This window comes from Zingiber officinale, chromosome 8B (genome assembly GCF_018446385.1).
Source record: "Zingiber officinale cultivar Zhangliang chromosome 8B, Zo_v1.1, whole genome shotgun sequence".
NCBI classification, from domain to species: Eukaryota; Viridiplantae; Streptophyta; class Magnoliopsida; order Zingiberales; family Zingiberaceae; genus Zingiber; species Zingiber officinale.
In genome coordinates, this window is record NC_056001.1 from 17,173,909 (window position 1) to 17,228,443 (window position 54,535).

Genomic DNA, 54,535 nt, shown 5'->3' on the forward strand with positions numbered 1-54,535 from the left:
TGACGGAGATCAACGACGGTATCCTCTTGGTACCTGTCGACTAACGATCAGTACCAGATTGTAGTAGTTGCGCGTGTTGTGTGCCGCCGAATGATGAAAAGTGCATAATATAGGCGTCCATACCTTGCCTTTTGCAGCCTTATGATGATCGAAGGCTACATACTGCATGACATTTGTCCTGGCCTCTTGGTGTGGTCGCGCTTCCTCTACCCTTGGCCCTTTGGACGGTTGGAGGCTGCTCGACGGTCGATGCTCGGACACCACTGAGGGTTCGGTCGGCGTTTCCTTTTTCCTTGTCGCTTGGGCTTCTTCCACATTTATGTACTCAGTAGCCTTCTTGAGCAGGTGGTCGAAGTCCCTGGGCGGCTTCCTGATGAGTGACTGGAAGAACTCTCCTTCGGCGAGCCACTGAGTGAAGGCATTCATCAACATCTTGGAAGAGACTGATGGAATGCCCACAGCTACTTAGTTAAAGCGCATGATGTACGCTTTGAGCGCTTCCTTGAGCCCCTGCTTTAGGGCAAAAAGGCTTACACTCGTCTTCTGATAGCGTCAGTTGCTGGCGAAATGGTACAGGAATGCATCTCAAAAGTCCTTAAAGCTGTGTATTAATCAATCCGACAATCTTCTGAACCAGTGCTGTGCCGATCTGGAAAGCGTAGTGAGAAAGACTCGGCACTTCACCCCATCTGTGTACTGGTGCAGCGTGGCTGCATTATCAAACTTATCCAGATGATCATTTGGATCGTTCGCTCAGTTGTATTCCTCTATTGACAGTGGGGTATAGTGCTTGGGCAGAGGATCACTCAAGATTTCCTGAGAGAACTGCAGATTGATTTGTTCGAGCGAAGCGCGACATCCAGGCACCTTGCCTTTTCGTGCATCCTGAATGGGAGCGTCATCCGAAGATGATCCCCGCTCCTGGTTCACCTGGGTTATTTCTAAGGGAGTTTGGAACAAGGCATGATGGAAGGGAATGGGCACGGGCGACGCTTCCCCCTGCGTGCCAATCGGCCTCCTATTTTGCCCCTATACGGAAGCTTGTTCTACTTGGTCTTCTAACCCGCTCGTCTTTCGGTTGCAGACGTCGCAGGTTGTGGTGCTTGTCGATCGACTAACGTCTGTTGTTGTTACTGCTCAACCATCTTTGCCGCTCAGGCTTGCACGAGCATGTCGAGCTCCTCCTTGGTGAGTATCACGGTAGTGAGTCGTTCAACGTCCTCTATCTTCTCAACTTGGATGCAGGCAACGTTCCCACTTTGTGGATGGCCCGTTGACCACTCGTAGACTCCGCTCCGCCCTACAAGACAGATAATGTCAGTGCCAATCCAGGGAAGAGGTCCCCGACGTTGGCCTTCCGATGCTCAAGTCAGTCACTGGCGAAGATGTAGAAGGCGAAGCAACAAGAATGAAGATTGTAGCACAAATAGTATATATCGCGTACCTCCACCGATGCTTGGATCCCCCTTTATATAGAGCTCCTGTAGCGCGCGTGCACACTTCCCTAGGTAAGTATGCTTCTCAAAGTTTTCCTTGAAAAAACTTGTCTGTAAAGTGTCCCTTACACAATACCTTAACAAGCCGAGAATATCTCTGATGTGACAGTGGAAGTTTCCATCGTAAGATCTTCTTGTCGACCATTCCTGGTGTCAGCAGTACTAACTCCCAAAAGGATGTCGAGAGTTAACACAGCGAGTCCGTTGCTGGGCCTAGCGGGTTAGCCGCTCAGCCGGAACTCTGCTGCGCCTATGCCTCATCCGCTCGGCCAGATCTTCGCTAAGCCTGTGTCGCGTCCGCTCGGCCGGAACTCCGCTGAACTTGTGTCGAGTCTTGTTGCCTTTCTGAGCGAGGCAGCTGATCTGCCAAGATTCTGCATATCATCTCTTCCTCCTCCTGGCGTCTAACACTCCATTGAGCGTCGGTCGTTTGACACCTCTCCAAGTCAAAGGCGGAGTCGGACCGGAGCCTTCGCCTCCCGATCGGGAGCTTGATCGTCTGACTAACCAATGCGATTATCCTCCGTTTAGCCCCATGATATCTGAACGTTGAACGCCTTAACTCTGACCTCCATTATTGTGGCAATCGACCCCTGTCGGATGGACCCCTCCTTATCGTCACATCAATATTATTAATTTTATTTAACTTATTATAAATGAAATTTAATCAAATATTAAATTGATTTTCTTCATTGATCAATTTAATTATCCTATTAAATATTAAATTAAATTTTAAGGATGGTTAGTAGACGAACCGATCTTGACCGATCCAATTTTAATCCTAAATCTATACCACATGAGATCATGATCTTGCAAATCATGATCTAGATAATATAAAATCTGAAAATATTAATATCTAATTTTTACAAATGTAAATATTGACATCTCAAAACATTTATTAAATACAAGTGTTGAAATTAAAATCCTTCAATTTATTTTTTAAAAAATAAAATAAAATTGATTATGATTAACTTTAAAACTTAATAGTTTTATTGTATAAACATAGAAAATCAATTGAAAACAAATTGATTAAACTTAGACTTAACTCCTTGAGAGTATCAAAGAGCTTTGACAAAAGGATGTCAATGGGGCAAGGTGGAGGCTGATTTTTCACTTTCATCCCCATCTCGTTTTTAGTTTTTTCGAATTTGGAGATTCCTCGAACCCAACCTATGGAGATCGAATCCCCATCTCTTTTCTATCCCCGCCTAATCTTCAAATTTAATTTATATCATTATTATTATTATTTTATCATTATTATTAATGATAATATTAATATTAATAATAATAATAATAATAATATTTTCAAAAATTTTAATATTAATATTAACACTATTATTAATATTTTTAAAAAATTTATTATTATTTATTAATATTAATAATAATAATATTCGGACGAATTTAAGGATAGAGATAGTATTTTCATATCCGTCCCAAACCCGTCTTATTCCCAAAAAAACCGAGAATTCTCATTTCCATTTTAATTTTTTTTCACGAAACTTCGGATCTATCGGATAAATTGTCATCCCTACTCTGACAGCACACATCCATCTATCCATTCCCGGATTTCTTGTCCATGACAATGCACATGGCGACAACGAAAATGCTTCCTCTAAAAGCAATCTCACAGATTTAAAATCTATAAGTAGATTGATTTCACCACCCTTTTTTCTCGCATTAGGTATTCTCGTGGGGAAGAAAAAGGGCAACCGACAGGATTTTTTTTTTCTGCGGCCGGTTCATCCACGATTTAAGAACATTGCTTACGATGAATTTCCCTATTTAAGAAATGAACTAGAAAGACACAGAAAGATGGGAAACATGTTATGCATCCTGAAACTTTGGGCCAATAAAAGGGTCCCCTACAGGGAGGCGAATTAAAGCTTAAACCAGCCTAGCTAGCCACCATGCCTCACCGCACTGAGCTGTATAATGAAGAGAGGTCGTCTTATACATGGGAGTTAATGCATGCTGAGCTTTGGAAGGGGGAAGGAATCATCCAGGTTGTGCATGGAAGCTCATGTGCATGCATGTGCCGTTACGTTAACGGAACATGCTTCGTCTCTTTATATAGGTTTCCATATATCATGAAGTGTAGAGAGGGATATCATATGAGATGGGGGGAAGCGACCGGAGGTGGACGAGGGCGAGTCCGGTGATCTCAAAGAAACCCAGGAGGGTTTCCGGCCGGTGCAGCGGTGCAGGGGGTGGGGTGGGGAGGAAGATAAGGGCGCTGCAGGAGCTGGTGCCGAACGGGGAGGCAATGGAGGTGGAGGGGCTGTTCCGGGAGGCAGCGAACTACATCGTGTGCCTGCAGGTGCAGGTGCAGGTGATGCAGATGATGCTCGGCGAGTTGTCGCCGGAGGAGGATTCTTGATATATAGAGAAAGAGAGGAGAGGCACATTCTTGATATATATATATATATATATATATATATATATTTTGTTGTTTTTACTGTTCTTTTGGGGTGTTTTTTTTAAAAGATTTTTTTGGGGGTGATCGGTTGTTTAATTTGTTGATATAGGATTCTTTGAATCGAGTGGAATGCGTCGTTTGGATTATACAGCAGGAATTTTACAGACTGTTGTTAAGATTTATCATATGAAAGTTTGATTTGGTGAGGAAGAAGAGAGAAAATGAGCTGTGAAAAAGAAGATATATTATTGTTACTATATACTTACCAAGGCTTCTACGTAGAATGAAGAACTATCCTCTTTAGCCTTACTACTCGGATAAAAGGACCCAGACGGAACACAATTTTAACAGTTTATAAGCTGCCAAAGCAGCAAGAACCAATATTACACTACAGGAAACAAAACCAAAAAGAACAGGGAGTCCACAAAGACTAATCTCTATAAATACAATGTACAAAAGAGATCCAATTGAATGAAGCTATGTAGGCAAAATGTGAAGGTAAACCCAAAGAAAAACTGGAAATGAACATTTACTTTGATGCTTATGCAATAGATCTGAAACTCTCTATAGGATCTGATTCTTCTAATAATGATGCCGCCTGGAAGCAGTCTGCTGCATCACTCAACCGGCCTTCCTCCTTGTGAATCAAACCCAAGTGATACCAAGCCGACCGATTTGTTGGTTCTAGCTTTAGGGCGGCAGAAAGAAAGCTTCTAGCGACAGGCAGAGACTTTGAGCCTTTTCTGGACAGTAGAGCGCCAATAGATACTTTACATGGCACATGGTCAAGTTCAACTGAGAGGGCCTTGCAGTAAGTACCCAATGCTGCTTGGTAGGTCTCTCCACAGGCTTCAAAAATACAACCTGATGAATTGTAGATAGCAAGGTGACAGATTTTTAGTAACTCAAAACATGGTCAAATCTGTGGTTCATGGACTCAATGCAGCAAGAATTTTCAGAAAATTCTAAAACGCTACGGCCACCTAGTTAAGTCAATCCTTCCAAATTTTGATGCAGAAGATAGACCACTGAAACTAACATGTCAATGTTTCTCCGTCCAAGGTAATAGGAAGTCAAGGGGCCTTTACTGGGCATGAGTTGCATAAGCAATTCATGGTCAAGTTAACAAGAATTTTATTTTAAGAGGAGCATATAGTTAACTAGGGTTTACAATGAACCATAATATTTGGACTATAGAGTTATTAGCAAATTCCACATTGATTTTTTCTATTGCCCCATTCCTATAAGAGTCCAGACAAAGTTAGCAATAATAAGTTATTCAGCATCTCTCGTGCACAAGTTAGTAACAAAACCACCATTTAGGGCCGAGTAACATTGTTAGCAAAGGATATTAAGTCTCTTAAAAGTAGCAGATCTTCAGAGAACCTTTTTGATATTAAGAATATAAAAAAGACAGTCCGGTGCACGAAACTCCCGTCATGCGGGGTCCCGAATAAGGATCCATTGTACGTAACCTTACCCTGCTTTTTGCAAGAGACTGTTTCCAGGATTCGAACCCGTGACCTTTTGGTCACATGGCAACAACTTTACCGTTGCGCCAAGGCTCCCCTTCTTTGATATTAAGAATATAAAGAAAGTAAATATGGTCGTCAATACCTTCAGTATGTAGAATAGAAGCAGAAAAAGGTTTCATTTCTCTAGCTTTATCCAAGCATATCTCAGCATCTTTCCAGTGGGAGAGGCTTGAATATAGATTGGCAAGACCTTGCCAAACTTCAAACTCATTGACTTTGTCATCCTCAATCTGAAAGAAATCAGAATTTAAGGATACCACAAGTAAACAATGATTTGCATACAAAAAAACAACTACAGCTCTATGCACTATGGCTCTATATATATCCATCCAACTACTAGCCAACAAATGAGATTTAATGCAGCACTGAAGAGTAAAATGATTTCATTAAGCAGCACTACAAAGCTATTTGTACAATTTCTTATTTGTCTCATGCTCACCCTATGAATGATGTACAAATACTTGCACTGGCAGGCATATGTGTTTTTAGTAGATTTCTGTTTAGATAGTTCTTATTAATGATGCAATGTGAAAACATGAACACAGACAGAAAGAGTGTCAAATAAGAAAAGCATAATTGAATTGCCAACTTACGAACCTAACTTCATCAGAATCAATGACAATTTTAGATTAACATTCAATAGCAGCATTTGAATCTTTTGTTGTGAGGATAGACACTTTGTTGGGTGGCACATTTTCCTTTTCCACATTTTGCATCACAACAGCCTACTTCTTGGACTATTATTTAGTTATGTGAATCCTAGCAACTTTCAACAATATATTGTGACTAGAAACAAATGTGTCATGCACAATGCAATAACACATTCTAGATTTGTGTTATGGCCTAAGTTTATCTTGATGTGAACATACAGAAAGATCCCATGCTACATCTCTGGGTGCCTAATCTGCACACTACATAACAGTAAAGAAACTGATAGAAATAAAAATGAGAATCCGTCAAATAGATATATCATATGCCAACAGGACAAGCTGATATCAACTTTATTTCTTGTTTACTTTCACTGTAAAAATGAACAATTTGTGATGTAAAAATGTAAAACATTATCCTATGAGGAAATTCATCTGCTCGACTCTCTAAATATTTTTCTGGGACTTCAAAAAGGTCCATTGCAACAAAAACTATATTGTAAAGTATCCTTGCATGCCAATGTTTTGATCTTCAGCCAAAATGGTACAATTTCAGTGCCATGCTATGCTGGCATTTGGTGCACTTTAAAATGTGCTGATATCAACCTAAATTAGTTGCACTCCTATAATCCCTTTCAAATTAAGTGATTAACTTATAAATATAAGCTAATTGAAATTAGATAATCAATCAAATTAAAATTTTGGATCAACAAGTTACAAAATATATATCAAGTATTTCAATTAATAATTATATCTTACTAATATCAAAATAAGCATCAAATCAAACAACTGGTTATTGTAATATCCTAAGAGTGCTGATTCTTGAAACATCTAGTGGAATCATTCAATAACACTCTCAGGGTATCTAAGATTAGAATTGATTTCTCTGTATGTATATAAATATAGCTTCAAACCACTAAAAGGCCTTGGACAAATAGAATTGAAATTAGAATAAACTTAGGTACAAAATATCAATGCATCTCGATTTCTTTGACTCCAGCATTCCTTCTCTTTGTTGTCAGTGCTCCAATTGGTACTTACCTCTTTCACTCCCCTCTCCTTTTATAGTATTTGATCTACTTCCCATCACTGCTAAATTAAATGGTCATGGATAGACCAAACCATCCAAGATAGTCCATGGCTCTATCAATACCACCAAAACTGTGTCAGCATAGGCATTCCTCTAAAATTTGCCCATGCCAATAGTTTTAGCCAAGTCAACTGGTAATGATCAGCACTTGAAATTATGATAAGAACATTCTTCCACCTCTTTCCTAAACTTATACACCTCTTATTCCGACCAAGGTTTCCACTTTCCAGGTTCTTAGTCACTTTAAGTTTTACGATCACAATTATTATTCTGGTCATCACATGCAAAACCACCATATTAAAGCAATAAGGGGGTGTTTGGTTGATGGGTTTGGGAATGAGGGAATGAAATGATAGTAAAAGATAGTGTTTGGATTGTGAGTTTGGGAATAACAATTTGGGAATGATTTCTAAATTTATGGGAATCAACAAAACCCATATAACTAGGTGAGTTTCATTCCCATTCCCATTCTCATTCCACCTTACTATCAAACTCATACCCATAGTCATTCTCATCATTTAACCAAACGCCCCCTAAGTATAACAAGGACAACCAGTAGAAAAAAAATAATTCATGATAGAATGCAGGTAAAGGTCAAGAAAACCTCTGTATTATTCTTGAAAGATCCAGAAGACTTTCTTTGGGCCTGAACAAGCGCAAGAAGCAAGCGGTATGCTTCAACTGCATCCACAGGTAGAGACTGAGCCACTTTTAACTTTGCCTTGATTCTCAATAACGGTCCTTGTTCCCATTTACCAGTTTCATCCAGAGCTGCATCTGTTACAATTTCAGCCTCTGAGTAACGTTGCTGAGCAGATAAAACCAGAGCGAGCAATTTCCATCCTTTGGATACCGATCCACCAGTTGCATCAATATATTCTTTTGCACATCTGAGTCCTGAATTTGTATTTCTTTGCTCAGCATATTCAAGTCCTAGGTCGAAAAGTATATCTGGGTTATCGAGGTCAATAGAAATTGCCTCATCTAATGATTTCAAGGCTTCACTTTGCAAGCTTGACCTTTCATGATCTGAAGAAGCAATCTTAGCTTGCTTTCCAAGACAAATCCCTAGAAAACGAAGACCTATACTTCTTAGATGCTCATCTGCAACTTGAGCGTTTGCTATAGCTCTCCGTGCATATTCTACTCCAGAAGAAGAAAGAGAATTATGCTCACTACAGATCTTAGCAGCCAATAGCAATGCCATGATATCATTAGGACTTTCATCTTTGTTTAATGACTTCCTTAATAAGTTCAATGCAGAAAGACTTTGACCTACAGTACTATAGCAAAGAGCCAAGCTGTACCACCTATCACACCGTGGATATATTCCAGGCATGACCTCTTCAAAGTGTCTAGCAAGGACAGAAGTTTGACCACATATAGAGAGTGCAAAAGAAAGATGCTCGATCACTGAAGGATCCCACTGGGCCTTGCCCAGAGACCATTTTCTTAACACTAGCATTAGGAGTAAAATAGCCTCTTCCATATTATTTTTTGGAACAAATGCACCATCAACTTGGGAAGCCAAACTAGGTGGGCTAGCCTCCACTCCACCATACAATAAAAGTACAGCAAATCTTTTCTGAATCCTTGCACAGCAGTCATCATCAAGATTCCATTGACTTAGGAGTGCACGACGGTATGAAGCAAAGGCTTCCTGATAGCACCCAGCTTGCTTATAGAGCTCCGGAAGTAGCTCCACTGCTCTACTAACTGTTTCCTGTAATTTCTGCTCAACTGAAAAATCTGGTATGCCAGGTTGGAACATCTTTTCTACAGCATCAAGGACGCTGCTGCATTCTCGAGCAGCTTCTGCAAGATGAAACACAACTTACTGATTTACTAAAGCTTCAAGGTTAGAAAGCATCAGCACTTAGATAACAGATTTAACATAAAGAAAGTACAAGGAATTCCCATAAACATTCAGAGAGACTTACACAATCTGTACAGATTATAAATGATGAAAAGAAACTCATACCAGCAGCTTTGCCTAGTTTCCGCAAAGACATGGACTTCAGATAGATGGCTTCAAGAACAAGGGTAGCAGCATGTTGTGATGGCATGTGTACAGAGTCACTACGTGATCGATTCCTCTTTGCAGGAGCCTTATCACCATTAGAACTTTGTAATCGCTGAATAGCAGCTTGAAGGTCTATTCCATCGAATACCCGAACAGCAGCTTCAATATTACCTCTTTGATATTCAAGTCTTCCTAGAAGTGCTCTTGCTTCCTTTATCATTCAATGTAAAAAAACAAAATTAATGAACCAAGTCCAATTGCAGATATTAATCTCAAAGTGTAACTTAATTATTATCCAGACATCAAAGTCCAAAAGCCAAAAATCCACCATCGAGCATTTAGGTTGTCAAGTCATCCTTTTTTTTTTTTTTTCTAAACACGAAATTAACTGCCTGGCCAATAATTTCTATGCAAGAATTGAAAACCAATCACTTCTTAGAGTTCAACAAAACTAAGTGTGCGTGCGTGTATATATATTAACTGCCTGGCCAATAATTTCTATGCAAGAATTGAAAACCAATCACTTCTTAGAGTTCAACAAAACTAAGTGTGTGTGTGTATATATATTACGGTATGGACAAAACTTACAACGCGAATTCCGAAACCTAACAAGAGACAATGTCACATTATCGGTAGTTTACATAAAAAGGGCAAATCTACCGATAAATCAATCTGGGAAACAACACGAAGTCTATATATAAGAAAAAGTACCACATAGAACAGGAACAACTAACGGATTAGGAATCCGGACGAGAAAACGAGAGATATCGAACCTCATAATTGAGCGAGAGCCCTTCCTGGAGGGACGACTCAGCCTCCCGAATGTTCCCGTCGTCGGGCTTGGCCTCCACCACTTCAGCGGTCTCCTCGGAAAGTTTGTCGACATGGATATCCTCCTTCGTAGGCACCACATCCTCCTCCCCGCCTCCCCCATCACCTTCGAGATCACCGATCCCCATGTCCACGTTCATAGATGGCAGATTCCGTCACGCATAAGACCACGGCCAGCCCGGACGGTCGCCGCTGGCGAAGAAGGCGGCAAGCCTCGAGGAGAGTTGGATCAGGAGGCGGAAAAGGGATCAAGTGGCGAAGGGGTCGAGATCGGCGGCGAGTCCTCGGGGAGGTTCCATGGTTCGGAAGGCAGAAGGACGGGTGGCGATGGGAACCGGGATTTAAAGCGGGGAGGTGAATGTGACCGGGATCAACGGTGGCCGTTCTCGCACTCGGCCAGAAGAAAATGGATATATCTATTTAATTTATGGCGGAATAGCCGTAAAAGCCCTTTTTTTCGCTGTGTAGATTTTTTATTTTTATTTTTTTAAACAGCATTTCACCTAACCACACAATTTCACAATACTCCACCATAATTTTATATTAAATGAGATATCTAAAATATTTTCACCAAAAGAAAAGATAGTATTTAAAATCTAGATATTAAATTCAGATAGCAGAAACGAAGCTTATACAATAGCAATCAAGGTATAGTTCTCTTGGGCAATAACATTTCCCTATTGTAGGTGAGGAACACATCTCTCAAATAACCAAAAGCATTTACACACTATTTTTAAGTACAAGCATCTGCCGAAATAATTGTCCATGAAAAATATAAAATATGGTAAGAAAACATTTCCTTAATCCAGCTGCTTGATTCGAACTCCATCCGTGGTAGTCTAAAGAGATGATTAATGTAGTAAATATCAGTTGTTGCAGCATAGGGAAGCAGCCGGTTTAAAGAATGAAACAAATGAAGCAGAAGACGACATCGTCTTGGATTTTGAAAACTTCATTTGCTCGAAGCCGGTCGATTCTTTCGACTGCTGTATCTAGAATCTGGGTTGTCACTTTTATCGGTGTCGGAGCTGTCCCTCTGAGAATCGATCTCTGTGTTTCCTGCGCAGTTTCGACGATGTCTTCGGTCCTGCAAAATCCCAAGTTGGTCCATAGCATCACATAAATTTATGCACCTCACAAATATTTCACTGAGAGATTTAAATATTGAAGCCCTTAAAAAGTAACATAGAATTGCAATTTTAAAAAATGACAGATTTCTTTATTAATAGAATTTTAGATGTCTTCCAGCAGAAACAATGTCCACTAAGAATGTAAAGAAGCCAAAAGGTTATATTTCTAGGCATGGTTTACAACATTTTTAGGTTTGATCTCAAAGAATTCTTGAAAACAACATTTTTCAAGTTCAATTTTGAGCTCAGTAACCATGGAAGTAGACACAATTTGACAAATTATTTACAGTCTATTAACTATATGTCTAGCCACAACTTACCAGGTAAGAGATTTGCCAGCGCTTGTAATTGTTTGAACTGAAGAAGCTAATTATTGTCGAACAATTTGTGCTTCAGCACTTGTTTAAAACAAAAGAAAACATAGGCCAACAAGATCTTACCTCACGTGGTATTGGCTCATCGGAGTCCAACATTCGGACAACCTGACCCATCTTTGGTCTCTTCTCTGAATCAGGATCAACACACCGCAAAGCTGTCAAAAGAGCACGTTTAAGTGCTTTCGTTGATGGTTTTGCCTCTATATTTGGATCTACAACTTCTTCTGAACGCCTACTCCCAACCATCATTTTGAGCCAGTCAACAAGATTTACCTACATAATAGCAAGCATATGTTTGACATAACAGTGAAGTGAAAGAGGGCTATAAAAATATACTTTTATTGTGCCCATGCTTATAAGGACGCTTCTAACTTTAGTGAGCAGGATGAAGAAGAGATTGTGGTCAAAACTTGAAATATGAATAAAATGCATATTTAACAACTCAAACTCTCTAAACACTAATTATTATGATCTAAAAAATTTGCTTTGTTGACCAGCACAGATAAAACATCTCATTCCACTGTCTAGCCAGAATATGGAATGGGGTTGAGACATCAGAGAACATGGAACAAGGCCTCAATGGACACAAGGTCTTGAAACTGTGTTGAAGCATTCCCCAGCTCTGAGGTGGAAAATACTGAGGCCTGATCACAAGGTGAAGCAACAACTTCTTCCTCCAATGACGACATATGCAGGCTTTCCTCCAGCAACTATCTCCTTTGGTGGTTCCTCGGGGAGGCAAAACGAGACTCTTGTTTCTCCTCCTATTCTCCCAACAGAATAGGCTCAACACCTGAACCCCTCTTACTCTGTTGATGCTGCTTCTAATGCTTAACATAGGACTCAATACATGATCGCCACGGCCTTTTCTTCTGACATTGTTGCCACTATTACTTCTCAACACAGGGCTCGACACCATTGGCATGGCTCTAGTAGACTTGGTTCCGACTGAGGACCGATACCCAAACACGAAATTAAACTATAAATCTTGATATTTATCAAAAGTTGGCTACATATTCCTCTCTAGAATTGTTCCTTTACCAGGGGAATTGTACATATATATGATAATCAAAATCAATACAACAATACTAAGTCCCAACTCTATTTGTGATCGACTACATGTATCTTATCTTGTCAATGAACATTATCAGTTTATAATTAGTAATGCCAGCATCTATTCTTTTAATAGAAAGTGTAAAAGATTAAAAGAAACATAAGAAAACCCATTGATGGAGTGGATGAACTCATGTTGAATAAAATAAAAGAAGCTCAAAATTACATTATTCATGCCGGTATAATTATAGATAAGCTACTGGGCTCATGCAATCATAGGGAGAGATAAACTTCAGGTCAAAACTATGTGAGTACCTAAAGATAACGTCAAACTATTACATTTCACCAATAGATCGTCAAAGACATGTTAAGTGCAAACAAATCTGTAGCAATAATAAGGAAATTTTAGCAAATAAAGACCAACTCTTTTTTTTCCTTTTTTTTTAAAGCTGAAATAATAATCAACTCTAACATCAACACATTATGTCTTAGCTTCCATGTGGTTGTTTGATATGTACTTGGTAGTGAACACAAAGTAGCTAACCTTGTTGAAAATTTAGAAGACTAATACTGACTTCCATGTAGGGATGTCAATTTCACCTAAACCCGATGGAGGATCTGATATCTAACCCGAATGGAGAAGGGTATGGAGGGACTATCGATACCCGATATCCGACCCAAATACTCGATTAAATAATATATATACATATATTAAAGAAAATTTTCTTTTTCTAAAATCCACTAACTATTTTTGTTGATATTAGATGACAATAGTTGGATAGAAAGAAGAAAAATTATAAGTATAGAAGATATCCGATCCTTTGATGGGTATGAGTATATCCATCGGATATCCTATACCCTATGGGTAAAGGGATGGAGGATATAGAATCCGACCCGAACCTCTAAATTTTTAATTCAAAATCTTGTAAGACATACCAAGGTAGGCCATGCATAAGAAAAAGGTAATATTGTAATATTCTGATAGGTAGCAAATGCAAATGGAGTTAGTAGGAAGGTAAATAATCACAGCCTGCAAGGTACGCCAGGACTAACCCATTTAACTTATCATTAATTGAACACAATTTCACAGAAGAAATTGCATGTGCATACCTCATTTGCTGGGCGTCCATAATCAACAGGATCTCTCCCTGTAATCGCTTCCAGAAGAACAACACCAAAACTGTATACATCACTCTTTTCATTTAAAAGCCCAGTATTAGCATATTCAGGAGCCACATAACTGCAAACAAGAAAAGTCCATAATGCTAGTTCATGAAAAGACCTATTCATTAACATTTTATTTTGGCAGAAAAGAGTATAGAGTACTAACCCAAAGGTACCCATAACTCGAGTAGTGATATGACTTTTGCCAGCCCCCAACAGCTTGGCCAAACCAAAATCAGATACTTTAGCATTGAATTCATCATCAATCAATATGTTACTGGATTTGATGTCTCGGTGCACCACCTTTGGCTCAATTGCCTCGTGTAAATAAGCAAGACTACCATGAAAGATACAATTTTTAAAATACATTACAAAAATTATAGTATTCATTTAAAATTTCCATTGTGGCATACATGACAAAATAAAATATAGGGCAGTCAATATGTAGTTATCTAGAATAAACTAAAACTAAAAGAAAAGGCATGCCATGAATTTTTATCTGGTGTATTAATTGAATCAGGACTCACGCTTTTGCAGTGCCCAAAAGAACCTTTATACGAGCCGCCCAAGTGAGAGAACCTTGCTGACGCATAGCTCCATGAAGCCACTGCTCTAAATTTCCGTTGTTCACATACTCATAAACTAGCATCCTGAGAATATGAGAAAAACAGACAAAAACATTCTGTATTAATCACTCTCAGCAAGCTTTTTCATTTAAACCTTTTTGTCATTGGAGGAGCCATAGAAAACTTTGAGAGAAAAAATACCACATATGTAAATTGTAGCCCTAGTGCAGCATGTTGAAGTAATGTAAATGCTATAAAGGAAATGGTTGGGGAAAAAAAAAGTATAGCTTACCTTTGAGTACCCTCAACACAATATCCAAGCAGACGGACTAGATTCTTGTGACGAACATGACCAATGGCCTCCACTTCCACTCTGAATTCCTTCTCTGCTTGACCTCTATAATCAAATGCCAAAAGGGCAAACATAAGATTTAACAGAACGAATATGAAAGAACAGTACTGTAGGTTTAAGAAGAATTATGAAAAGAAAGCATACAGATTATTGAGAAGCTTCTTAACAGCTACTGGAGTGCCATTGATGAGTTGTCCTCGATACACAACACCATAACCACCCTCCCCTAGTACATTTTCCTTTGAAAATCGATTGGTCGCAACTTCCAAGTCCCTCAAGGTAAACCAATGACCCCAACCAAGGTAAGAAAACTCTGGGAGACCTGTCAAAGGTGACGGAGCAGTTATAGGGTACGAAGATTGTCTCCGTGTGGCAACTATGCCTGAACTTCCTTCATCACCAGAATGGCAACTACCATCTTTATCTATGTAATGAAAAGAGCCTGACTGACTTTTTTCATCTGCATGCCTTGATTTGCCAAATCCCAAATGGACCATAACCTTATCTGACACTTTTTCATTTGATTTGTCATGAAGTGTAAGAAGAACCCCATCACGTGCAACGAACTCATTAGCTGGTACTTGTTCCACTCTCACCTCTTTAATTTCCTTTGAAATTGCTGGTATCTGGGTGAGTGGAAGATTGTTGGAAGACCTTCGCAACCTCCTCTGACTCCTAGCATTAAGACATATAACTAATATCGAAAGAACACCCAATATGGACACCCCAACCACTATCCCAATTACAACCCATAGCTTAAGTCCAAAAAGAAAAGTTTTATCATATAAATGTTCCTTCAGAGACGACATACTTCTATCAGCAAATCTCCTGCATAGTAAAATTTGAAACTGATTACTACATGCTCACCTTGGTGTTGGAAACATGAGCCATATAGAATTTATTCATTTTACATTTAATAGTTTTTCATCATCATTATCAAGTGGATTCTAATTATGTTTGAAGACATTTACTTCAAAATGGACATAAACCTCAGGGCAAGAGTTACATCATGATTGAAAATAATAAGGATTTAGGTATCATCACCAAGAAGTTTCCAGTCTGATCTGAAATAAGCACAATTTAGTTGGCCTAACCATGATATTTCCTTGAGTAATGATGACAAAAGCAAAGGAAATTGAATACAAAGAAAAGAAAAAGATTACAAATTGCTCTGGTTATATATTCAATATAGTAAATTTAAAATTTAAGAAAAAACGAGACATGGGTTACCTTGCTACATAGGAATGGAGAAAACATTACTTCCAAAAGCCATGAACTCTAATGGTGGCAGGCATGTCAAATGTCCACATGAAAGAATACTATTGATTTAAATTAATAGCACATAAAACAATTCTATCATGATTCAATCATTATTTACATAACTAAAAATTGCATAAATTACATGATTGCTTGACCATAATAAACAAACACCTATATATTTGCAAGTTATTTATATCATCCTCATCATACTTTATCCAACAAGACAACAAAGTCATAAGAGAGGAATTGTGTTAAGATATTAACATATGACTGCCATGATTCAAATTGTTGGCTTGTGGCCTAAGCTTTTGTTATGTGGTTCTTTGCTGCATCAGAAAATAATTATAGACTTTTAATACTATAGATGCTGTTCTAATGGAAATTAGTTGTAACAGTGAGTCAAACCACCATGACCAAGTTATTGGAGATGTTTCATTTTAGATTAGCTTATTTTCTTTGGAAGAGGTACACATAAATAATTTTGCATACAAAATTTATTTGTAACACAAGTTTAAACAAAATGATCCTCTCTTTCTTCATTCTTCAAGACGATATGGATTCTCCTCTCAAAGAATCATTCGTGGAAGCTAGTTATCATCACCTAAATACCCCCATGTTGTTCATCACAGTCTATGGTTCAATAACTAAAGTTATTAGCATATGACTAATGCTTCCATTGTCATGGAGGAATTGCAGACCCAAAGTTATTATACTACTATAGTACTTACTGGCTCATATTAAAACCGCATACAATAATTTAATCATGATGAAATTCTTATTTGCCGGAATTTCACATAAATTGCAAGGTTTCATGAAAGTACTGAATGAACACCTGTGCACATCATGAAACCTTTATACTAAATACAGACACAAAAAATCATTTGGAATATTGATAATTAACGCACTGGTTATGAGATACTATTGGATAAATGATCTCCGAAACTTACTGTAGGAAATTAAAGAGCCCCTGAAAACTGTTTTTGATGGGAGGGTTACAAGAGTCCCTCTCACCGCTCACTGTATGCTCTTTTTTTAACCTACCTTTCCAAATCTAGACTCGAAGGAAAAAAAAAAGTACCTTTAGAGAGGAAAGAAGACGACCCTATTCCTCCAATGGGAATTTCATTCGAAATTTGCTAGTTCTGATTAAGTAAAACACCAGTGAAAAAAAAAACGAATTTGAGTTATCCGACTCTGACGCGTACCTTGAATTTCCAGATCTCCGCCAAAATCGAATCTTTCCACGGTTACCTCACCTGTTCCACAAAATCCCGTCGAACTACGTCCAATACAGTCCGACACTCAGTAAAGCGAAGAATCTACGTCAAGAGACGCCACAAGAAGCTACTGCGGCACCATTTGCCTCAGTTCACCAGATCCAATTAACAGCGGGAGCCCAAGAGAAGACGAGCCGAGAAGTCGTAAAGCCACGGAGGCTCAGATCTAAGCCGCAATGGATCTTCCTCGGTTCGCAGAGGCTCCTGCCCTGAAACCCTAGTGCTGCCCCTGACCTTGGAGGAAAGGTGGTGGCGCCTTGGATTTGTAGAAGCGGATGGGAATGGGCATGGAAGCGAGGGCGGAGAGAGGGAGAGATGGAGTTATCAATGGTAGGTGGCAGAATAGGAAGGAGAAGGGAGAGGAAGAGGAGAAGTCACAGGAGGAGGTTGGGAGAGAGGCAGGAGGAAGGAGATGCTTCTGAGTGCAGTAAAAGAGTTGGCACAGAGATGACACGGAATTGACGGCTTCTTTTATAAGTCTTTTATACAGCAGTTATTAAATAATTTCTCGTATAATTTGAAGAAAAAATAAATGATACATAATACTTTATAGAATGAAAAGTAGTTAATAATAATAATAATAATAATAATATAAATTTGTAATTATTATTTTCGGAATATTGCTAATTAATTATGGACTTTAAAAAACCAGTGATGAATATCTGTTTTTTATTTATAATATATTTTAGTTCAATATTGACTTAATAATACTTAATTTATTTATTTAAAAATAATTTATTAAAAATAAAAGGAAATCCTACTAGATGAGAAAATCTTAAAACATAATATCGGAATTAAAAAAACACCTAATTAAATATTTTTTGTAACTTTAAAAAAAGGTTAGAATCAAATATATGGTTAGAGATAAATAGTTGATGTTAAGTAATATAGAGTTAATGGGATTAAGTAGATCAAACATAGTAGGCAGTATTTGTAAAATCTTATCCTAAATTGTAGAATTGTACTGAATCAATTTTGAATCATGCATGATAGTTTTTTTTATAGTGGAATCAGAATCGGATCGGTAGGATTAATGAAATCGGTAGGATATTTGCAAGATCGGCATGATAGGACTAGGATCGGATAAATTATAATTTTTTACTTTAATTGAACGACCTATAATATATCAATCAATACATGTTCCAAGATTTATAGTTGCAAATTGATTATCGGGTTAAACCGGTAGCAGCCCAGTTTTAGACAAAAATATATATATATATATATAGTTCAAAGTATTTTCGAAGACCCAAAAGATTTTTAGTTTTTTTTTAATTATCTTTCTTAACTATTTTATAATTTAGGTTATTTTCACCTTTCGCAAGTTAGTGTTAAAATTTTGAGACTATTTAAAGCTCTATTTAATTGTTTTTAGTTAATTTTTTATCAATAATATTTCATCATTTTTTTTCCCATAAAATAATTAGTTTTTGGATATTTATTGCTTGGTATTATATAAAATAAATAGATCTTTAGGAGATTATATTTATGATGCTCATGTTCGAATCAAATGTTTCAACACCTTTCGCTACGTCAATTGCTTTGTTGGTCTTAACTGAGTTATCTTATGAATCAAGGGAACATTCTTAAGATTTAATGCAATTATTATTATTGTGTTAGTAGAAATTTTATACTCTTTCATTTTATGATATAAAAATATGAATATTATTGAGTATTATTTAATTTAAATATGTACATGTAATAATATCATATGTGGTGTCTCGATAATTGCATGTATATACAAAATTATTAATATATTTATATGTAAATGATTTTTTAAAGATATTTTTCTTTTAATTATTGATTGTTAGATTATATATATTTATTTGTTTATAACTTTTAGGGTAATTTGATCTTTTTTTCCTTTTATATTTAGAGTTTAAGATTTTTTTAACAAACTATATAAAGGCCTTATAATCTGTATTTCCTATTATCAATTTTGGATTCAATAATATGACCAGTTTTTTTTTCGTTTTCTTAATTTTTACATGGTATCAAAGCAAAGTTCTCTTTCTCTGACATAATTTTTTTTTTCTGTCGTCCTCTGTTATTGCTTCCTGTTGTCGTCGCCGTCTCCTACTATTGTTGCTAATTTCGGTGCCAACAACTTGTCCTGCCGATTTTGGCGCCGACGACTTGTCCTGCCAATTTTGGCGCCGACGCTCTTTTCTGCCGATTTCGGCTCCGACGCTCTTTTCTGTCGATTTCGGCTCCGACGTCCTATGTTGCTGATTTCAACGTCAATGCTCTTTTCTATCGATTTCGGTATCGACGCCTTGCATTACCAATTTTGGTATTGACGTTCTTTTCTACTGATTTTGACACTGACGCCCTATGCTGCCGATTTCTATATTTGACATCCTTTTCTGCCTCGAATTCTCTATGTGACCACGGGTCATCCTAACACTAGTTTTTACAGATCGTACATATGTGTATTCTTACAGTTTGGTTATTCTGAGCATTATTCGTTCTGTCATCATACCTAGTAGTACAGATGCTTCATGGAAATCTGATCCATATATGTTGAAGCAGTTTCAACAATTCCTTGCTTTACAACCCTCTGTCATGTCAGTTTTCTCTGTAGGATACAGGCTCAAAAAGATAATAAATTGACGCAACAAATGAAGTAAAAAAATGAGAATAACAAGAGTAAGCAAAATCTGGCAGTTTAGTAGACTTACGAACACGAGTGGATTGACGACGGTGGAGAGAAGGATTATCCACAACCTCAGGAGATAATTGGGTAGTAGTAGAAGGAGGAGCATGTGGAGCAGATATCTCAGGAAACAAAGTACCAGATTCAGTTGAGCTACCAGTAGGAGCTGTGTGTAAAACTTCTTCAGTGTCGATATTGAAAGGATCAATACAAAGTAGATTTGACTTTGTCATATTATGTGAACTAGCTGGAATAGAAAAGAATGGAATATGCTCAAGAAACACAACATGACGAGAGACATAAAATTTTTTACTAACGGAATCAAAGCAATGATATCCTTTTTGAGTAACACCATAACCCAAAAAGACACGAAGAGCAGACTAAGAGACTAATTTATTACACTCGACATGTGGACGAAGGACAAAGCAAGTACAACAAAAAACACGCAAAGAGGAATAGAGAGAAGCATGCCCAACTACATGAGCGATACAAAGCTTGGATCTTATTGCTAAAGGTTATTCTCAGGAGTATGAAATGGATTATGAGAAAACATTTGCTCCTGTTACAAAAATGATGATTGTTCGTACTCTGATTGTTGTTACTTCTGTTCGTCGATGGAGAATATCTCAGATAGATGTCAAGAATGCATTTCTAAATGGTGATTTTCATAAAGAAGTTTATATGACACCTCCTCCTAGTATTTCACACTAATCTGGTGAAGTTTGTAGACTTCGTAAAGCGCTTTATAGTCTCAAACAAGCACCTCGTGCTTGGTTTGAAAAGTTCTCTACAGTGATTATTTCACTTGATTTTCATCATAGTAATCATGATTCAATATTGTTTGTTAGATGTATGAGTGCAGGTCGTATTCTTTTATCATTATATGTTGATGATATGATTGTTACTGGTGATAATTCTGATGGAATTATTTCCTTGAAGTCTGAGTTAGCTCTTTGTTTTACTATAAAAGACTTGGGTATACTACATTACTTTTTGGATATTGAGGTTACTTATTCCTCGAAAGGTTATCTTTTATCCTAGTCAAAGTATATATCTGATCTGTTTGAGCGTACTCGTCTGATTGATAATAAAATCGTTGATACTCCTATTGAGACTAATGATCGATATTCTCCATCTGATGGCTCACCTTTGTCAGATCCTAGTTTGTATAGAACTATTGTTGGAATCTTAGTTTATCTCACTGTGGCTCGTCCAGATATTGCGTATGCTGTTCATGTGGTTAGTCAATTTGTCGCTGCACCAACTATAGTTCATTGGGCTGCTGTTCTTTATATTCTCAGGTATATTTGGGACACTAAATTTCAAAACCTTTTATTTCCTTCTACTTCATCTCTTAAACTGCATGCATATTCTGATGCGGATTGGGCTGGTGATCCTACGGATCATAAATCTACCACTGGCTTCTGCGTTTTTCTTGATGATTCCCTCATTTCTTGGAAGAATAAGAAGCAAAGTGTTATGTCTAGATCTTCCATAGAAGTTGAGTATCGTGTCATGACCTCAACTACTTGTGAGATAGTTTGGTTATGTTGGTTGTTTGCGGATATAAGTATTTCTCTTCATCAACATATTCCGTTATATTGTGATAATCAGAGTGTCATTCAAATTACACGTAATTTAGTTTTTCATGAGCGAATGAAACATATTAAAATTGATTGTCATATTACTCGTCACCATCTTCAGATTGATACCATCACATTATTTTTTGTTCCTTCAAAGCTACAGATTACTAATATGTTTACCAAGTCACATTCTATTTTACGCTTTCGTTTCTTATCTGACAAACTCTCAATACTTCTAGTGGTAACATCGTGAGTTTGAAGAAGATGTTAAATTATATATATATATATATTTGTTTATAGTTTTCAGGGCAATTTGGTCCTTTTCCCTTTTATATTTAGAGTTTAGGGTTTTTTAATTAAACTATATAAAGACATTATACTCTGTATTTCCTATTATCAATGTTGGATTACTAATTTTTTCTTTTCCTTAATTTTTACATTGATCATATATTATAAAATTTTAAACATTTTGATAGGATCGTATGATTTTACGATATGATATCTCAACTGATCCGATCTTGATTTCTAGATTTCTAATCTATCCTGAGTAAGATCAATATTCTACAAAATATAAGAGGAGATATAAGAATATTGATGGTGTAGTTATAGGAGGGTGAACAAATTAAACTCTATTTTTATTGATTTCTTGAAAAAAAAAAAATAGCACAATCATTGAATACTAAGTGATAATAATATAAAATAAATTAAATAATTAAATAACACGATGTTAATAAAAAAATGTAATATGGTTTAAAATTCCACTTCTGGTACGTGGCCCAGCTATAACTAGTTACGTCATTACCGAAAGAATTCACTAAATCATCCTTGTAAACGAGACAATGAAGTTCAATAAGCATGAAAAATACATTACTATATTTATTCACGGAGACAAATTTTATAGTACTAAGAGTGTGTTTGGTTCAAGTTATCATATATAATTTTAGTTATATGATTACCAGGTAATCACATAACCAAGATTATGGGGAATAAAACAAAACCAAATGTTATTTGGTTCAACCTAGGTAATACAACAAAAACTTATTTATTTGAAGGTTTTAATGAATACCTTAGTTTAATATTTTACTGTATTACCCTTAGTTATAAAATCAACTATACATATTATTATTATTATTATTATTATTATTTATATTTTTTTTTACTTTTCTTTTTCTTGTATATTTTTTACTTTTTATGTGTTTTTTTATTTTTTTAATGTTTTTATATTATTTATATTTATATTTTTTTATTTTGTTACATTTTTAAAATATAAAATTTTATTTATTTATTTTATTTTTTAATTTTTAAAAATTTTAAATTTTTTATTTTTAAAATTTGTAAATTTTTAATTTTTTTTAAAATTTATTTTTTTTTAATTTATATATTTTTAAATTTTTTAATTTTTTTAAAAGTTTAAATTTTTAAAAATTTATTTTTTTTAAAAAAAAAAATTATTTATTTTTAAAAAATTTTAAACATTTTTTTATTTTTTATTTGTTTTACATTTTTTTTATATTTTTTTACATTTTTTCTCTTTTTCCCATGTTTTTTCTTATCGGAGGGTATTTTTGGTAAAAAAAATTCGTTAACCCCGGAATCAAGAAAAATATTAGTTTTCTGAGGTTTTCCAATTCCGGGCTGCATGACCCTTTTACTGACGTGTCGGGCATGGAACATTACTGGGGAATCATCGAATACCTAAACCAAACAAGGTTTTTGTTGATAACCTTGGATGGATAACCAAGGTTATCAAGAATAATCCCGAACCAAACGCATCCTAAGTGTATGCGTCAATCGGAATAACTATGTTGAAACAAATCTTGATGATCAATGCTTCTTTTTAAATCAGGAAATCGTTGAATAGAAGCCCTCTGATCAAGGACACCATTAACACACGTTTCTCGTGACCTATCAAGGTCATCCTCAATGATCTCTCATTATTGTTAGAGATTTTCTATCCCATTATTATAATCTAATTAAACCAATATAAGCTTCTAAATTACCTTTTAAATTTATCCTCGAGCTATTGTGTCACAGTTGGACATCCAAATTATCATCAGATTTCATAGTTCGATTCTCAATTATGATGTATTTACAAAGGGCAGGAAAACCCTCATTTTTTTTTTGTTTTAGTTTACAATTTAAAAATAAAAATTATTCTGTTTTCTACAATTCATTATATCTTCTAAAAAATAAACAAAAATATATTTTGATTTAAAAATAATTAAGGGATCATTCTTAATTATTTCTTCCGATTCTAGTTATGCATCCAAATAAACAGCAAATCAATTTTTTACTAGGAAGAAAAAGGGGGGAGGGGATAAAAAAAGGTCACATAAAAATATGGAGAACATTGTGAATCATTTTTTTTCCTTCGATATTTTTCCACCTAAGTAAACACAACGTCAGTGTCCCTTCAATTGTTATTGTAGTTAAGTATGAGAAAATAAACGAAATTGAAAAGACTGTTGTTGATTAGCTCAATAACTAATTAGGTAGAATGCAGTACACATCAATCAAATCCAATTAATACAATTTAAAAAATGTCTCCGATCATCTACACAGTTTTTGTTTTTCGTAAATAAATTGGTAACAAATATTGCAAAATTAACTAAGAAAATTAAATTGGGAGGGAGAAACGATCAGATAAACTACGAGGATGAAATCATGTGAAACGGTAGTTCTTATTTGCTTAGAGGGCGGCGGCGCCGGCGGAGGGTGGCGAAAGAACTACGAGAGGTCTTCTGAATGAGGGGAAGACCGCAGTGGCGAACCGCGAGGAGAATTCCTGAGTGGCGACGTCGGCGTCATCATGGTTGCTGGCGCCCTGCCCCTCGTCGAAGTTGCGGGCGTAGCTGTAGGCGTCGTAGCTGAACCCGCGGCGGTGCTTGCCGGCGCGGCGACGGAGCCGTCGGACGAGGGCCCTCCAGCGTCGGCCAACGGCAGCCCGGGACGACTCGCTGGCCTTGAGAACGGAGCGAAGGCCTTGGGTCCACCAGCGGCGGACGGGGCACCTTCCGCCTTCGGCGCTGCGGATGCGCTCCCAAGCCTTGGACTCCCGCACGGAAGAGGGCCATGGGACCCAGAAGCAGCAGCAGCCGCGCTTGGCGAAGTCATCGTCGGCGGCGGCAATCGCTGTCTCGTCCACGCCCGACGAGGCGGCCATGCTGATCTCTGCTCTCCCCCTCTTTCCTTCGTTGGAAACAGAGGAGGAAGGAGAGAGAGAGAGAGGGAGGAGAGGTGGAGGGGACGAATGAAAATAAAATTAAAGGGACGTTGATGGAGAAGGTTTAACGGCAAGGAAACTGGTGGAGGAGGAAGTGCATCGAAACGAACAGAGTGGAGGACTGGCGGGAATACCGGTGGGAAGGGAACGGAGCGGTTATTAACTAACTAATTAATCCAAACATGCATAATAAAAAGTAATTATACATGATATCTTATTTTTAATTATCCAACTAACTTCATGAGAAATTTTTGTAATATTTCTTATTTTTAATTATACATAATATTAAGAACAACTTATATTTGAATATGCGAGCTAGTAGATACTCGTCCAAAAGGAGGGGGGCACATTATGCCCTTTTTTGTTCCTTGGAATTAAGAGCTTACATTATTATTTAAGATTGGAATTAAGAGCTTAAAAGTGGTCCCTTGTGCGCGCTAATTACTTCCAGTGCCAGTTAGCGGGTGTAGCAAGTGGCGGCGTAGACGGCGGCAGGCGGCGGCGGGGCGACGGCCGTGTCGGAGGCGGCCTCGGACCAGTACTTGGCACGGACCCTCATGATGTACGCGGCGGCCAGGCCGTCGACCCCGTCGTCCCCGGCGTCCTCACCGGCGGCGGGCCCCACCAAGTAGGCAGTCGCGTACTGCGCCGCGGCCACCGACGACTCGGGCTCCACCAGCCGCATGGCCCTGCTGCTCGCGTAGTCTGCCGCCATCACCGGCCGCGGCGGCTTGGCGCGCGCTACCCTGCCGACGGCCTGCTTCGCGAGCCCCACGGCGGAGGCCTTGATCCAGCTGAAGGCGACGGTGGCTGACTTGGACGACGTGCTCTGCTTGCGCCTGTTCATAAATACTAGCTAGCAGTGCTGCTGTATGACGAGAGCAGCTAGCAGGCAAGGCGTTCGATGAAATGCTCGTGAGGGCGGTGGCTTGGCAAAATGCCCAGGGGGGCATCGTATATATATATAACGATATTGTCATGGGAGCATAATCATCAAAGGGCGTTTGCTAATTGTGGGGTCACTACTCACTACGTTGCGTTGCCTGAAAAATTCTCTGTGCTGCTGATTGCTCTCAGGGGTTGCGTGAGTGCCTTAGTGGGGTTACTTGCATGCCGTATGATATTTAACATGTATTCAACTTGTGTAAGAAGCTAATGCACTTGGCTAAATAGAAGGAAAGAAAAACATGAAAAACTAATGCCGATGATCGATGGAGTTTTCAGTCCATTCCATGTGAATTAAGCCTCCTTTAATTAAGCTATGCGATTAGATTGACGTGGATATTGTGAGAGAAGGGATATAAGAGATCAGCAGTCAGATCATTGGATCTGATGCCTGTCCTTGCAGGAGAGTTCATGGATGAGAAATCACGATCAACGTCATTATAGTGAACGTGACCTAGCAGCTATCAGAGAATGGTGGCTCGATCTCATCAGTGATTAGACAAATGATTAAGTACATTGAAATGACGGATTAGATCACAGAACGAATCAAACTAAAACATTATTATTATTATAATATCCCCAATAGCTAGCTAGGCATGCTAGCTAGGTAAAATGATGCCCCCGTTGCTTTTGCTCTCAGATAGTGCATGCATTGAGCTCCAAGAAGAGAAGAGGTTGGGGCCGTTGGGCTCATGTGACTAATTATTGGTGCATGGAATATCGATATTATTCGAGGCGCATGTGGGCATGACCTACCTTAAATGAGGGAATGTCTTTTACATGCATAGATATGTATTGTATTAATTGTACGTGGTGGGAGACAAGGAACTAAACCCAACTGAAGTGAAGAGGGAAAAAAAAACAAAGAGTATAGTTTTTGGTTGCTATCGAGAAAGAGCCTTTTATTCTCCAATTCTTCCACCAGGCCATCTGTATCTGTCACACACACGCTCTCTGTCGTGTTGTGAGTGCATGACGATAAGGACGAACTCGATCACTGGACATCTGAGCCATTGCAACGTGATGGTGATTATATTGGAATTCTGAACATGAAAAGGAAATAGGCTGTTTGGGATTTACTGGAAATTAAACCAAAAACAAACATATAGCGTGTACAAGCTAAGGAGGGATCATCACTCAGGTCAACACAGTTGATTGATTGTCTAGGCCAAGAGATTATATGATCAAACCTTTGTATCGATCGGATCCTAAGTCTCTTAGTATTGATAAAACTCTAAAGCTGAGTTAGTACCATTCAAAATCAGGTCCTCTTCATCACTCGGGGATAACACAGTTAACTATTTTGGACAAGTAATCTAGCGGATCGAACCTATGGTCCGTCCGGACATAAACTAGACCCTTGGTCCGACCAAAGTGGCTGAATGAAGAATAAGTCCCCGACAGCATTCCTTGAATCCGACCTAATTGTTCTTGCAAGCTACAGCCGATCAGACTACAAAAGGGACTCACTCGGTTCGCCAGCTAAGTATATGAAGGGCTCCTCAACCCAACGACCTCACATTTCTTTTTAGCATTTTATATCACAAATGATAGAGAATATTCCATATACAAACTATACACTAGAAGTTTCCACCCTATCAAACACATAGATTGCGGGTCCATTTTGGGAAATATGTCAGAGCATATTTATGATTTATCATTTTTTGAAAATGTTTTAAGATTCATACACAGATAAATAATAACACTATAAAAGGGGGTTTCCATCTACAAGCGCAGGTATGTAATGCTACGTAACTTTACACATCCACAACTACTGTTCATTTTACTATTCATTGTCTTCAGCCGGATCACTAATTTAAGCATTGGAGTGTCTGCTGTTAGTATTAACCCTTAGAGTCAATTATAAGATGATTGACAAGAAAACTTTTGTATCATATTTCATTAATAAAAGATAATAGTTATGATATTTACTTCAGATCTGTATCAAATGAATAAGTATAATAATATCTTAGAGTAGTAGGTTCTAATTTACAGCATATCAATTAGTTGAATTAATAGTGGGAGACAGTAAATATATATAGAATATTACTCTTAATTATTCCTTAGAGTCAATTATAAGATGATTGACAAGAAAATTTTTGTATCATATTTCATTAATAAAAGATAATAGTTATGATATTTACTTCAGATCTGTATCAAATGAATAAGTATAATAATATCTTAGAGTAGTAAGTTCTAATCTACAGCATATCAATTAGTTGAATTAATAGTGGGAGACAGTAAATATATATAGAATACTACTCTTAATTATTCCTAGTCAAACATTAATATACAAGTACAATATTAATACATTGATATTAGCATATAAGTCAATTGATGACTTAATCTCACAAGTCATAGATATAAGATATCAAGTTGACATATGGGTATATATTTAAAAAATATATACTAAATTGATCCACCATAATAATGTTTCATGGATTATTACATGAGTATCATAAATATTTTCATAGTGACTATTGGTATGAATAGTCCTTAGACATGAAGTTACTACGGTTCCCTACATAAAGAGTTGTGTACTTTGGTATTGACAAACGTCACCTATAACAAGATAGACTATAAAGTTGATCACTAGGTATGCAATAAATTATGTGGAGGAATGTGAGTGATGTAGATGAGATCTATCCTTTCCACATGATGAAAGTGATTTTTGGGGGCCCCATGATTAAGTAGGACTACTAAAATGCATGGTCATGCTCAGATAAGTCAATATGAGATATTGAATTCATTTGGTTAAGTGAGTCTACTTAAAAATCAAGAAACACAAAGATTGATAAAAGGATGACACGATCTATGTCTCATCAATCAATGTAGATATCGAGAATAGAAGGATCAAGTTATACAATATAATAGACACAGAAAGGTTAGGTCAGATTTTAACATTCTTGTCACTTGGATAGCAATGATGTATTGTTAGATGTCACTCACTACTTATATATTTAAAATATTATTTTAGAGATATTGCCAATACTATGAGGCCAGTAAATAATTAGTCTTTGAAGAAAGTAAGATATTCGGTCGGAGGAAGATTGGTGTAGTTGTGGCCAGATGGGATGATGTTGTGATGGTCAGGAGAGATGGGATAGGTGAGACGCATCTGGTCTACCTACAACCCCCCATTGAAGTTAGAGGCGGTGGAGGTGTACCAGAGCCCGTGAATAGCAACACGAGGAGCGGAAGCCATGGAAGAGGAAAAAAGTTGAACGAAGGATAGAAGAAAATAAACTTATGATGAAAACAAGAAGCTTGGAGAATCATCGGCGACAACAGAAAGGAGAAGGTGTTAAAGAAGATGATTGAGAAAATGATAAAGCTGTGTCAAAGGGTAAGACTTAAAAATGCTAATGACGACCACACACAACCATTCGATCAAGGGGATAGAGGAGAGAGGTTTAATCTAGATAGTTGAATTTGAACTACTAGCAGTCATATTAAATCTCAACCGTCACCTGTCACATTGAATATTCCTCATCATAGACATGCGATGTGTGATAACAAGACACAAGCGACATTTATGAGGGATGAAAGATAATAAACAAGCTTATTATAAAAAGACGTGCTTATCATATTGAGCATTAATTAGTAAATGACATGCCTTGTTTCCTTGGCGCCTGAGTGTTGTTAGCTCGAGCCGAGCGATGGTACAGAGAATGAGCATCCGGTCAGGAAACAAGGGATGCTGGAAGCACCATCAACTAAGTATAACATCAGCTAGTGCTGGGTGTTAAAACAAAGAGTGGATTGCCAATCGGACGACAAAAGACACAAACAATACAAGTGTCTAGTTAGTCGGATTTACAGCCTCCTTCGACTAAATTTAAAAGGGAGACTTATGATATGACAAATAAGATGGGGTCCCCGAGTCAGATCAAAGTCCGGGAGGTCAGTTGACATGACGGTCAATGTCAAGGTGGGGTCAGCACTTGGGCTAGCGCAGTCGATCATCTAGGTCAAGAGGTTATTTGATTGGACCCTTGGGCCGGTCGGACCCCAAGTCTGTTAGTATTGATGAAACTCAAAAATTGAGTGAGTACCATCCTGAGCTAGGTCCTCTTCATCACTCGGGGTAGCACGGTTAGCTATTTCAGGCAAGTAATCTAGCTGATCGGACATATGGTCTGTCCGAACAAATTGGACACTTAGTCCGACCGGAGCGGCTGAGTGAAGGACGAGTCCCAAACAACATTCCTCAAATTTGACTTGGTTGCTCTTGCAAGCTACAACCGATCGGACTATAGAAGGGACTAGGCCAGTTGACCAGCTAAGCATAAGGGCCCTTTAACCCAACGACTTTACATTCCTTTTTGGAGTTTTGTGCCACGGATGACAAAGAATTGTTGGATCGTGAAACGTCGATAGAGGGGGGGGGTGAATATCGATTCAAAAAAATCGCGTTAATAAGAGTTAAGCGCAGCGGAATAATAAAAAACTTAGGCAAACTGAACAAGGTATTTTTTACTTCGTTCGGAACCTATGACGACTCCTACTCGAAGGCCCGTACTCCTTGAGTACTTTCGTTGGGCAATTCACTAGCAATTCGAAATACTATTACAAATTAAGGTACAAAAATGCTAATGGAAATAAAGAGATACCGACAAGAAAGTTAACCAAAGAAGAAGAAGCACTTTGTCGGAGCTTTGTTAGCGTCGCAGGAGCGTAGAGCAGCAGAGCAAGCAGTCGAAGAGTTCTCAGTTGTCGTTGAAGCTCCACCCCTGGGGCTTCTTTTATATGTTGCTCCGGGCTCCGGGCTCCGGGCTCCTGGATCCCTTCCGGGCGCCCTGGTGCGACGTGGCAGGTCTAATCAGCGAACTCCACGTGGCGACGACTCGGCCTGGATAAAATTCACCTCCGGGCGCCCGGACCTCCTATTTACAGAAACTACCTTTCCTGCAAAACAGAGTTAGTCCGAGGCAAATATATATTTTGCAAAATAGATTGTTAGCACAACTAAAGTAATATGATTTAACAAGAAAAGGGTATAACTTAGATTCCGTCTTTCCGAGACCGGAATCTAGTCACGATCTCGACTTAGATATCCGAAATGGATCTAAGCCAGATCGACGCCTAATGTTCCCTTCCTGGGAACGCGTCCTCGCAGTCACTCCCCTCTAGTGACTTACCTCACTTACCTGCCAGACGTCCGGTCAGCCCGTCGACCCGTCTGGACTTCGTGCCAGCTATCCGGTCAGCCCGTCGACCTAGCTGGACTTCGTACCTAAGCGTCCGGTTAGCCCGTCGACCCGCTTGGACTTCGTGTCAGCTATCCGGTCAGCCCGTCTTCGTGCCAGACATCCGGTCAACCCGTCGACCTGTCTGGACTTATCCTGCACACTCGATCAGAGTGTTAGATCAACAATAAACCTAACTTAACTTATTTCTCATTCATCAAAACCTGGGTTAAATCGTTAGTGCTAATTGCACCAACAAGAATATTCGATAAGCAAGTTGTACACTATAAGCTTCCACACTGTTAAACGCAGAGATTGCGGATCCATTTTAGGAAAGGTGTCAGAGTATCTTTATGATCTATCTTTTTTTAGAAATGCTTTGAGATTCATGCACAAACAAATAGTAACACTATAAAAGGGGTCTCTATCTATAGAAGCAGGTACGCGATGCTGCACAACTTTATGCATCCATAACCACTGTTCATCGCCTTCAACCAAATCACTAACTTGAGCATTAGAGTGCCAGCACTGGGAACCCCTCACTGGCCCGGTTACTGATGTTCCTTTTGACACGCAGGATCGTTTGAGTCATTTTTTCTAGTTAGGAGTCTTTACCCAGTCAATATTAGAGTTGTTCCTGCTCTAAGACGCCTTAGGATGACTCATCGATGAGTAGGCTCAGACTTTGACTTCCATTGATAAGAAGAAGAGGGATCACCACCTTAAGAAATATCTATAAATAAAGACGTCAGGAGGTGGCCCGACATTTTCACACCGACTCTCAAGTCAAAAGAGATAACAAGAAAAGAGAGGGAAATAATAGGGGAACTTAGAAAAAACCTTGCATTTTGCCTCCTTGTGATACCAATTTATACCTATTTTGGTAACTCTCTGTCTTCTCCTATGTAATGGTATTAAGTCCTGACAAAAGATATCTTTGTTTTGTCCTTGATCCTATCCGAAAGTCAAAGAGATGGAAAACTAGGGGCATGACACTCTCGCTGACCGCTTTGTAAACTTCGCTCTGACCTGCAACACAGATGACTTCAGTGCCGAGTCGGGGAAGGAGTCCTTGGCGTTGGCTCTCCGACGCTCAAGTCAGTCACCGATGATGAAGTATAAGGCGGAGCAACAAGAAAACTGTAGCGCCAACAATGAATATCGCATGTATTGCGTACCTCCGCCGATGCTTGGACCCCCTTTATTTAGAGCTCCTGTAGTGCGTGTGCACACCCCCCAAGGCGAGCACACTTCCCAAAGTTTTTCCTGAAATGACTTGTCAGTAAAGTGTCTCTAACACAGTTCCTTAACGGGCCGAGCATATCTCTGAAGTGACAGTGGAAACTTCATCCGTACGATCTTCTGGTTGTCCATGCCTGGTGTCGGTGGCACCAACTGCCAAAAGAATGTCGATGGATAACAGAGAGAGTATTTGCTTGGCCGAGCGTGCTGGCCGCTCGGCCAGGACTCTACTATCCTTGTGTCTCGTCCGCTTGATTGGGACTTCGTTGCATGCGTCCGTTCGGCCGGAACTCCTCTATTCTCTTGCTACGTCCGCTCGGCCAAAACAACAGTGTGCCAGTGTCACACTTGCTCAGTCGTGACTCCATTATGCCAATGTCAAATCCTGCTGCTTGTCCGAGCGGAGTAGCCGCTCAGCAGAAGTTCCACTCTGTCAATGTCAAGTCCTGCTGACTCGCCGAGCGGGGAAGCCGCTCGGCTCGGATTCTACACCTCATCTCTTCCATTAAGCATCGGTCGTTTGACTTCTCCTCGCGTCGAAGGCGGCCATGGATCGGGACCTCCTCCCTATGGTCGGGACATGGCCGCCCGATCGGTCGATGATATCTGAACATTAATCGTCTTGACTTTGACCTCTACCGTGGCAACTATCTTCTGTAGGGTGGGACTCCTCCTCATCACCACATCAGTCCTCTTGATATTCAATAGAGTTATAATGAATATAAAAGGAATGTTATCTTTTATTTTTTTTCTTCCCCACATTTAAGTGTCATCTTTAATGAAACCATAATAAATACGCAGGAATGTTCTTTTTTGTTTCCTCTTGCCCTGTTTCCATACTTGTCGCTTATTAACACCCTTGTCATTTCATCTTCCAACAGTTACCACTGCCTACCAAATAAATTACTCTTCGCCCGACTGGGGAGTATTAGCACATTGACTAACAACCATTTGAGCTATGTTTATCTTGGTTTGAATTAGTCTTCACCTAAACGTTAGATCTCGATCAGTAGTAGATTACGTAATTTTTCAGTCGCTAATAACTTCTGTTGTCTCCCAGTCGGTCATATATTCTCTTTTACTTGGTCCATCTTTGGCCCTTTCATCCACGCACACTAGATTTCTTGACTTGGGAGAGACACGTGGTAGCCTTATCTTTTCCTTGTATCAAGTCATCTGCCCAGTGCATCATATATATATATATATGGGGGTGACCGACCCGACCCCATGAAAATTTTTCACTGGTCACCAGGGTAAATCGGGAAACGCACGCGACAGCCAGCCCAAAAGCCCGACATCCTTTGGTTACGCCTCTCATTTGGATGAAAAATTCCTGCAAATACATCGTAGATGGGGTTCGAACCGTGAATACCTAAATGATAATATAAATATCCTACCGTAATACCATAGTCCCGGGGACTACAAGCTCACATGAAGCTACTACATGAATAAGTTAACAAATAGGTATTTTCAAATATTGTTATCGGTTAAATACTAAATTTATGTGTATAGTTATTTGATTATCTTAAACACTATTAATACCTATTATTTATGTTACACTATTAATTGAAAATCTACATGATGAAGTTAAAATATATAATATAATGATTAAAAATTACATTTAAATATAAACGATTATATAATATTTCACTGGGCCTGAATAAAGCACATTTGGAACATAAATTGGACCTACACAATGAGTAAATTTATAAAAAAGAAGCCTTTTGAGATAAAGACTGCGAATATGAGCTTTTTAGGGTAATTTCTCTTGAAGCAACTAAACAATCGGGGAAAATAATTTATAAAATAACAATTATTTTTTTAAAAAAATATCAATAAATACATAATAGTTTTTTTGGTTATTAAAATTAAATTCATGATATTTAAGAAGTGAATTAAGAAAATAAATAAATGGTCATGGAAGAGAATTTTATTGATTCGTGGATCTACAAAATGTTTCCCGGAGGTTCAAATTATGATAATGGCAAAATCTTCAGTAGATATGCCTAACGAGAGTGGACCCGCATCATCAAACGCTAGGAGTAAGACAGAATTGACCGAGAAATAGTGCAATTAAAGTGGGAAAAACATTTATTTATTTTTTCTTTCTCTGTTAATTAAAGTTTTAATTATATTATCTTCAAAGCAATTGTCCAAAAATCTGAATCTCCCGTTATATATTCCTATTTAATTTTGTAGCTAGATTTATGAATAAAATTAAATGGTTTTTAATTATTTTTTAGTCTTCTTCTAGTCGATCCGTGAAGGCAACTCTCAGTTATTTAGCCGAGAGAAAGGGAAGCGTAGTAGGATACCAAAGAATATTCCGCCACCCAATCCACCCAATTATTACATGGGAGAAAAGCGAGAGGTGGCGGCCGCGGCGGAGGAGCAGGCGGCGGTGGCCACGGTGGCGAAGCCCAGCTGCTACTCCTTGGTCTTCAAGCTCCCTGCCGGTGGCGGCAACCATATGGCGTCGAGGGAGGATCGAGAGCCGGCGGAAGAGGAGCTCTTCGTGCCGCCGCTCAATTTCGCGATGGTCGATTGTGGCCTCTACCGCTCCGGCTTCCCGGATACTGCTAACTTTAGCTTTTTGAAGACGCTCAGCCTTCGCTCCGTCCTGTGCGCCGTTTTTTCTCGCTTTGTTTTTTTTTTTCTCGATTTTAAGGTCGATTTGGGCAATGGAATTTGAATCGAGGGTTTCTGATCGAATGCTTAAAAAAAAAATGGTTGTTTTTTGGTAGGTGCCTCTGCCCGGAGCCGTACCCGAAGGCGAACTTGGAGTTCCTTGAGGAGAATGGAATTAGGCTGTTCCAGTTCGGGATTGATGGCCGCAAGGTACATTTTTACCACCACATCTCAAAGGGTTTTTCTGATCTGATGCATGTTTGAATCATTATTCATTACCAATATCTTTTAAATCGTGATTATCTTCATTTGCTTTTCCTGACCCTCTACTGCTCTGCCTTTAATTACGTGTTTGAATGTCCATTTGGATCTAGTTGATACTTTTGTTTGTGTTTTCTTCTCCTCCAACTCTCTGCATGTCCATGCCGTATTTCAAGATTTTGGTTAACTTTTTCACTCTTGATAATTTTAATGGATAGAAAAGCTCTTGTAGAACAAACAGGAACATCCGAGGTTTACCCTTTATCTCTCCTGTTTCTTTTTGGCCTCCTCAACACTTTAAAACTTGATATTGTCATCTTTTGTTCATCCCTGTGAATTTTCTTGAGAATATTTTGCATAAATGTAAAAACTTGAGCATGACTAGCTGTCCCATCTCTGAACTCAAGTTTCTTCGTTTCATAAACAGAAGCTAAGAATCTTAGTACGTTTGTTCATGCTATACTATTAGAAAGTGAGATTGTGAGCCACTTGTAACTGGCATGGTATATAATTATGGCATAATCATTTTTACTTCAAGAACAAAATTCTATTTTGCAACGTGTTTCTCTCAAGCTAACTCTGGATGGTTGAATTCTTAAATTGTTAATTTGCAAGATCACTTAAATTACTGCATGGTAACTAGCTTGGTTCCACTGTGTTTTTAATTTATATATTCTGAACTATGAATTATTAAAAACAATTGATCAATGAACACCCTGTTGGAGAAAAATTATACTGTTGCTAGATTGAGAGGTTAATTAGTAATTCAATTTTCAGTGAATTATACAGGCTAACTGATGTAACAAGATCTTCGACTATCACATGCATATGTAATATGACAAGAAACGAGTAACTTGCGTGTGTTTTTTCCCTTACTTGAAGAAGGAAGATTTGTGTATGCATCCAATGACAAGTAGATCTAGGGATCTCCAGGTTATCTTGTGATATAAACATCTATAAGACAGATGTATTATTGAACAGTGGCATATTGAATGAGCTTGCTTTTTCTTCATGATAGCGATTGCTGAGTGGGCAATTGTTGCATAACCTAAAGCGCTATCAGATGCTGGAACATGATACAGATGTTGCAAATTTAGTCTAGCTATTGATTAAGAAGATGCTAGTCTCTTTCTCACATATGTTGCTTTTCCTTGGCAATTTGTATTCGAAAGTAGTTCCAAAAGTTTTAATCATAGAGGATGACTTATCCTAGAAAATACTGCATATTATTTAAGTCTTTTGGAATTTCTCATGAATATAGTAGAGTTCATGAACAATCATTGGCCCGATAACAGTCAGCATTGCTGTATGTTGTTTCACCATTCTAACTTTCATATGTATATCAGATTATCAGCCTGTTTACCTTTTTGAATTTTCATCCTTGGGCTTTTTACTACAAGCTTTTTTGATAGGAACCTTTCGTCAACATCCCCGAAGATACCATTACTGAGGCCCTGAAAGTAGTTCTTGGTATACTAATCTTTGATTGTTGATGCGAGATTCAATTATACTCCTATACGTTCTTGAATTCTAATTTAAATTGCAGATGTTCGCAATCACCCTTTGCTTATTCATTGCAAACGTGGGAAGGTGAAATCTCTTACTGTTATAAAATGGTCCTTCATTTTTTTTCATTTACAAAAAGCTGAACGCTCTCATCTGCAAAATTGTGTACTTGTTCAGCATCGAACTGGTTGTTTGGTAGGATGCCTGAGAAAACTTCAGCATTGGTGTCTCACTTCAATTTTCGACGAGTACCAACGATTTGCTGCCGCAAAAACCAGAGTTACCGATCTAAGGTTCATAGAGCGTTTTGACACAGCTAGCCTGAGGTACCTGTCAGCTTCGTTCTCAAGTTAGAAAGACTAGGTTTACCCCGAGCAGTATCGAGGATCATATCGAAGAATAAGTCAGAAAAAAAAAATATGCATTCCTACAGCAGTAATGGTTTTAAAGGATCCCTTGTTATTTGAGCCATGCTGCTAGTTATCTATGATTTAGGATGACTACTTCAGTTCATTCTTAGTTTACATTTGCTCGTGATTTCTTACTTGAGGAACTGGAAGCGTTTCAGCTGTGCTTGTCATAAATTGTTGGTATCGCCTTATAGTTATGAATTTCGTGCAGTTAAATTTGCCCGATTGAAGTTCACAAGTCCATTGATATAGCGTGAAGCTTCTAACAGTTATCATCATGAAAACACAATTAAGGAATAACTCAAGCAGAAAGATTAGGTCTCGTGTAATATTTACATCTCCCCATATTTTCTAGTCGACAAGAACTCACTGATCGATCAACGTGTGTATAGCACTGGATCATTTTACAGTCATTCTACTAGTGGAACTTCATGGTGGTAACAAGCTCGTCCAATTTCAACTGCCAAACGAGCTGAAGTCTCCTCAATGACTGAAATTACTTGGCCGATGGTTTCCAATTTGCATCTTTCCTTCAGAAGTGTTTTGGCACAATTCAGGGCATCGCGCTCGCAGAATGCCCGCCGGCTCGTATCAGCAATCGACTCAAAATCTTCAACATGAGCTACTCCAACAATTCTCCTGCGTCCCCAGGGAAAAGTAACGTCGGCAAAAACAAAAGCAGGGTTTCAAAGTTATAGCCAACTTTCTGCTGAGTTAAAGGAGAATTGGACAACTGAGCGAATACCTTTTTTCCACTAGTATTCAATTGTCGCATGGAACACAATAATCTTTAGGGTGTAAAGAATTGTGAGACAAGATTATAAAGAATTAAAATTACTGAAGAAAAAACAATAATCTTTGAAGGTAGATAAAAAAATGAAATTGCACTTCAGAGTCTCGCAGAGCAAGTATCATATTGACTATCTGTTTTGGAGAAACATTTTATTTGCTATAAACATTATTCTTAACAATGCTTGATGGATTTGTACACTAATAAATAGCTGCTTACTCAATTCTCAATAATACCAATGCAGTCAATTCATTATCTAGAATTACACATTATTTTCTATAAAATTATGAAAACTATCATTCCACGACTTCAGATAGATTTTGAAGACGGTTAAACTTAATATTTTGAGCTTATCGCGTTTCCTAAAAAAAGACATACAACTATTAAAATCCACAATAAAAATGTACCTTATCATCTTGGCAGCACCAAATCCAATAGAATCATGAAATAAATCAATCATGTACTTCTTCTGAGCAAGGAGTTGCAATTCGGGTTTGTTATAGATATCTGCAAGATATGCCTCACCATGCCCATCAATGTTCTCATTCCAGAGAGAGACAAACTTCTGGTGAAAAAGATCCCAAGTTTCTTCTATCGTCTTCAGAATCCACCTCTTATACGCCTGCAAGAATGATATTTGTTGAAAATAAAAGACTAATCTTAGTAAATGATAGGCCAATACTATAGTTACAATCTTATCTGGGTAGCATAATGAGCAGCCTACAAGGCTAGAAGAAAAGTGAAGTATCAGTTAAACCAGATAAAATAAGGCAATGTTGCGTGGGATGATATGGAGAGAGTCAATCTCCTTGGGGTGTGTTGCAGTGTTTTAACATGGCTCCATACATATAATGAACACCTTATTGAATAGTTACCTTAGTTTCATACATATTATGCCCGACTAATTCTGAAGGTAGAGGGTTTTTCCCCCTGATTTGCCTAACGGATAAATTTGGAATACAGCTTATGCACACTCAGAAGCTTCCCATTTGGTTCTCTTAATGCTTCTCTAAGTGCTTTTCCACTCACCACACCCGTGGGGTAGGCATATATCTTTTTGTTAAATGTTTACGTCACACAAACTGAAGTTTATCTAGTTTGTCGGTATACACTAGAAAGATTAAAAAAAAATAACAATTCTGAGAAAATTTCTTTCATACTACATGCAAGAGCCAAATGCAGAACTCAAATATGGACAGTCGTCTGGGTTAAATTGTCCCCCCTTTTGCAATTTTTAGTGATTCCAAAACAACAAATTAACTGAAAAGTTTCCAGAATGCTTCCAAACTTAAAGGCATTATTGTTAACTCATTCATTACCTCCCGGTCATCATCCTTATTAGCATGCCCATCTTGAGAAAAGAAAGCCAAAATCAAGTTTCCCAAGAAAGCTCCTATATCGTATCCCATAGGTCCATAAAATGCAAATTCAGAATCGATGACTTGTGTAGAATCATTAGTCACCATGACAGAACCAGTGTGAAGGTCTCCATGAATCATAGCTTGTGCTCTCTCACAGAACCTACAGATTTAATTAATACAATACTTAGTAGACTAAATTAAACAACAGAGCTGACAAATATGAATGCTGAGATATATGGTACATGGATTTCAATCCAGCAACTTCGATTTTTAAGGTGTCATCCTCTCGAATCGCCTCAGCATCATGGTCAAGGTAAGGTGAAGTCCAACGGTTATACTGAGCCACCTTATATGGATCTGAAAAAACAACTTGCTCTGTGAGCCTGCATAGCTCATTCCCACAAAATTCTGCCACTGCAAAACAACAATTGAGGAGATTGTCAACAAATAAAAGTGAAAAATTGAGAAATCTTGAAGACACAGAAGTAAGAAATAGTTATGGTCATTTCTATTATTTGGGAAAATTGCATTTTTAATTGGACTTTGGAAAAAAATGGTTGGAACCCAATTTGTGCTCGACTCACTTCCATGAGCTAAATGGAGCATGAGAATATCAATCCGAAGTTAGAAAAGGAAAACCAGGGAAGGAAGAGCTTCAAAATATGAAAATTTGAGAGTAAACATGTTTCTAGATGTATAAGCACATTTTGTTGCAGTTGAAGAAACTAGACAATATGATAGAAATAACAAAATATTTCTACTAATCTGAAATTATCACATTGGATATACCTGCTTTTCTGTGCTCTAGTGTAGAATGGTAAAGCAGCGATGTGAAGAAAAGTGTTCTTGCCATAAAGTCTGACATGTGTTGAGCAAGCAATGGATATTCTATTCCAGCAATTAATCCTTTCCGCAAAATAATGTGTGGAGGTTGCAAGTAGCGCATAGCAATTAAGGACATTGGTCTGTCGAAATGGTAGACTTCTGGTACATGATATGGACACAGGCGGCCGTGTTCTTTCAAGGCCAACATCTCAAAATAGGTACGCTCCTTTGACATAGGCCACGAAATACCAACGCTGCGAACATAAGGAAGAGCCTGGGTCACCAAGCAAATTAGATGAGATTTTGAGGTTATCTTAAATTCATCTGCAAAAACATATAGTAGTTGAGACATTCTTTACAGGAAGGAAGTTAATGAGAGAAACAGAAGGAAGTTAACGATGTGATATCAAGATTCTCTCAAAAATATATGTATACAATAATGACAGTGGGGTCGGACAGCGGACGTGGTCGGAAGTCATGAGCTCTCGGGATGGTCAGAAGTCAAGCCCGCGTGGCGATCAGAAGTCAAGCTCACGTGGCGGTCAGAAGTCAGGCCTACGTGGTGGTCAAGAGTCTGATCTACATGGAGATCAAGAATCCGGCTTACGTGGAGTTCAAAGGGTCAGGTCACAAGACGGTCCTGGTCAGGCACAAGTAGCGGTCCGAGGTTAGACCTACGCGTCGAGTAGGAAGTAAGGATACAGGTCAGGATTTATAGCCGTACAGATCGGGATGTGCAAACCAAGGATACAGGTCAGAACTTATAACCTTGCGGCATAGAACACAGGGACCAAAACGTACAGGTCGGGATGTGCAAACCAAAGAAACAGATCAGGACTTATAGCCTTGCGGCACAGAATACAGGGACCAAAACGTGCAGGTCGGGATGCGCAAACCAAGGATACATGTCAGGATTTATAGTCTTGCGGCACCGGATACTTGGACCAAAGCGTACAGGTCGGGATGTGCAAACCAAGGATACAGGTCAGGATTTATAGCCTTGCGGCACAGGATACCTGGACCAAAACGTGCAGGTCGGGATGTGCAAACCAAGGATACATGTCAGGATTTAGAGCCTTGCGGCACAGAACACAGGGACCAAAACGTGCAGGTCGGGATGTGCAAACCAAGGAAACAGGTCAGGACTTATAGCCTTATGGCACAGAACACAGGGACCAAAACGTGCAGGTTGAAATATGCCAGCTAAGGATACAGATCAGGACCTCGAGCACAGAACACAGGGACCAAAACGTGCAGGTCGAGATGGGCCAGCTAAGGATACAGGTCAGGATTTCTGGCATAGGATACATGGATTAAGGCGTACAGGTCGAGACAGACAGAATCGGACGGAGGCGTATAAGTCGGAATGGGCAGAATCGGACTAAGGCGTACAGGTCGGGACAGACGGAATTGGGATAAGGCGTACAAGTCGGGACAAACGAAATCGGACGGAGACGTACAGGTCGGGACGCAGGATAAGCGAAACCAAACCAAGATATACAGGTCACGATATAAGGTAAGGCAGGTCAGGAGTTTACAAAACAGACACGCAGGACAGGGCTGGATATACAGATCTGGATTTGTGAAGCGGCAAACGCAGGTTAGGAAATATAGGTCTACACCTCACAGAGCGAGGTCGGCAAGCATAGGGACCCGGTCCAGGGTTAACAGATCGGGGCAAGCATACACTACATGACAAGCAAGTCAGAGAATCGTAACAATCTGTCAGAGAATAATCACTGCTTGTCAGAAAATATGCTAACGGTCTGGTGCCCACCACCCGCTGATTCCCTCCTAGACCTATAGGAGGACACCACGTGTCATTCACTGGCAGACAAAGTCTGACATCCGACACTCCCTGACACTCGTCAGACTCCAGAAGCACCCATTGCAGTATAAAAGGGAAGCTTTGTCCCTTACGCAGGTACGCTCGCTCGTCTTTTCATACTCGTCTTTTACTTTTCGTCCTTTCTCTGTGTTTCTGGAGAAAAAGTACCTGACTTGAGCGTCGGAGGGCCTGACCCGGGGACTTTTTCCCTAGTTCTTGGTCTCTAACGTGAGACGGCTTGTTTGAGTGTGTGCAGGACCTTCGCCTCGTTATCTTCGTCATCACCCCCCTCCCTCCCCGGTCACCCCCACGCGTCGACCTCTCCAGGGGATACCCAGTCAACCTGGTGTATCAACGACTTTTCATCAATACCAGCGACAACGCAGTCGACCTCTGTCCGACTCAGCTTCCGGACGGGATCAAATAAGAAGCTGTAAAATGAATTGAATGCCTTGCAAACAATTCTCACAAGTGAATTTGTCCTGGCCATATAGGCCCAGAGCTGAATATCAGGATAGAAGAACTTTTTATATATGTCCACACTACGACCAAGACTTGGATTTGCTAAATATGAGAAAGAAAAGGTCCTCCAAATCGCTTTAATCGAAAATTACCTGCTTGAGGACGAAGGATCCGCCTGGGCCGGAGACGATGTAGACGAAGTTGAGATTGCCGTCGCCGACTTCTTTGACGCTGAGGCCCTCCAACTGTTCCCCCAACAGGGCGAGAAGGGCGGGCGTGTCCTTGATGTACTCCACCACGGCTTCTACGTCCAGAGGCCGGAACCCATCGTCCGCCGCCTCCATAGCTTTTACAACGAAGAGAGCGGAGTTCCGAAGAGGAAGATGCCTTAAAAACAAGGCGGCGGCGGCTGTGGATGAGAACTGATTCGCTTCGTCAACAATTGAGAATGACGCTGAATCCCAATGTTCTAACAAGATTCTTTTTTCCAGTGCGGTGGAGGTGGGTGATGAAATTTTCTGTCTTGATTTTGATTTGACTCCAAGCGTTTTCTTATTTTTCTCAGACACATAAATTATAGGATTTTTTTTAATGGACGATTATAAATATTTTTTAATTTATTTTGATGATGAATAAAAAAAGATTAGTCTTGTTTTTTGGAAGGAGGCGAGCGAAGGAAAGAAAAAGATAAAAAGGGGAAGAAAAATTTGAAATTATGTTTGAGAGGAAGTGAGCTACAGAATAGACAAGTTAAAAATGATAAGTTTTAATTAATTTCATTCACGAAATGAAAAAAAATTTTATACCTCGATTTGGAGGGTAAGGAAGGGTAAGGTGAATTAAAAAAATTATGTTATAATTTTATCCCTATTTTAGTATATTAATTTTAAAAATCATTATTTTAAGTATTCTTTATGTCATGACGAAAAATACTCGCATCGTCTAATTCACACCGTCCAACGCTCACACTCCGTCGATGTCAACAGTAATTTTGACGCCAACGTTGACTTTAATAGCGACATCGATGCCAATGCTAATTTTGACACCGACACTAACTTCGACGTAACTTTAACAAATACACTACAATTGTATGAATGCGTAAGTCTTAACTAATAAATGTATGCAAGATGCACAGGATTTTTGAACGTGTAAAGTTTTATGAAAGTGAGAGTAATTTTGTAACTTTATATATTTAATATTCATTATCCTCACTTTCCTCCCAAACATAATAACACATGTTACGTTAATGAATCTTTCTTTCTTTCCAAATAAAGATAATATAAATACTTTACTTCATTTTCCTTTCCCTCTATTCCCCTCTCTTCCCCTTCCGTTAATAGTGATGGGAGCCTCTGGTCCGTAAAGGCTGAACCAGTCCCATTGGTGGGGATAATGACCCCTCACCTGTTAACAGGTGGAAGTCATTGCCTCCCACCAATCTCCTTTTCCTGGTCCAAGAGTGAATCAAGAAAAGGAGTCTAGATGATCTCATCCTATGTTAATAAACCTTCGCTCAACCCATCCAGACAGAGGACTAGTGTTATCGGACACCAATAAAAAAAAATATATAATTATATAAAAAAGATAAAAACAGAATTATATATAATTTACAAGTATAGCTAACAAAAAGAGTCTTAATTAATTATATTGCAAAGTATTTATTGGCATTGGTTTTTATTTAAATTTTATTAAACCTTAATAATATATAATTTAATGGTTAATTATATTATTATTATTTAATATTATTTTAAATTTATTATGCTATTTTAGTGAAAAAATAGTTCAATGTTATCTAATTTTAAGTAAAAATCTATGGATGCCGTTTTTATACAAATCTTTAATAGAAAACCATTCTTTTTATTCAAGTGGCTTTCTCAATTGATAGGATAAATCTGAAGCAGCCGTTATACATCGTACTTATGATGCAAATCATAGATGATTGAATATTGATTAATCTACTAAATATCTTGCCACTATATTTATGGATGATTAATTAATCATGAAGGTGATGAATTCAATTTAATAAAAATTTCTCGCTTTGCAGCTAACATTCAAGGACCATCTTTCCACTTAAGAAAGTTAATTTGTAACTAGAAATTAACTCATAGAAGTCTATTGAAGGTTTACCGTGGTATGAGCACTCCTCCCCTATTATAGGGGGGAAGGTGATTATGTTAATAAATAAAATATTTATTACTATAATATTAATTAAATATTTGTTAAAATTCAATCTTTTATGGGTGATGCTGGTGGCTAGCAATTGGCGGGCGTGGGTAGGTGGTCATTGATTTGGTGATCGAATTTTGTATAAAATTAATTAATTATCTTAAAAATAAAATATATTAAAAGCGTTTTCAAATAATAATAATAATAATATATCCATTTAAAATTAATATATTTACTTTTTATATATAATTTATAATCGAAATTTGGAAATAATAATATCTATAAATTTTTTTTTTGAAATATTAATGTCACATAAAGAATTTTCTACTCTAAACTCAGCATGCTTTAATCAAATCAAATCAAAATGATGTCGTAGATATAAAGTCTAGTATTCTGTTTTTAGTTATATAAATCTACTAAACTTATTAAAAGTTGATATTAAGTTTCTAAATTACGACTTTAGTGTCGATCAGATAATCGCAATATTTTTATTAACTTACTTATACATCATATTCTATTAGGGATGAATATTTTAAAATTTATTTTTTTTAAATATGCTGGTGAATCAAAGAGACCGTCAATCTAATAAGAGGCGTGTTCACAGCGTTCCTGTACGGATTAAGAAGGAAAAAAAGGTCGCGTTGTTAACGAGACTGCATGATTAAGGAGGTCTGCGTATGAACGCGCCACACTTGTCTTCTTCCAGCTAATGTTCGTTTGATTTTTTTTTTTTTTTTTTTTTTTTGACAGAAGCCAAAAAAACGAGCTTACTAAACCACTAGATATAATACCAACTATTTCTGGTACATTATTCTCATCAGATCATCTCTCATGGTTAAAGTTTTTAAAAAAAAAAATAAATGGAGAAAAAACAATTCATATAGAGCTCTATAACTATCAGAGATACTGTCATAAAAATAACATATTAGAAAATTTTGTTATCGGAGATTTTAAAGAAAATTACTAAATTTAAAACTACACAATTGAATCAGTCTTTGCTATTGAGAAGCCGGAACAGATGATCTTAAGCTACGAGTGAAACTGGTTCGGTCGATCTTGTGTTGGTCTAATTAGAGTGGAAAGTAGAGTGCTGAGTCCGAGTCAGGGTGCCTCCCGATTGTTAATTAGCGACTTGTCTGAGTTACCAAGTATCAAGCCGCTTGACTGTAGAGTACTACTGAGTCGGGATGTGTTCTCGCAAGTGGATTCCTAAAGGCAAATAATAAAATGCTTCCAAGTGGACATCAAGTGATGTGATTTTTGTTTTTATAAATTGAAATTTTTATACGTTCATTGATCCGGATGTAGAAGTTTTTTCTTGATCCGATATTCATGATCTATAGTCCCCCTCAATTCTTAAAGTGGATGCATGTCTCTTCATCTTCATCCTCGGATGTTGAGCATCTCTCAACCGAATCCTCGTGCACATCAAACAAGGAGTATGCCCCTTTGCCTTTGTCTTTGCACTCTTTTGAGGATGGATCTTCTTGAATTTCCTCCTCGAATGTTGAGCACCTCTTAACCTCCAAATCCTCTTCCTCTTGATCCATTGAATTTTCCTCTTTGGATTCTTCTTGATTTGGTACAGTGAAGAGAATTTCATGAATCTTTGTCAATTTGTTGCAAAACTCCTTGGCATCTTGATATTCCCCAATCTGTCTCAATATGTCGCTCCACAATCGATTGACCAACAATTTAGTCACTTTGTCATTGGTCTCGCTTCTTTGGATTTTTTTTCTTGCTCCATTTGCTTCTATTAATGATTTTGCTTTTGTTATCCCTTGGAGCTTGAAAGCCTTCCATTAGAGCAAATCATTACTTTATCTCTATCATAAAGAAATCTTCGATTCTTGATTTTCAAGAATCGAATCTTGTAGATATGAATGGTGAAGGTACCCTTGTATCAAATTCGAGTCCATCTCGGAACGCTATCTTGAAAAAAGGTAAATCCGCTACCTTAACGGCCCCCCTAGTGCCGGCCCCACGGATATGGAGGGAAGTTCATGCAGGTACACAGGCCATAGGCGCATGGCGGGGTAAACCCCAGGTCGTCAGTTCCTGAGAATCGACCCCTGGCCATTACGCCAGAAATACCATGCGTCCACCGTCTGTGCTACACCCTGGGGGCTCAGAACGCTATCTTGAAGTTAAGCTTGTTGATGAAGTCTTTAACTTTGTTGAAATTAGGACTTCAACTTCTTCTTTCTCGGGTTCATTGCCCTTTTCGGCAATGAGTCCGGTGAAGAGCGGTCTCGCTCTGATACCACTTGTCGGGACACTCCGAAGCTAGGGGTGAATAGCTCGTCTCGCTTTGTTGAAGATGATTTGCAGTGAAAAACTTGAAGCGAACTCCCCAATGCTAGCACGAAAATTTACTTGATATTCATCTCAAGATGAGATGACTAATACAAGAATTTACGCTGAGCACTCATAATAATTAGAACTTTTTTCTTCAATTTTCACTTCACAAACCTCTTTAAAAACCTCTCATTTGAGATGTTCTTATTATCTCTCATCTATATTTTCCATCTAAATCATAAATCAAGAATGAGTTATAGTAGATACAAAATCATAACTGCTATACATATTATAACAGCCAAGGGCGAAGCCATGTCTTAGGTTACCAAAGCTTTAGCCTAGGGGCTTGACGATATTGAGAAGGAATTGTTCAAATTTACAATTGAAGAAAGAAAATATATGAGAAAGAGAAAGACAGTTTGAGGTGACACCGTCGATGATCCTGGCTCACAACCTAGATCAGTCCAAGTAGACCAACCATTTTGATTCTACCATCGATAGCAGTCGACCACAATACATACTTTTGACATGTTCACAAATATTCATATTATAATAATTATAATACAAATTTTATATGCCCATCTACCATTGATATTGTAACAGTTAACTTTCGATCTAATTAGTCTCGGTGTTGGATGGTCTGATCCTACATATCGATTATCAGATAAATTTGAAAAATATAGATTGATCCTGACATGCTATTGTAACACCACCCGTAATTTAAACTCCGTAAAAAATGTCCAATATGAAATTTAAATCCTCATACATAGAAATCATCATTCTTATCCCGCAGCGCGGCGCCCGGTGGTAAATCATTAACGATTAAAAGTGTATTATTAGTTGACAAGTGTTAAGGCCTGTTATTTTGACCAGCAGCCGATGAACGTCGCAGGTCATGGCCATTTGACTCCATAAATCCCATCCAACTACTCTTGCAGTTCCACATGCTCGCTGATCAACCAGCTGGCCCAACAAAATAAAGCGAACCTGTCACCTCAACAAAAGACAAAAACCAACATTCATTGTTCATTGGTGCATGGTGGCACATCTCTCCACCATCTTCCCTGCAGCTGCCAATTTTCCGTTGTCGAGCTACGTGGGGACCCTCCTTCCCTGCCATGCCTCATGCACCACCATTCTTCCATGGTGGAAGTAACATATATAGTGTTGTGCCCGAGGAGAGGGACACTTCAAAACTGCCCTGTTCTGTTCTGCTCTGTGCTGCTTCACGCGAGGCCTATGAGTCTCCCATTAATGATGGCAGCACTTGTGCATCATTTGGAAGGTGCTTAATTCACTAAAACCCGTGAACTGCGTGGCCCTCGGCACCTGCCACCATCGCATCATTAATCATTTTGTATGCTCTATGATATATTCCACAGTCGGAGTCTCCAATTAATTGTACAGCCTTATGTTCAATGATCAGCAGAAAGCCAACGCCCTTTGGTTCGTTCCTATTGCTTCCTTTTTCATTATTTGCGCCATGAATGCCTCGTCATAGTACGCAGGGGAAGCTTTTCGTTTGGTGAGATGCAGATACTAATGAGATGTTGAACACCATTGTTAATTGTTAACCCTCGTCCAATCTCCCACTCCCCATCCTCTTCGCATGCAAACTGACAACAGCAGACATCTGACACCTTCGACTCGTTTTTCCTTCATGTCTGTCTTCTCCCTTTTCTCTCTCGGTAAGCGCAGTTGACGAGGCAGAGTAAGTAAAGTAGCAGAGCAGCTGTAGAAACGCGAGCTTTGTTGGGGTAATAAACACCATGGCTCTCGCTCTACTGCAGATGGAATGTCGAACGAAAAGGAAGAGCATGCAATTGATTAAACGACGTGATTAACGAAAGCCTCCCAAAATATAAATTTTTAACTGCAATTTTTAATATAATAGGCGAGTCCTTTGGAAGGATTTTGATGATTTTCGTTTTTTATAAAAATATTTTTTAAAAAAAAAATCATTCGTTTTCGATTGATAGTCAAACTTTTTGAAATTTGAGCACTTTTTTTTATTAATTTAGGCTCAGAAAAATTGATGCGTTTGCTCCCTCGTCTATCCATGGCGGAGAGGAAGACGGAAGGCAAGTAGACTGCATTTAAGATCCATTAATAGACATATAAAGTTGATTAATAAACCTTAATGCTCTCCAAATCCCTCGTCTACCAAGGACTCCCTCGCGCTGCCATTGGTTCTCTTGACGGGCGGCGCCGCCCATGAGTCGCACGAGCTCTCGCCGCTGAAGCAGGACCCGATCACTCCGCTGGGACTCGGCGGCGATGACCGGAAGCAGAAGGCAGGGTAGGAACGCTTGCGCTTGCGGCTAATCGTGATGGTTTCTGAAAGGATTAGCTGATAGCACTCTTCCACTTTTTCCTAAAGAACGATTGGATTGTGAGGAGATGATATCGAATCAAGAGCCAGGGGAGAAAAATAAAAATCTCACCTTTGGGGCGTTGAGGAGGGAAATGAGATGGCGGGTCTCTTGGACTTCCGCCGCCGTGACTGCTCCGTCGACCGCGGATCGTGCCGCCTCGAGCAGTGTCGCCGCTGCCCACACCGACGCCGGATATCGAACCCATCTCCGATCTGTGTTAGATAAACCAAGCATTTAGGAAATGGTTGCTTGAATGCAAAGCTTGGATTTTGATGATTACCGACCTGCTATTACGGATAGAAGACTCTCTTCGCACCTCATCAGCAGCGCGCGAATGCGGGCAATGCCGCCGCCGCCGGAGCTGGTTTCGGCCTTTTCAGTGTTCGAGAAGAGGCGGTGGAGAAGGTGGTGGACGAAGGAGAGGGGAGTGACGGGATTCATCCTCCAGCCGAGAGCGGAGAGCACTAGAAGCTCCATCCGCTGGATCGTCTTCGGCTCGAAAAGGAATCCGCCGTCCTCCGGCGGATCCAGCAGCTGGAGGTCGACCAGGAGCGGCACGCACATCTCCTCCACCTTCGCCGCCAGCGAGAGGCACGCCACGGCCGCGAGCCTCCCCATCCACGGTCTGTTGTCGCGGAGATGCAGGGCCTCACTCCGCGTGGCGCAGGGGACGAAGCACCTGTCGAGGTAGTTGACGGCGAGCAGCGCCGTGAGTGCGGAGAATCCGTGCCGCGTGGCGGCCCGCACAACCCACTCCACCGCTGCCATCCTCACCGACCCGAGATACGAGTCGGCGCCGTCAGGAAAAGCTTCTAGCACAAAGTCCCCTTCTTTAAACGAGAGAGAACAGAGCAACTCAGTCCACTCTTCCTGCTCCGCCTCCGCCGCCGGGACAAAGAGGTGCTCAGATTCACCGTCCGCCGCCGTTGGTTCCACATGTTCCTCTTCCCACAACAAGTTCTCTTCTTGGCAATAAAGATGATCCAAAAGATCGAAAAGAGCCATTTTTCTCTTCTACCAAATGGGAGAAAGATGGAACACTCGATTGATCATGCTACAAATCTAGAGAAGAGAGTAAAACAAACCAGAGAAAAAGAAGAATGCTCTTTTGCATCCTTCCTGCTCTCTCTCTCTCTCTCTCTCTCTCTCTCTGTTCTATTTTTCTCTTTCATCCAGAGTCCAGAATCACTGCCGCTGCCTTCCCCTTTACATCTTCTTCTCCATGCGGTGGGAGGTTGGCAGAAGGTCTGCCATGAAATGGAGGAAGAAGAAGATTTTAATCGGCGGAGTGTTGGGATTTTTCTAATTCTTCGATTTTACTAACTATTTTACAGGCTTGCTTTTGGCTCCATGTGTTTAATTTTAAGGGCACTTTTGTGATAAAAGAAATTTTTTTCCCTTCGTTATTTATTTATTTTTAATCCCTTAAAATAAGGAAGGCTGCAGCGGTAGGATGCCGTTTTAATTTTTTTTAAAAGACATTTAACTATCTAATTTAAATTTTAATAAATTAATAGATAATTTTTTTAATGAACGGTTAATTAAAAATACTGGGTTAATAAGGATCCTGCGGCTTCCAAATTTAGATAGGGTTGTAAATGAATCAAGTGTTCGTGAATAAGTTTGGTGTTCGACTTGGTAAGAGATTGTTTATGTTCGTTCAATATATATTAGATTAATTAAATAAACAAGCTTCAACAGCTCGTTAAGCTAAACAAACAAGTTTACACACATATGTGTTCAATTCGTTAACGTTCGTGAAAAATGTTCGTGAATAATGTTCATGAATCATATTTATTAATAAAATTTTTTTCAATATGCTAAATAAATAATAAAATAAAATAAATTTAAATTATCAATCTTAATAACCAATCAAACAATTAAAAGTTTCAAACAATCAAACAAGTTTGAATTGAGAGCTTGATAACATCTACCAAGCTCAAACCAAGCTCAAGTCAAGCTCGAATCAAGCTCAAGCCAAGCTTGAATTGAGAGCTTGATAACATCTAAACGAACCAAGCTCAAGCCAAGCTTCAAACAAACTCAAGCTCATAAAAAATAAATCAAGTCAAGCTTGAACACTCATTTCAAAAGTTTGGTTCATTTTATGCTCGCCTCGGCTCGGCTCGATTATCTTATCAAACAAGGTTGAACACCTCAAAGCTCGGCTCGGCTCGGCTCGGCTGGTTTACAGCCCTAAATTTAGGTGGCGTTTAATTTAGAGGTTTGGAAATGAAGTAATGGATTCATTCCCAAACCTTGTGTTTGGTTGAAGGGAATGAAATCAAGATTTTGGAATGAATCCCAAAAATTTGGGTACGGATGAAATTCACCCCCTCCCTTGGGTTTTGATGGAATGAAAATAAGAATTAAGTTTAGACGAAAATACCCTTAGTATATTTGTTCAATTTATCTTTCATTTCACTCTCTCTCCTTGTTCTATCTTATTATACTTTCTCTCTCCCCATTAATCATCATATTTTATCTCTCAACATATTTTCTCTTTCTACATTCTCTACTATTTTCTTTCTATATTCTCTCTCATTGTTTTCTTTCTCTTCATTCTCTCTCATCATACTTTCTCTCTCTTCAATCTCTTTTATCATACTCTCTCTCTATATTTTTCTCATCGCATTTTCTCTCTCTTCATTCTCTTCCATCATACTCTCTATCCTCATCCTCTCTCATCACAGATTTTTTACTATTTTTCTTTTTTATTCTCTCTCATCGTACACTCTCTCATTATTTTCTCTCTCTTCATTTTTCCTTATTTTTTCATCATACTTTCTCTCTCTTAAATATCTCTTACCATACTCTCTCTCCATATTTTCTTTCATCACACTTTCTCTCTCTCTTTATTCTTTTTCACCACTCTCTTTCTTCTCATTTTCTCTCATCACACTTTCCCTCTCTTTATTTTTTCCCATCACACTTTCTCTCTCATCACATTTTCTCATCATACTTTCTCTCCTCAATCTTTCATTTTTCTCTCATCACACTTTTTCTCTCTTTATTTTTTCCCTATAACTCTTCCTCTCTCAACACACTTTCTCTCTCATCATACTTTTTATCTTCTCAATCTCTCCTATCACGCTCTCTCTCCTCATTTTCTCTCATCATACTTTCTCTCATCATATGTTTCTCTCACATTCAACTTTCTCTTTCATCTAATTTGTTCTCTTATTTTTCTCCAGGGGTAAAAAAAAAAATTTAGGTTCATTCCGATTGAAAATATTCAACTAACCAAATATTATGTTTAAAAATGATACCCAAACTCATACCTATTTCCATTCCATTATACTATAATACTCATCCTCATTCTGATTTCTAGAAAAAAACCAAACGCCACATTATTTTGACAGTACTAGTTAATAGAAAATTTATATGACATTAGATCAAACATCATCATAATTAATCCGTATAACTTGCCTACTTTGTCAACTAAACGAAGAGGGCAACGGTAATTTTTAATCATTTCCCAATTAATGGACGTAAATTGAATATGTCAATTAAAACAAAATAAAAATAAAAGGGGCAACGGCTCGCCCCCGGCATGAGTATAAGTATTTAGTGGACTTTCAAGTATCAAGAATTTGAATTAAGATGGACTGTTTCTTTTCAAAGGGATTAAAAATCTCAAAGTTGAATGTTGGACGCATTTATGTTTTGGATTTATCTAATGAATTTCTCCTACTCTCACCTTCAGAATTAGTTGAGTCTAAGGGTATGTGTTAATAGTTAAAGTTCTAACTAATTTTTTTTTTATTCTTTTAATAATCAACATTATAAAATTTTATTAAAATATATATCTCTAATAATTAAAAGTCTAAATGAAGATTTTTTAGTCTAATTTATAACATGTAGTTATATAAATTTATACATATTACATTAATTTCAAAATAAAAAAAATGTGTTTAAATTTTTACTATTACTCTTGAACTATCAACCTTAAATTTCATCTAATGATTTAAATTTTTTTATTCAACTTTTTTTGTTTCTAGAAAATTCTCATAAACCTTTCCTTGACGGTGCCCTGACCTCAGACATTAAAAAAAAACATATAAAAGGCCGACTCACATTTGAGTTGTCAATTGTATTTAATAATCGCGGTTTAGATTAAAGTATGAATTATTTAACATGAATTTTAAAATTAAATGTATCCTTAACTAAGATATCTTGAAATAGTTGTTTAAATTAAACTAAATTACAACAAGATAAAAAAAAAGAATATACATATATATATTTCCAAATATGACTATATGAGAATCTAAAAATTAAATGTTTAATTATATTTACGTAAACAATATCTGCACTCATATAAATTTTGATTCTATCATATAGAAAAAAAATTGATCCATGATACTTCATTTTTTATATTGTTCAGATAGAAAAGGAACATTTTAATGGAATGAAAAATTAAAAAAAAAATGATTGTAAACGTTTTCTGATTTATTATAGTTTAAATAACTTTATTTATGAATGGAATCCAAATTGAAGTATTAAATATAATAAAAAAGGAGATAGAATATTCTTTAAATTGCAATAAAAGTATGAGCTTTTTTGTTTTATGAAAATAAAAAGGGCCTTTTTATTTTTGCCCACCCTGTTCATCACATACTTTTCCATAATTATCTCTAATTGGAAGTTGGTTTTTCTCTTCTTCCTACCAAATCCCAAGGTTTACAACTAGAAAGTTACCAAAAAAGGAAAAAAAACTATCTCCGTTAATTTTAGTTTATACGGTATTAACGTCTCTGTTTCCACATCATACACGGTAACCATGTATCTACTGGCTAGAGCCGCCGCTCTACTCCTCGCCGTCGTCGCTCTCCGGCTCCGGCTCCTGATTCAGGTCCGGACTCTTGTACCTCCGCTTCTCCCCTTTCCGACACCCTCGACTTTCCTTCTGCCCTCCGAGCGGGGCGGCGGCGGTGCTCAGCTGCAGCGCGTCGACCTTGGCGCCGACCTCCGCCGCCCTCTTCCTTATCGACGCCGCCGACATCGCAGCCGCGTCCTCCACCTCGTCGTCGGACACGTCTTCGGGGAAGTTGAGGCGGGCGGCGCGGCCGCGGAGGTAGAGCAGCGCGGTGTCGTAGGCCTTCGCGGCGGCCACCGGGGTGCAGTAGCTCCCCAGCCATATCCTCGACCGCTTGTTCGGCTCCCGGATCTCCGCCACCCATTTCCCCCACTTCCGCATCCGTATCCCTCGGTACCGGTGGTGCTCCTTCATCGGCGTCACCACCTCCACTGGCGGACCTTCCATCATCGATCGCACTCCGCGTCGCCTGAAGTAACTATCTAGGACGGGGGGCGGCGCTGGCTTGTCTGGGGGCAGATATAGGACGGAAGAGAGAAAGACGACAAAACCCGCGTGTTAAGATGCGTGAAGCTATCGCGATTGGTGAGGTGGCGAACGGGAGGGCGTCGACAGCAGCCGCCGCCACGTGGCCCAGAGAAGGCGGTGCGACGCAACCATTGACAGGCGTTCTCATAATTGTTTTTTTTTTCGGGGCGTTGTGCCAGCGAACCGCCAAGACGGACGGACAGATGTACATGGCTGAGAGAATCCGACG

The 54,535-nt window shown here is 38.6% G+C and overlaps 6 protein-coding genes across 7 annotated transcripts; 1 reads left to right on the forward strand and 5 right to left on the reverse strand.

Moving 5' to 3' along the window:
• Positions 1 to 4,246: 4,246 nt before the first annotated feature.
• LOC122015898 (protein NPG1-like) lies at positions 4,247 to 10,433 on the reverse strand. Its single transcript, XM_042572986.1, has 5 exons — positions 9,981 to 10,433; positions 9,166 to 9,418; positions 7,789 to 8,999; positions 5,530 to 5,677; positions 4,247 to 4,776 (listed from the first exon to the last, which is right to left on the reverse strand). The coding sequence occupies exons 1-5, from the start codon at positions 10,176 to 10,178 to the stop codon at positions 4,454 to 4,456; spliced, it is 2,133 nt and encodes a 710-aa protein (XP_042428920.1). The 5' UTR covers positions 10,179 to 10,433; the 3' UTR covers positions 4,247 to 4,453.
• Positions 10,434 to 10,710: 277 nt separating this feature from the next.
• Positions 10,711 to 17,665, reverse strand: LOC122014931 (probable receptor-like protein kinase At2g42960). Of its 2 annotated transcripts, XM_042571470.1 has the most exons (8): positions 17,146 to 17,665; positions 14,825 to 15,508; positions 14,621 to 14,725; positions 14,290 to 14,412; positions 13,929 to 14,099; positions 13,709 to 13,838; positions 11,609 to 11,818; positions 10,711 to 11,125 (listed from the first exon to the last, which is right to left on the reverse strand). In XM_042571470.1, the coding sequence occupies exons 2-8, from the start codon at positions 15,487 to 15,489 to the stop codon at positions 10,991 to 10,993; spliced, it is 1,539 nt and encodes a 512-aa protein (XP_042427404.1). In that variant the 5' UTR covers positions 15,490 to 15,508; positions 17,146 to 17,665; the 3' UTR covers positions 10,711 to 10,990. The 2 variants fall into 2 exon arrangements, with proteins under 2 accessions (XP_042427404.1, XP_042427403.1); XM_042571469.1 differs by having other exon boundaries at positions 13,709 to 14,099.
• Positions 17,666 to 34,319: 16,654 nt separating this feature from the next.
• On the forward strand, positions 34,320 to 37,087 carry LOC122014795 (tyrosine-protein phosphatase DSP1-like). The gene is made up of 5 exons (XM_042571223.1): positions 34,320 to 34,674; positions 34,797 to 34,890; positions 36,354 to 36,411; positions 36,488 to 36,531; positions 36,625 to 37,087. Exons 1-5 carry the CDS (start codon positions 34,406 to 34,408, stop codon positions 36,799 to 36,801), a joined length of 642 nt encoding a protein of 213 aa, XP_042427157.1. The 5' UTR covers positions 34,320 to 34,405; the 3' UTR covers positions 36,802 to 37,087.
• A 59-nt stretch (positions 37,088 to 37,146) lies between these two features.
• Positions 37,147 to 42,648, reverse strand: LOC122014793 (methylthioribose kinase-like). Its single transcript, XM_042571222.1, has 6 exons — positions 42,276 to 42,648; positions 39,798 to 40,107; positions 39,251 to 39,422; positions 38,967 to 39,168; positions 38,055 to 38,269; positions 37,147 to 37,496 (listed from the first exon to the last, which is right to left on the reverse strand). Exons 1-6 carry the CDS (start codon positions 42,465 to 42,467, stop codon positions 37,268 to 37,270), a joined length of 1,320 nt encoding a protein of 439 aa, XP_042427156.1. The 5' UTR covers positions 42,468 to 42,648; the 3' UTR covers positions 37,147 to 37,267.
• Positions 42,649 to 48,623: 5,975 nt separating this feature from the next.
• On the reverse strand, positions 48,624 to 50,281 carry LOC122014310 (cyclin-D3-2-like). The gene is made up of 3 exons (XM_042570506.1): positions 49,247 to 50,281; positions 49,032 to 49,174; positions 48,624 to 48,961 (listed from the first exon to the last, which is right to left on the reverse strand). The coding sequence occupies exons 1-3, from the start codon at positions 49,965 to 49,967 to the stop codon at positions 48,725 to 48,727; spliced, it is 1,101 nt and encodes a 366-aa protein (XP_042426440.1). The 5' UTR covers positions 49,968 to 50,281; the 3' UTR covers positions 48,624 to 48,724.
• A 3,218-nt stretch (positions 50,282 to 53,499) lies between these two features.
• On the reverse strand, positions 53,500 to 54,278 carry LOC122016245 (ethylene-responsive transcription factor ERF008-like). The gene has a single exon (XM_042573479.1). The coding sequence runs from the start codon at positions 54,226 to 54,228 to the stop codon at positions 53,770 to 53,772; it is 459 nt and encodes a 152-aa protein (XP_042429413.1). The 5' UTR covers positions 54,229 to 54,278; the 3' UTR covers positions 53,500 to 53,769.
• Positions 54,279 to 54,535: the final 257 nt, after the last annotated feature.

Excerpts from the sequence above, each read along its gene's own strand:
- LOC122016245 (XM_042573479.1), bottom strand. The coding sequence starts at position 54,228 with ATGATGGAAGGTCCGCCAGTGGAGGTGGTGACGCCGATGAAGGAGCAC.
- LOC122014793 (XM_042571222.1), bottom strand. The coding sequence starts at position 42,467 with ATGGAGGCGGCGGACGATGGGTTCCGGCCTCTGGACGTAGAAGCCGTG. Across the intron at positions 39,423-39,797 it reads ACTAGAGCACAGAAAAGCAG|TGGCAGAATTTTGTGGGAAT; the intron begins GTATATCCAATG and ends GTTGTTTTGCAG. Across the intron at positions 38,270-38,966 it reads ATAAGGATGATGACCGGGAG|GCGTATAAGAGGTGGATTCT; the intron begins GTAATGAATGAG and ends TCATTCTTGCAG.
- LOC122014931 (XM_042571469.1), bottom strand. The coding sequence starts at position 15,489 with ATGTCGTCTCTGAAGGAACATTTATATGATAAAACTTTTCTTTTTGGA. Across the intron at positions 11,819-13,708 it reads ATGGACGCCCAGCAAATGAG|GTAAATCTTGTTGACTGGCT; the intron begins GTATGCACATGC and ends GCTATTATGTAG. Across the intron at positions 11,126-11,608 it reads ATGAGCCAATACCACGTGAG|GACCGAAGACATCGTCGAAA; the intron begins GTAAGATCTTGT and ends GGGATTTTGCAG.
- LOC122014795 (XM_042571223.1), top strand. The coding sequence starts at position 34,406 with ATGGGAGAAAAGCGAGAGGTGGCGGCCGCGGCGGAGGAGCAGGCGGCG. Across the intron at positions 34,675-34,796 it reads CTCAGCCTTCGCTCCGTCCT|GTGCCTCTGCCCGGAGCCGT; the intron begins GTGCGCCGTTTT and ends GTTTTTTGGTAG. Across the intron at positions 34,891-36,353 it reads TCGGGATTGATGGCCGCAAG|GAACCTTTCGTCAACATCCC; the intron begins GTACATTTTTAC and ends CTTTTTTGATAG.
- LOC122014310 (XM_042570506.1), bottom strand. The coding sequence starts at position 49,967 with ATGGCTCTTTTCGATCTTTTGGATCATCTTTATTGCCAAGAAGAGAAC. Across the intron at positions 49,175-49,246 it reads TCTTCTATCCGTAATAGCAG|ATCGGAGATGGGTTCGATAT; the intron begins GTCGGTAATCAT and ends TATCTAACACAG. Across the intron at positions 48,962-49,031 it reads CCCTCCTCAACGCCCCAAAG|GAAAAAGTGGAAGAGTGCTA; the intron begins GTGAGATTTTTA and ends ATCGTTCTTTAG.
- LOC122015898 (XM_042572986.1), bottom strand. The coding sequence starts at position 10,178 with ATGAACGTGGACATGGGGATCGGTGATCTCGAAGGTGATGGGGGAGGC. Across the intron at positions 5,678-7,788 it reads CTTTCAAGAATAATACAGAG|ATTGAGGATGACAAAGTCAA; the intron begins GTTTTCTTGACC and ends GATTTCTTTCAG. Across the intron at positions 4,777-5,529 it reads TTCTATTCTACATACTGAAG|GTTGTATTTTTGAAGCCTGT; the intron begins GTATTGACGACC and ends ACAATTCATCAG.